The 68,890-nt window shown below is 60.7% G+C and overlaps 1 protein-coding gene across 1 annotated transcript; it reads left to right on the top strand.

The window, feature by feature from the left end:
• Positions 1-40,682: 40,682 nt before the first annotated feature.
• On the top strand, positions 40,683-60,704 carry LOC138837784 (solute carrier organic anion transporter family member 4A1-like). Its single transcript, XM_070036796.1, has 12 exons — positions 40,683-40,714; positions 49,227-50,086; positions 50,506-50,596; positions 52,022-52,143; positions 52,548-52,659; positions 54,531-54,685; positions 55,011-55,206; positions 56,233-56,398; positions 56,490-56,662; positions 56,861-56,925; positions 58,778-58,926; positions 60,115-60,704. The coding sequence occupies exons 2-12, from the start codon at positions 49,291-49,293 to the stop codon at positions 60,259-60,261; spliced, it is 2,172 nt and encodes a 723-aa protein (XP_069892897.1). The 5' UTR covers positions 40,683-40,714; positions 49,227-49,290; the 3' UTR covers positions 60,262-60,704.
• The last annotated feature ends 8,186 nt before the right edge of the window (positions 60,705-68,890 follow it).

Here is a 68,890-nt window from a genome sequence, read left to right as displayed (position 1 = left end):
GGGGGAAACAGGATGCTCAGTGTGCACATGCGCATGGAGAGATGGGAAGGGAGAGACGCGTGCGTTCAGTGTGCGCGTGCGCACCTTGAGATGCACGGGAGGATGTGCCGAGCCTAGTGGAGTTGGAAACCCCGATGACCTATCTGACGTGGGCAATGCTTCGTGCCACCTGCATGCCTTCCAAGGCATACATGGTGCACGTGGGTGTGGGGACCCCTCTGTGATGGGCTTATCCCATGCGAACCAGTGGTTTCACCACTGAACTCGGTGAGCCAACCGTGGGTGTGTGCTCCACCCCAGAGGCTCAGGGAGCCAACCACGGTGTGTGCTCCACCCCCAAGAGAGTGCTCCCCTCAGAGTCTCAGTGCTCCACCTCAGAGTCTCAGGGAGCCAACCACGGTGTGTGCTCACTTCAGAGTCTCTGTGGAAAGCAGTAGCAGATGTGATTCCATGGAAATGATCCTTTCCTGGCAGTCACAAAGCCTTACAAAGCCTTTTCTAGGCTTCCTGCGGCCCTCGGCTTCCTGCTGGAAATAGACTTGGGGTGTGGAGGAGTGCGTCTGGACTTGGGGTATGGAGGCAGGTAGGTCTGGACTTGGGGTGTGGAGGAGGTAGGCTTGGGGTGGGCTTCTGCAGGTGATGTAGTCGTTTTCCGCACCAATGTGGACACAAATTGACAACCCATATCATCTAAACAAGAGGCTGTTATCACTGAGTGCTCTGGCTCTGGAGCCCATAAATCTGCAGATCTCCCCTTTCTCTAAGTGCTCATCACTCTTAGAAGTGTCAGATTATCAAAGCAAGGCATGGCAGTACACACCTGTAACCCCAGCATCAGAAGGCAGGAAATGGCCAGCCTGAGCTATTGGGCTACCTGTCTTAAAAACAAACAAAACAAACAAACAAGCAGAAAACAGTCTCAAACAGATCGCAGGAAAGTTTTGAGCAGCCGTGTGGTGTCTCCGGCCGCTGTCTGCTGTGCACTGGCATTTTCCCCTCTGGATTCCTGCTCTGTGAGTGACCCCATGGCAGAGTGGAGTCTGGGGGTTACTAGCATCAGAACTGCACCAGGAATCCCGGGACTGTGCTAAAGGGAAGGGCGTCCTGTGTCCCCAGTGTGTGGTACACCCCAGCTCAGCAGTGGAGCATGCCAGAACAACACTGTGGTTCTTTGAGCCTTGGAGGCGCCTGGAGGCAGATGCGGGACGCTCCGATTGTGGATGGGAAAAGGTGGCGGCAGTGATGGAGGGAAGCGCAGCGTTGTCTGAAGGCTGTGTGGTCGTGGTTGGGCCGGGAGTCCTCTTAGGGTAGGGCGTGGGCTCTGGCCAGCAAAGGAGCAAGGAGATCCAAGCCCGGACCCTCCTCATAGTCATCATTGGAAAAGCATGCTTCAGGGTGTCAGCAGGGGCTGGCCGGGGCTGGTGGGAGCCAGGAGGTGTCCACCTGCTGTGAAGAACAAGTACCCGGCATGCAGAGCCCCATGCTGCATGGTGGACTGGAGGCCTGGGCTCTGTGTGTCAAGCTGGTGGTCCTGGGGCTCCTGTTGAGTCACTTGTGAGCAGACAACTTCCTGTGCCTGGCTGCCCATGTGCAGTGGCCCCATGCACTGGAACACACACACAGGCTCACACACATACACTGGAGCACACACACAGGCTCACACTCACAAACACGCACTCCACATGCTCACACACGTGCACACACAGAAACACCCTGACCATCTAGAACAACTCAGAGCTGTGCCGCAGACCAGCAGGCTGGAGAGAGCAGGTCTCAGGTGACCAGGGACAATGTGTGCAGGACAGTGGCAAACCCCCGCCCCTAGAGAGTCACTTTAATTCCTGGAACTCAGACAAGGGCGCCGGTGCTCCTGCGTGTGCTTTGTCATATGCCGATGTTGGCATGTGTCCCGTGCTGGGAAGCGCGGTCTCTGTGAGTCTGCCAGGATTGCTCCTGTGGAGGAGGGGCTGCTCCACCGGGGGGAGGGCAGTGGGGTCCTGTCTGGGGAGATGGGAGCCTCAGGGCAGACCGTGGAGCCCCGGGGCTGGGGCCGCTGTGCCCTCTGCAGCTGTGGGCCTGCATAGCCGCCTCCTCCCCGGCCCAAGGCCTCACTCCCAGTACTGCAGCCTTTCCTGTGTGGCCCAGCTTCTGGTGTGGTGTGGCTTCCAGCCAGTCCTGTGCATTACACTGGCAGCATAGTGATACAGTTGACCGCTTCCTTTATTCGTCACCAATACCTCTCGATGGAAAGGCCCTGCCACCCCGGCGTGGGGGGCTCTTGGCCTGGGAAGAGGGGGTAGCCCAGGAAGGCTCTGGGCCTGGAAGGCTGCTGGTATGTTCCAAGCTGGAACTCCAAAGGGGCGCTGAGCGACTCGTTTGCCTTCTGCCCCTGTGGAAGACTGGCCCAGAGGGGCAACGGCATGGTGAGGGCGTGGCGCTGCGTTCCTATGAAGCCGGGCAGTGAAATGCCGCTGCAGCGTGGAAGTTTTCAGAACCCAGCTTGTGGACAGCTCCCAGCACTCACCGCTCACTGCCGCCCGTGGCTGAGCCCAGGGCCGGTGGAGGCAGGACCGAGGGGCTTCGAGGGGCTCGGGGCCACCACCGGGCAGCAGGGGCTGAGCCTTGCTCAGGATCAGCTGCATCTGGTGGTGACGGCACAGAGGTCACCACGCTGGGGACAGCACAGGGGTCACCACACTGAGGTGACACTGGTCATCTGTGGGGCAGCACAGGGAGGAGTTTGCCCCTGTGCAGGGCAGCAGGTGCTGTGAAGGCCAGCCTCCTACCCATGGGAGCTAGCAGGCAAGTGGGGCTCTGGGGGCCCTGAGGCCTGGACAAACACCCTATGGGGCTGCTGCCACCCGTGTGGCCCCCCGGCCTCGGCTGCACGGAGCGGCCCTAGGTGGGGCTCCTTCCCGCAGGGCAGGGCGTGGAGCCCTGAGGGATCTGGTATGGCTGCAGGAAGGCCTCTGCTTCGGCTGCCTGCCCACAGTCACCGCCCGGGGGGCCGCGAGGGAGGCGGGCAGAGGACTCCTTCCAAACCGCAGCTACACTCGACGCCACCTCTGGGCAGGCCCAAGGCCAGAGCAGGGACAGTTGGCTCCACTGGTTTCACATGTCCCCCCAAGTTTGAAGGACATGCCAGATGCCAGGACTGCTCTGATTTAGAAAGTTCAGCAGGGGAGAAGCACGGGCCCCGGGGCTGGGCGCCTGCTCGCCCCAGGCCTCCGGGCGTGCCCGCACCTCTCCGGGCGTGCCCGCACCTCTCCGGGCGTGCCCGCACCTCTCCGGGCGTGCCCGCACCTCTCCGGGCGTGCCCGCACCTCTCCGGGCGTGCCCGCACCTCTCCGGCCGTGCCCGCACCTCTCCGGGCGTGCCCGCACCTCTCCGGGCGTGCCCGCACCTCTCCGGGCGTGCCCGCACCTCTCCGGGCGTGCCCGCACCTCTCCGGGCATGCCCGCACCTCTCCGGGCGTGCCCGCACCTCTCCGGGCGTGCCCGCACCTCTCCGGGCGTGCCCGCACCTCTCCGGGCAGGCAGCGGTCACCCGGTGCTGCAGCCCTCTCTCGGAGATGCTCACCACGGTCCTGGCTCCATTCCCAGGTCCCTGACCCTCAGAGCTGGTTAGACAGGAGCCGAGGGGCCTTCTGAGTCAGCCGTCAGGGTCTGGTGGTGGAGTGTGCATCTGTGCAGTGGGAGTGTGCATCTCTGCGAGGGAGGGCACTGTTTAGGGAAAAGTCATCTGGAGAGAGAGGCCAAGGAGACGAAGGATCTCAGAAGGAGGATTTGGAAGAATGGAGAGGGCATAGGTAGGCAGTCTTCAGTTTCCAGCCCATTCTCATGTGAGGGTAGGGGTGAGGGCACAGGGGTGGGGGGGTAGGGGTGAGGGTGCAGGGGTGGGGGGGTAGGGGTGAGGGCGCAGGGGTGTGGGGGTAGGGGTGAGGGTGCAGGGGTGGGGGGGTAGGGGTGAGGGCGCAGGGGTGTGGGGGTAGGGGTGAGGGTGCAGGGGTGGGGGGGTAGGGGTGAGGGCGCAGGTGTGTGAGGGGGTAGGGGTGAGGGCGCAGGTGTGTGAGGGGGTAGGGGTGAGGGCGCAGGGGTGTGAGGGGGTAGGGGTGAGGGTGCAGGGGTGTGGGGGGTAGGGGTGAGGGCGCAGGGGTGTGAGGGGGTAGGGGTGAGGGCACAGGGGTGGGGGGGTAGGGGTGAGGGTGCAGGGGTGTGTGGGTAGGGGTGAGGGCGCAGGGGTGTGAGGGGGTAGGGGTGAGGGCACAGGGGTGGTGGGTAGGGGTGAGGGCGCAGGGGTGTGGGGGTAGGGGTGAGGGTGCAGGGGTGGGGGGTAGGGGTGAGGGCGCAGGGGTGTGGGGGTAGGGGTGAGGGCACAGGTGTGTGAGGGGGTAGGGGTGAGGGTGCAGGTGTGAACACACCACCAAGCACCAATCAGAAGAGGGACCAGAGCCTCCTAGCCCAAGGGCCTGTGGCCGCTGCTGGAGCTGAATCCCCTTGGAGGTCTGCTGGTGGCGGATGTAGGAGCCACAGAGGTGAGTGGAGGGTTGAGCCCAAGCCCGATCCGAGGCTGGCAGTGTGGCCCAGCCCCACCCGCAGGGCGGGCAGGCGCACGCAGGTGCACGCAGGGCTGGCAGGGCGGGCAGGCGCACGCAGACGCACGCAGCGCGGGCAGGGCGGGCAGGCGCACGCAGGCGCATGCAGCGCGGGCAGGCGCACGCAGGTGCACGCAGGGTGGGCAGGGCGGGCAGGCGCGGGCAGGTGCACGCAGCGCGGGCAGGTGCACGCAGGGCCGGCAGGTGCACGCAGGGCGGGCAGGCGCACGCAGCGCGGGCAGGCGCACGCAGGCGCACAGGCTGCTCCTTCCTGAGGCATCCCACGGTGCAAGGGTGGGCACGGGGTCAGACGCTTGGCTCCTCTTGGAACTGCCTCTCTGGCAATCCTAAAGGCAGAGCAATGACTTTTATTGTTTGCTCTTGTTTCAGCTTCTCTACAGTTATTGTTATCCACCACTGGGAGACAGTGGGGCCTCGCTCCCAGTGTAAGTACAACTCATGTGACAGCACAGCCAGAAGAAGGAGAAGAAGCGAGGCATGGGCTGGCCACAGGGCGTCCATGCATGTGGCCCTTCGCAGCCTCTGTCTGGACCTCAGGGCCCACGACAAAGGGTCCCTCTGGCCCTGCCACACCAGAAGGATGATCCCACCCATCTGTCATCCTGGTGTCCACTCTAAAACCAGCCAGCAGTCCGTGGGCCTTTGGTCACAAAGGTGGCTATTGGCACAGGGCAAGGCCGGACCCAAGCATAAGCTGAGTAGGGTCTCACACTGAGCAAGCGGTGCCGGTACCCACGCCAGAGGGCAACTGTCCATCAGCCGGGGACTGTGCAGGGGCCTGGCCTTTCCTGAGGAGGGAGGCTGACCCGCAGCACCCCAGGCCTCCCATGAGGCCTCAGGGCAAAGCTGGGGGGTAGTTGGGGCTGCAGAGGACCAGCCCAGGGTGCCTGTTCCCTCTCCTGCCCACAGAGGAGACCCGGTGGAGGGTGTGTTTGCAGCCTCCTGAAGACACAGCCGGAGGCCAGCCGCAGACCTCCGGGGTCCTGACAGCCTGCTGGGAGAGCCAGCTCTCCCGTCTGCCTCCATCTGCTGACACGGGGCCCCTCCTGCTGTATGCTGACATCGGATGTGACAGAGGCCATGTTCTGGCAGGAAGCCACAGCCCGGTCCACTCCACCCCGCCTGGGTCCGGCTCTGGGCGTTTCTGCAGCCAGTGTCCTGCAGTGAGGGCCGGACGCCTCCCTGGGAACACCTTCCCGGAAGAGGCCGTGGTGAGCTGGGCAGCGAGCACGCTCATTCTGCCGAAGGGAACTCCGGGGTGACAGGCAGATGTGGCAGGGATGAGGCCCACCTTCCGGAGCAGCCGCAGTCACCCACGTCCAGTATCTCCCGACTTGTGCATGGTGCTCATCGCACATGGACTGTGGCCCCGGATGACCCCAGAGAGCTTTCCCAGCCATGCGGCCCTCTGGCCAGAATGGGAGCAGAGCCACCTTCCCAAGTTGAGGGTCAGAGCCAGGGGCTCCGGAAGCCCAGGAAGGCAAGCGGGATGGGGGCTTGGTGACAGGGGTGTCATCACAGTCCATTTCACAAGTGACAGAGGCAAAGGTGGCTCGTCCAAGATCACCTGGCCAGGCCAGAGGCCACTTGCTCAGCAGGACCAAGGCCCTGCAGGGTCCACCCCCGCGCGTGGGGCGCAATCAGGTCTGCGCACAGAGCAGGAGGAGACCGAGGGCTCTGAGACCGTGACCTCCTTCCTCCAGGCCACTGACAGTTGCTGAGAAATGGGGGTCAGCAGAGGGGGGGGCAGTGCAGGTCAGGGGCTCATGTTCCCGCAGGTCCGCTGAAACAAGTGTCCATGTTTTTGTAAACTAGCTCCAGGAACAGTTCTAGGCATAGTCAGGTCCTTCAGCAGAGAATAACAAGCAGCCATGAAGCATTTCCCAGCGGAGCACACAGCTAAGTGAACCAGACCTGACGTCATGTGGTCTGGAGGAGACTGGTCAGCCCTGGAGGGGCCTGGGCAGTGTGGGAGAGTCCTGGGCAGCCTGGGAGGGGCCTGGGCAGTGTGGGAGGGGCCTGGGCAGTGTGGGAGGGGCCTGGGCAGCCCTGGGGGGACTGGGCAGCCTGGGAGGGGTTATCCCTCAGGGTCAGCAAGACCCCAAAGGTCATTAAAAATACATGGTTACTACAGATCAAATAATTTCAGTCCAGTGATGATTAAGACAGTCCACATTACGAAGTGTAAAGAAAGCAGCACTTAGAATACCTGTTACAGCATCGATTGCTTCAATAGAAAAGATAAAAGATCACAAATTCATATCTAAGCTGCCAATCAGGGAACTCCAGCCTGCGGCTGAACCTGGGCCTTTCTGGGTTTCTCTAGGATCAGTTTCACTGGAAGATGGCCACACTTGCCCATTTAGACCTTTTCTATTGCAGAGCTGAAACCCAGTGGCTCATGGGCCCCAAATCCTCAGTGTGCTGACTGTGACATGGCTCAAGAAACTAGTAAAGCTAAAAGCAAACCCAGCACAGGTAGAAAGTAGAGATAATAAAGATCAGAGTAGAAATCAGATAAGTAGAAAACAGAAAAACAAGAGAAAATCAATGAATGCAAGATCTGGTTCTCTGGCATGATCCATAACCAAAGTCGTGGCCAGATTGGGCAAGAGATGAAGAGAGGAGACGACGGTGGTGACAAAGGCAGACCTCACTCCTGCAGACAACCTCAGGCTAGGGACAAAGAGCTGCCCCCCAGGCAGAGTCAGTAATGAAGGAAGGTACAAATTCCAAAATACAAGGGAGCTGTGGGTATCCTTGGGGTAGAGCCCTGCCAGCCTGGGTGAGGCACCTTCCCCAGCATGAAAAACAAAACAACTTGCATCTGTGAATGCCTCGCTCTTCCTTTTTTGTAGTTCTGGGGCCTTGTGCTTACTAGGCAGATGCTCTACTACTGAGCTACACCCCCAGTCCTGTGTGAGTTTCAAAGGTGAGTATCCATTCTTCACGCAGTGGATCTATACAGTAGAATCAACCTTTGGGGCAAGTCCTCAGACTTCAGGTGAGATCAGGAGACTCCAGCATCAGGCTGGAAGTTCAAGCCCTGCTTGGACTGCAGTTGGCAGGACTCCATATACAAGCAACTAGGACTACTCTTGGCTCCAGAAGTTCCTGGAGACAGGACGCACAGTGCTTTTTCAGTATTTTTTTGGGGGGGTCCGGTCGTGGGGCCTGAACTCTGGGCCTGGGCACTGTCCCTCAGCTCTTCAGCTCAAGGCTAGCGCTCTACCACTTGAGCCACAGAGCCATTTCCAGCTTTTTTCTTTTTGCTTATGTGGTGCTGAAGAATCGAACCCAGGGCCTCAGGCATGCAAGGCAAGCGCTCTACCACTGAGCCACCTTCCCAGCACGCACAGTGCTTTGAGACTCGTCCCATGCTGGGAGTCTATCCACGGTGTCCAGCCAGGATCCACCACCAGTTCGGGCCCAGCACCACCCCTTCACTAGTCCTAAAGTTCCCAGACAGCAAGGTGTGCTCCTACCACCAGCCAGACCAGACGCACTCTCACCCAACCTGCAGGAGACATGGTGTGAACAGCGTGGCAGGGAGCCCAGGGCTGGCTGGCACCACAGAGGAACCATTTTGAAGAACTACAGAGCAGCTTTTTAACTTGCCACATTGCTTTTCAATTAAAAAAAAATACCTGTGTGCCACGCTGACTCCAGTGGAGTCTGCTTAGCATGGGAAACCATCTATCAGACCAAGATAGGGGCTTCAGAGACCTATCTCTGAGTTTTGGGACTTCACCGAAGTCTACCTCAGAGAATGGGGCTTTACAGAAACCTATCTCCAAGTTTTGGGACTTCACCGAAGTCTACCTCGGAGAATAGGGCTTCTAAGAGGCCTACTCCTGGGAAAAGGCTGGAAAAACCCCTGGGAAAAGATGTGTCTCTGCCTTTCTTCACTGTATAAGAGTGCCTATTAATCTTTTACTGCTCCTACTGCTCTTTGTGTACTTGTTCATTGTCAACGTTCCTTTATTCAAAGCTCCTTCTTAAGAATGTTGACGACTCCAATATCTGATGAGTGTCTTAAAAATATGACTAACTCACCAGAGTTAAGTGCTAACCTGAAACCCCTCTTATGGAGGCTAGTAGACAAGGTTATAAGTAAATATAAAAGTATTGGGGGTTTCACAAAGTCACTTCAGCAGAAGGAATTATTTGTAAGGGACTTACAAGAAGCTATAGGCTCAGCTAAAACAGAAAGAATGTATGGCAATTGCTGAGATAATTATTTAGGAGAGAGAATTTCCTGCTATTTACTAAGAGAATTGCTAGGTCTCCTTAAAGTTTACTATTAAAGAAGAGACAGGAAAGATCTTATGGGAAAGTTAAGACCTCTATAAAAATAGGTAATGGTTAATTGGTGACAAACATCGAAACCCAAACCCATTGTATTCCTTAGAGATAAGCCGAAGACAAATGCCTATCAGGTGCCCAGCTGGTGACCACCCAAGAAAGAAGCCATGCAGCAAGATTGTGTAACCTTTTGCCCTTTCTCATGGAGACTTCTGTTATAAAAGTTTGCTATCCTCTGCATTAAATCGCACTCAGCACTCAGCACTCAGCACTCAGCATCCACTCCTAATGTGTGTGAGTTGTCTGTTTGCCATCTCCCCACCTATTCCAGGTTCCTCCCTTAGGTGTCCTCCGTCGTCCCGACAGAACCCGGTCCGCGGCACCTGTGTCTATGGTTTAACACAGAAATGAGAAGGATTATAGTTCCGGAAATATAGGAATAGAAAAGAACATGACCACAGACCAAAGACTCTAAGAGAAAAGCAGGAAATATTGTGTACAATTTTCTTAGAAGACGCGGACAAGCAAGCACCCGGGGCACTGAAACCTTTCCTTCAAAGAGACGTCCCATCACCTCCAGCCCCCATGGCTTCTGTGGGAAATCTGCTGTCACCTGCATCATGGTTTCCTTAAAGGAGACGCGTGTTTTCCCCAGCCGCGTTCAGCTTTCCCTTGATTTGATGACAAGGCTTCAAGGTTATCCTTGGGTTCACTGAGCTTCGTGATGATTAAGTTGACGTCTGAGGAGTCCCCACCATTATTTCCTCAGATAACTGGGGGCTCCTGCCCTGTCCCAGGGGTCTCTGCTCACCTCATCTCTTCTCCAGGCTGGCTTCACATTCACGAATTTCCTCCTCTATCTCCATTCTGCTGCTGAGTCCTTCAGTCAGTCTTCACTGCAGAGAGCCATCCTGGCTTTAGGTCTAATATGGTCATTTATTTCTTCTATTTCCTAGTTCTCTGCTAATTCTTACTCGTTTCCTGTCACACTCAGGTCCTGTGGCTATGTGTGCTTATGTCTGTGCATACATGTGTGTGTGCACACGTATGTCTACGCATGTGTGTGGCATTGCACAAGGCTCAGAAGTCATAGTGCTTCCATGAGCATTTGGGTCACCTTGGGTTGGTCTCTTGTCACTATTTTCTCCCAGGATCTTTATCTGTTGAGGATTTGGTTTTGCACTCAGAACTGGGAAAATCCTGCTGCTCAGACTTGAAAGCCGGTCCTGGCCTCTGAGAAAGCTCATGTCTTTGCAGGTGCTCAAAGTGCCTTTGCTGGCTGGCTGTCCCATGGACCCTGTGTGGACTATACTAGGCCTGCTCTCCCCTCCTGGACCTCACCCTGGCTCGGTAGTGTTCCTTTGCCTGGACAAGAAGATGGGGTTCCTGTGTTACCTGCATTTGCTGCCCTGCCTCCTGACTCGGGCGGCTGGCTGGGCTAATTCCTCAGGAGCCGTCTGCACCTTATCCAGATCCAAGGCTGAGCCAGCAGCTCACGCTGGGGGGCCGGTCACACTCTGTGGATGCAACACCACTTCCCTGGCTCCTGACCACGGTGTGTGACCCTGGCTGGGTCACGCTGGGCAGCTGGCTTGGGGGCTGGTGAGGCTGGCAAGCAGCTGTGGGGGGCACAGCCGGCCCCGGGGCCCCAGCCACAGCAGGTGCACGGGCCAGGAGTCCTCTCCTTTGTTAACATGGTGCGGTCCTCAGCTGCAGCCGAAGGAAGGAGCTGCTCTCCATGGAGTCCTGGGGCCAAGGACAGCACGCGTGGCTCCAAGTGCTTAGGCCACGCTGCCCTCGCACCGTGAGCGGGGCAGGGCCGGAGCCTGCGGTCTTCCGGAGCCAGCTCGGCTCCTCAGGGTGGCGAAGCCCTTGTTAGACCCTAGTCTTGGATGCTTTGTCCCCACAGCGGATGATTGATGACAGAGCCGATGAGCTCAGAGCCGGTGCGGCCGGACGGCGTGACTCAGTGGGGAGGAAGAGACGGGAAGGGGGGCGCCTCACCCACCTGCCATCCGGCAGTGGGAAGGGGCGAGAGGCGCACGCTGTTTAATGGCCTTTGCTCAGCGCGTGCGCAGGAGGGGCGGGACAGCGCTCCAGCGGCAGCCGAGGCCCAGACCCACTGGGGGCGCCTCCCCAGCGCCTCTCCGGCCCTCTTGGCCGTGCTCCACCTGGGCCTCCTGCCTGCTCACCCCTCCAGAACTGCCAGCACGAGCTGGGCGGGGGAGCGGCCGGCCCCCGTAGCACGGCCACTGCGGCCAGCACGGCCTCCCGAGTGCAGGGCCCTCCGCGGGGGCAAAGGCAGAGACTCGCAGGACTTGGCTGCTGGCTGAGGGGCACGGACAAGACTGGCATCGCGGCCTGGGCTCTGCAGGCCACGAGAAAGGGCTGGGCAGGGGAGGCCGGGCAGGGAGACGGGGCCAGCTCAGCACGGTGGCTGCCACCCGGCGCCTCGAGGCTGCGCGGCCGGGCATTCCTGCAGGCACACCTGCCAACTGCACAGACCAGGGGCCGGCCTGTGTGCCCGCGGGCCCCCTGTGTTCCCTGTGCCATGCGGCTGCACACGCAGGCCTGGCAGGAAGAATGTCCCCTGTGGATGGTCACCGAGGTGCAAGTGCTGTCACAGGAGGAGCTGCAGACGGCCCTTTCTTTAGATTCTGATGCTAGGGAAGAAGTTAGCTCCTCAAAATCCCAGTAAGTTAAGGATTTCGGGTCTCAACACAGAGTTAGCAGTTGGTTGATGTACAGTCCAGTAGATGGGTGGTGGGCTGTTTCCTGATCACAGAGACAGTCTGGAATCCCAGCTCCTCTGGGGAGGGGCCTGCAGCCCAGCACCTCAGTCAGCCTTAGATACTAGGGGCCATTCTACACCCCCATACCTTCCCTGGCATAGGCCGGCAGGTGCCAAGGCCCTGTGGCAGAGGAGCAGGCCTCCAGAGCTTGGTAAAAGAGGGGTCACAAGAAGAAGAGCAGAGGTGGTGCCTGAGTGTACACACACACACACACGCGCGCGCGCGCACACACACACACACCACAAATACTCCAGGACCTACTGGAGAGTTGGGTCAGAACTCACACTCATGAATGGAATAGTAGGCCCGTTCTGGTTCGGCCTACGTGATTCTCAGGCTTTGTCCCCACTTGGCCACTGCAGTTTCCTCCCAGTTCAACAGAGAGCCCTGCCCCTGCCCTGCCCTGCCCCTGTCTTGCCCTTGCCCCTGCCCTGCCCTGCCCTGCCCCTGTCCTGCCCCTGCCCCTGCCCCTGCCCTGCCCTGCCCCTGTCCTGCCCCTGCCCCTGCCTCAGCCCTGCCCCTGTTCCGCCCCTGCCCCTGCCTCAGCCCTGCCCCTTGGCAGCCTAGGGTCACAGCAGCCATCCTGGCAAGCTGCCTGCTGGGGGGTGGGGTCCCGCCTCACTCACTCCTCCCTGAGTGTGCACTGCCCTGCAGGGCCGAGCTCTGCCCGGCCTCACTGGGCAGCCTAGCCCTGTGCCTGGAGGTCACCCTGCCCCTGTGCCTGGAGGTCACCCTGCAGTGTCCCCTCTCTGGCTGATGGAGAGTGCCTTTGGCTTTGGATGGCCCCGTGCTGCCGAGCCGGCCCGGGGCTCCTGGCTGAGTGGGACTAGGAAGTGGGTACGTCACAGGGTGGATCCAACAGCTCTGGGGGTTTGTGCGTGGAGGTGGCTGGCTGAGACGCAGGCCCCTCAGGGACCACCTGCTCCACCCCCATTTCCAGAGCCAGGGAGAGGCCTTGCCCAAGGCGACAAAAGGCAGGGAGGCCCCCTGTGCTCCCTGGCCCCCCTCTGGAGGCCTCCTGTCCCCCCTCCTCCCTCCATGCACAGCCTGCGACCCGGTGTCCAAGCGCTTAGTGTCAAGTGCAGACTCTGCAGTCGGGCCTTGCCCACTCAGGAAGGAGTTGGGGGCCCGGGGAGCTGCGCAGGGGCCGCAGGGGGACCATGGGCCCCCCACCTGCAGTATCCGCACTACAGTCATGCTGACCTCCACCGGCGGTGCGGGACCACGTGACCACCGCAACGATCAGTGTCCATCACCTCCCTGCCGCCCGCAGCCTGAACCGCAGGATGGACATCCGAGAGAAACGTAAAGCTTCCTGGACCTTCCGATCGTGGCAAAGAAAGCCTTGCCCCTCACGTCTGCTGGAGCGGCTTCTCAAGACGCAGGCCAGGGCCGGTGCGCCTCTTCCTTCAGCGGAAGGGCACAGCACTCCAGGGTCACCTCTATTTAGATGTGAAGCTCAGGCCATTTGGGTTCAGTGAGAATGGAAGACGTCATCTGAAATTCCAAGGAGAAGACGGTGCTGGATGGGAGGGAGGAAGGGGGAGAAAGACAGAGAGAGAGAGGAAGACAGACAGAGAGAGAGGAGGGGGAACAGAGACACAAAGCGGGAGATACAGGGAAAGACAAGAGTCATAGAGACCCTGGGAGAGGCAGACGCGCAGAGGGGAGGGGCTGGCCGCGGCGGGCCCGGCCGCCCAGACCCTGCTGGAAGGGACTGGGCCAGGGCCAGGGAAGCACTCTGCCCCGGTGGGGCCCATTTGTAAACTGGTGTGATTTCATTAGCAGCTTTACTCAGCCGCTGGCAACGCCCCAACTCAGCTGCCATCCGGGCTACAGGGGGGGCTGTCTCCTTCACAAGCAGATCCAGAGGTACGCCACTACCCTGGAGGGTGCGCGGGGGGCCTCGCGCCCCAGAGCAGCCCACCTCCAGGGCTCTGCCCAGCCTCACAGATGCCAGGCCTGGACCTCTTCCAACAGGCAGGGTGGGGGGAGCGTTCAGGCGTCAGGGACCCTGGACACGAGAGGCTGACCTCCGCACATCCCTGGCACCGCGGCCTCTGCCCGGGGAAAGGCCACCGCCTGGAAGCCTGTTTTCCATCTGGGGCAGTTCCCCGGGTGGCCAGCCAGGGCCCCTCCCTGCAAGCTGGGGACCCCGGGCCCGCCACCCCCCACCCCCGTCCTTGCTCATTTTAGGAGACTGGCTCTCCTATAAGCCGTTACCCCCCCCCCCCCACCACTGATGGGTCAGACGGGCCTCACGGCCAGCTCACACAGCGCCTTCCGTGTCGCACACGAAATCTAATGTACTCCCCACCGCCCGGCCCGCACAGCAGGTGTCTGTGCACTGCGAGACTCTGTCCACCATGTAAAACCCACTGGTCTTCACGTTTCCTGGGAAATCATCGTAGGGATCTAATACCGTGCCTCCTGCACGCAACTATCAGCCTGGGCTCAGAGAAAGGCTCAGAAACTTCCAGAAGATGCTTCAGTGGTATCTCATGGCGACGTTCTGGACCCCAGGGCCAGCAGGGAGATGGTGTCTGTTATTTGAGAGAGTTGCTGGTCCTGGTTTTATCTGGGACCCACCTTTCTTCTTCCTTTCCTCCCTTCCTCCCTCCCTCCCTCCCTCCCTCCCTCCTTCCCTCCCTCCTTCCCACTCTTTCTTCCCTCCCTCCCTCCAGCCCTCCTCTCTGACACTGTGGTGGGACCCAGGGCTGTGCACTGGTTAATTAAGTGCCCTACTGCTTACAGCGCAGCCCCAGCCCTGGGCTGGGTTTTCTGTCCTGTGTTCCTGAGTTCCCCAGGCAGGCGTGCTGGGAGCATGGAGCTTCCCGGGGCTCACACCATGTGCCTGTCTCCTTGTGAGGACCCTCAGACACAGGAGCAGCCTGCAAGCAGCTGGCCATGCCTGCAAACCTGCCACTGCCACAGAAAACCAGGGGAGCCCAAGGAGACAGGACATTTTGCGGGCTCCGGGGACAGGAGAGCGCCTGGGGGGGCTGTGAGCAGCTCCCACCCGGCCCAGCCCAGCAGGGTGCAGGCAGGAGCCAGCCTTCACCACGGGGGAGGGGCTGTGGATCTGAGGACCCTCACTGCTGGGGGGGAGGGGTTGTGGATCTGGGGACTCTCACTGCTGGGGGGGAGGGGAGGGGCTGTGGATCTGGGGACTCTCACTGCTGGGGGGGAGGGGAGGGGCTATGGATCTGGGGACTCTCACTGCTGGGGGGGAGGGGTTGTGGATCTGGGGACTCTCACTGCTGGTGGCTAGAACAATTCTGAAGTTAAAAGTGTATGTAAGAGGGACTGAGAAGGTGGCTCAGTGGTAGAGTGCTTGCCTCGCATGCATGAGGCCCTGGGTTCGATTCCTCAGCACCACATAAGCAGAAAAAAGCCAGAAGTGGTGCTGTGGCTCAAGTGGTAGAATGCTAGCCTTAAGCTGAAGAGCTGAGGGACAGCGCCCAGACCCAGAGTTCAGCTCCCACAAGTGACCCCCTCCCCCCAGAAAAGTATATGTAAAGGGTCAGGCACCTGTGGCTCACACCTGTAATCCCAGCTACTCAGGAGGCTGAAATGTGATCACAGTTCAAAGTCAGCCCAGGTAGCAAAGTCCATGAGACTCTTGCTTCCAATTAACCACCAGAAAGTTGGAAGAGCAGCTGTGGCTCACATGGAAGAGTCTAGCACAGGGACATTGCCCAGTCCCTGAGTTCAGCCCTCCCTCCCCCTTCCCCTAGCACAGGGCACACATGTGTGCACACCTCCCCCCTCCCCCCGCCAGAGTATGTAAGGGAGGAAACCAGAACAACCTTGGACATTCACTGAGGGAGACAATGCTGTCAGTGAGCAGAAAGCCTTCAGTGCACTTTGCCTTTACCCCAGAGCTGGAACTCCTGAGAGAAAGCCCTAGGTCTGGGTGGCTCTTTGCCCCACGCCGTCAGGCCTGAGCTAGTTGTGCCCAAAGCCGTGGCCAGCAGCATCACCACCCAAGAGAAGATGCCCAGCCCTCCGCGGTGCCGCAGGGGCTGGCCTGGGTGCGGGCAGTGTGCCCCAGAGCACAGGCGCGGGCCCCTTGGCCAGGTCAAGCCCTCTCGCTGCCGGCCTGGAGGAGGGGATCTCCACGGAGTGTCCTGCCTAAGCCAGGCCCTGCTGGCGTGGGACACTGTGTCAAACAGGGACCTCCTGGGTGCTTCCTGCAGGATTACCATCCAGCACCCAGTCCCTTCTCCCAGGGCCCTGTCCCGTGCTCCATCCCGGTGCCCCATCAGCTGGCACTGTGCTCAGTGTCCCTCAGGCAATGTGGCTCGGGGGCTAGGCTGCTGCTGGCTCAGGCCATGGCAGGGCTTGGCACTGGTTTCCAGGGCTCCTGAGAGCTGGACATGCAGAACCAGGCCTTGGCAGACAATCCTCCACAGGCTGCAGAGAGCACAGGGGTCAGAAGGCTTGAGGGGCAGAGGGCACGGGGGCAGAGGGCGTAGGGGCAGAGGGAGTGAGGGGCAGAGGGCACGGGGGTAGAGGGCATGGGGGCAGAGAGCATGGGGGCAGAGGGAGTGAGGGGCAGAGAGCATGGGGGCAGAGGGCGTAGGGGGCAGAGGGAGTGAGGGGCAGAGGGCATGGGGGTAGAGGGCGTAGGGGGCAGAGGGAGTGAGGGGCAGAGGGCACGGGGGTAGAGGGCATGGGGGCAGAGGGAGTGAGGGGCAGAGGGCACGGGGGTAGAGGGCGTAGGGGGCAGAGAGCATGGGGGCAGAGGGAGTGAGGAGCAGAGGGCATGGGGGCAGAGGGAGTGAGGGGCAGAGGGTGTGAGGGGCAGAGGGCACGGGGGCAGAGGGCGTAGGGGGCAGAGGGTGTGAGGGGCAGAGAGCGTGGGGGCAGAGGGTATGAGGGGCAGACGGCGTAGGGGGCAGAGGGTGTGAGGGGCAGAGGGCATGGGGGCAGAGGGCATGGGGCAGAGGGCACAGGGGGCAGAGAGCATGGGGGGCAGAGGGCATGAGGGTAGAGAGCACAGGGGCAGAAGGTAGGGGGCAGAGGGAATGGGGGGCAGAGGGTGTGGATGGCTGAGGGTGCAGGGGTGGGGGGAGGGGGCAAAGGGTGTGGATGGCTGAGGGTGCAGGGGTGGGGGGAGGGGGCAAAGGGTGTGGATGGCTGAGGGTACAGGGGTGGGGGAGGGGGCAGAGGGTGTGGGCAGCTGTGGGTGCAGGGGTGAGGGGGTTAGGGTGCAAGGGTGGGGGGGAGGGCAGAGGGTGTGGATGGCTGAGGGTGCAGGGGTGGGGGGAGGGGGCAGAGGGTGTGGATGGCTGAGGGTGCAGGGGTGGGGGGAGGGGGCAGAGGGTGTGGATGGCTGAGGGTGCAGGGGTGGGGGGGAGGGGGCAGAGGGTGTGGGCAGCTGTGGGTGCAGGGGTGAGGGGGTTAGGGTGCAAGGGTGGGGGGGAGGGCAGAGGGTGTGGATGGCTGAGGGTGCAGGGGTGGGGGGGAGGGCAGAGGGTGTGGATGGCTGAGGGTGTAGGGGTGGGGGGCTAAGGTGCAGGGGGAGGGGGGCAGAGGGTGTGGATGGCTGAGGGTGCAGGGGTGGGGGGGCAGAGGATGTGTATGGCTGAGGGTGTAGGGGTGGGGGGCTAAGGTGCGGGGGGAGGGGGGCAGAGGGTGTGGATGGCTGAGGGTGCAGGGGTGGGGGAGGGGGCAGAGGGTGTGGGCAGCTGTGGGTGCAGGGGTGAGGTGGTTGGGGTGCAAGGGTGGGGGGGAGGGCAGAGGGTGTGGATGGCTGAGGGGGCAGGGGTGGGGGGGGCAGAGGGTGTGTATGGCTGAGGGTGTAGGGGTGGGGGGCTAAGGTGCAGGGGGAGGGGGGCAGAGGGTGTGGATGGCCGAGGGGGCAGCGGCACCGGCGCAGCCCTCCCCCAGCTGGTCCCCTCAGCCTCCTTACAGTAACTGGCTGCCATCCTGCTGAACATAAGAGGATTGCTTCCCGGAAAACTGCTGACGCGGGTCTGGGGAAGAGGGGCCTGCGGGAGAGGATGCTGAGGGCTCAGACCTCAATCAATCTCCAGCGCTCAGAGCTAAAATAGCTGTGATTTATGAAATCCCACACACCGACCTGTGCAGCGAAGAGGAGCGGGGCCCCCACGTCCCTCCTGGCTGGTACGAAGTGACACAAGCAAAGGCCCCAGCCCTGTCCCTGCGGCCCTGTCCCCCACGGGACCCGCCACACCACGCCCCTGCCTCCAGAGGCACTGCCTGCACCTCTCGGTACGTCCATCTTCAACAGGGTGGACCTGGAAGGGGCCCAGGGTCAGGGACTTGAGGTGAAGGAAGCTGCCCGGCCGCTTGGCCTGGGGTGTTCGGAGGAAATCTGCGGGGAGCAGCAGTTTCTCTCTATGAATTTCATCTACGTTTACAGCACTGGGGATTTAACTCATGGTCCCCTCAAACCAGGTGTGGGGAGGCATGGGGCACAGGTGGCCCAGGCCCCAGCATTTCTGGTGCTCAGTGTCCCGTAGACGGGACAGACGCAAGCCCAGCCTCGGATCCTCTGGCTTCCCAATCTCAGCTTCCCCATGGCTAGAATGAGGGGTGTGCACCCCCACACCCAGCTGTCTGCAGACAGTTCTGCCTGCGCTGGCCCTGAACCACAGTCCTCCGATCTCAGCCTCCCAGGTACTCAGGACCATGCTAGCGATAGGACACTGATGCCCAGCCGAGAATCACATTCTTGGGTTTGCAAGAGTGAAGCACACAGAGTGAAGCGCTCCGTGGTAGGGCGCTTACCCTGCATGCATGAAGCCCTGTGTTCGATTCCTCAGTATCACAGAAACAGAAAAAGCCAGAAGTGGTGCTGTGGCTCACATGGTAGAGTGCTAGCCTTGAGCAAAAGAAGCTCAGGGACAGTGACTATGTCCTGAGTTCAAGCCCCAGGACTGGCAAAAAAAAAAAAAATAGTGGAGCACATGACTCAGTTCTTTGTTGAAACTTCAGTTCACAGATGCAGAACCAAAGCCAACGTCTACCTGCTGCTACTCAGACAGGGCCACGGAGCCCCGAGTCCCTCCTGCATGCTTAGTTCGGACAGGGCTGCTGTGGGCCAGGCACTGAACTCAGCACTTAGAAGGCATTGTCTGATCTTTGACCTTCACTGCCAGCGTGGACAGACGGACAAGGGTCTGGAAGCTGAGAAATTTGGCCTACCACCTGCAGCTAATACCAGGAGATCTGGGCTTTGAACCAGCCCTTCTGGGGCTTGAGCTCAGGCCTGGGCACTGTCCCTTAGCTTTTTCACTCAAGGCTAGCACTCTGCCACTTGAGCCATAGCTTCTTTTCCAGTTTTTTGGTGCTTAGTTGGAGATGAGAGTCTTAGGGACTTTGCTGCCTGGGTCAAACTGCAGTCCTCAGATCTCAGCCTCCTAAATAGCTAGAATTACAGGTATGAGCCACTGGTGCCCAGAGCTCTTCATAAATAAATACACAAATAATATATACTATAAATTATATATATGTATACACACACATTTTGTCATTCCTGGGGCTTGAACTCAGGTCCTGGTTTTCTAGTGGCAAATTGGAGATAAGAGTCTCAGAGACTTTTTCTGCCTGGACTGGCTTTGAACTGTGATTCTCAGATCTCAGCTTCCTGAGTATAGCTGGGATTACAGGCGTGACCCACCAGCACCCAGAACTTCTGGCTTTTTCTGAGTAGTTTATTAGAGATCATAGCCTCACAGACTTTCCTGCCCAGGTTGGCTTTGAACTGCAATCCTTAGATCTCAGGCCTCCTCAGTAGCTAGGATTATAGCAGTGAGCCACCTGTGCTGGCTCTTAATATATTTTTATTATGGTAAGACATGCATAAAAAATTTTCCTCTGGAAGCTGGGATAAAAAAAAATTCTGCTGGGGGGGGTGGGGGGAGGTTGGGAAGGGATGTGAAGGGTAAACAGAGGAGGAGGCTGCAATGCTTGATAAGAAATGTACTCATTATCTTGCCCATGTAAATGTAACCCCTCTGTACAGTATGTTCACAATAAAAAAAATTAAAAGCAAAAAAAAAATTCTGCTGGAAGTGGTAATGTGGCTCAAGTGGTAGAACGCCAGCCTTTAGCACAGAGAGGCTCTGGGGCAGTACCCAGGCCCCGAGTTCAAGCCCCAGGACCAGAAAAAAATTGTTTTCTTTCAGTCGTTTTAAGGATACACTTCAGTGATGTCAGGTGCATTTACATCGGTATAAAACCATCACCACCATCCACCTCTTCATCTACCCGACTGAGACCCAGTCCCCACAGAACACTAATTCTCCCTTCCCCAGCCACTGACGCTGCCCTTCTAGGAGTCCTACAGCCCTGGTGACCGCGAGTCCATGGATTTACTCGTGTAGCTGGCTTGTGTCCCGTCGGTATCGCATCTTCAGGGCCTACCCCAGCATAGCAGGTGAAGGCCCTTCCTTTGAGAGCTGAGTAATATTCCATTGCACGGATGGGCTGCATGCTGCTGCCCTCTCATCCGCCAGTGCTGCGCCTGCCCTTTGGCCATCATGAACAAAGTGGTGATGGACACAGGTGAGCAGATCTCTATACAGCAGGGCTTGGTGGGAGCTTCGATTTAACTTTGAGGGAGCTGCATGCTCCCCGGCTTTGATTTGCTGTGCACAGGCCAGCAGGCAGACTCCACACTTTCCCCGCATGCAGGGGTAAGCTCAGAGCAGAAAGGGAAGCCGCATGCTGGTGATCGCAGAGCGTGTCCTCTACTCCCGTCCGCCCCTAGGACGCCCCATCCTGCTTCTTGTCTGGAGAGGGGGCAGGGGCGCAGCACTCGAGCGCCGCTCCGTGCTTACGTGTCACCTTTTGAAAAAGTCTGTCTTGATGAGAAGCAACCTGCCTCAGCTGAGGTGCTGCATGCCTGGGCCTGCTGCAGGGACCCCTGCCTGCCCCTCCCCAGGACGCTCCCTGAGGTGCTGCTGGGCCCCTGCCTGCCCCTCCCCAGGACGCTCCCTGAGGTGCTGCTGGGCCCCCGCCTGCCCCTCCCCAGGACGCTCCCTGAGGTGCTGCTGCTGGGCCCCCGCCTGCCCCTCCCCAGGACGCTCCCTGAGGTGCTGCTGGGCCCCTGCCTGCCCCTCCCCAGGACGTTCCCTGAGGTGCTGCTGCAGGGCCCCTGCCTGCCCCTCCCCAGGACGCTCCCTGAGGTGCTGCTGCGGGGACCCCTGCCTGCCCCTCCCCAGGACGCTCCCTGGGGTGCTGCTGGGCCCCCGCCTGCCCCTCCCCAGGACGCTCCCTGAGGTGCTGCTGCGGGGACCCCCGCCTGCCCCTCCCCAGGACGCTCCCTGAGGTGCTGCTGCAGGGACCCCTGCCTGCCCCTCCCCAGCACGCCCCCTCCCCCCTGCTCTCTCACTGTGTCGCTCTTTGCTCTGTGACCCAACAGTACTTGGTTGAAGATGATTGGCTAGACGCGGGAGCATGGAAGTAGTATGCTGGCAAAGGGACCGCTGGCCGGCCAGTCCCTTCCGCTGCAGTGCGCACATTCTGCTGGCGTCCGGAATGATCCATTTGGTTAATTGTCCACCGCTGTCCTACAAAAGGGCATGCATGTGACGTTCAAGATACTGTTCCACGTCAGTGACATTTTCAGTATGCCTTCTTGCTGCCATTTATTTAACATGTAGACGGTTCCCGGCTGCACACATTGTATACGATGACTAGTTTTAGCTCTTCCTGCAAATCCCAGCACGGTTCCTTCCTCCAGAACCAAGGGAACACACTTTGATTGGTTCAACCATGCTGAATAGGAAGACTTATCTCCTTGGGAAAGATGTCTTTGATTTGGCCTGGCTTGCGGTGTCCAAGTACTGCGCACCCAGCGGCTCTTCACCACTGTCCTCAGCACTGGCTGGAATCCGCTTTCACAACCGAAAGCAGTGTTTGCCAGTGGGACAGAAGATGAGGTGGAGCTGTCCTTGTTCAAGTGCCCAGCCGTGGCAGACACAGCTAATCTGAGCCCTTGGGCCTCCCCTGAGAGGGGCTGGCTGGGGGTGGGGAGCGGGGAGGCTCTGCCAGGCCCTCAGGGTGGCCACTGCGTCCATGGGCTCCACGGCACACGCCTCAGGGCGTGGAGTAACCAAGCAGGGCTCTGTCGCCCTCTCCTGGCCTCAGCAGCGCTGCAGGAAAGCAGAGAACATGCCCAGAGGGTCCGCAGAGCTTCAGGACCTCACTGGGTCCCCAGGGCCGAGGATGCTTGGGACACCAGTGAGGAGGGGCTGGGGTGGGGGGTCCCAGCATCAACAGGGAGGGGAGGATTGCCAGGCCAGGACCAGGCCCGGGCCAGGTCGGTGGGCTCTCCATCGTCCAGAACACACAGAAGGAGACTTTAGCATGAATAGATGCGACCTCAGGGTCCGGCACTGTGATTCCCCAGTTGGGGAAGCAGGCTTCGAGGGCAGGGAGCCTCTCAGGCCTGGCTCGGGGCGGGGCGCTGGTGCTGGGACAGGCTGGGAAGTGGGTCCTTGATTGTGGTTGATTGTCCTGCACACGGAAGCACCTGACAGGAGATGTGGGCTGTGTTGCTTGGTCTGGGCCCCTGGCACCGGTGCATCCACAGACCCAGCCCCCTCCCCCAGAGGGTGTGGGGTGCTGGATCAGAGTCCTCACTACACCCGAAGCCTCCGGGTCCCTGTGGACCCTGAGGCCCACCCCTTGGTGCCCACCCCACGCTAGGCAAAGCCCTTATCCTGGGCTGGAGCAAGGGTGCAGCCCCTCCACGTCTCCCAGTACCGTGCCAAATCGAGAGGCACGTCATGGCACGTCGTGGATGGATTCCGCTGGAGGCTCGCGGCCTCCCCCGCTGCAGCCAGGCCCGGTTTTACCCCAGGCGTCCCTGGGCTGTGGCTCTGCAGGCAGCCGTGGCTGACCGTGGCAGCCAGCAGGGCGCAGCAGCACAGGCTCCACAGACAGACATGGCGTGAGTGCTCCCCCGTCGGCGTGCTCCCAGACGGAGGCCGAGCCCTGGCCTCCGGGGAAGACAAGTCCATCAGAAGCACACTTGGGTGCCACGCCGACCCCAGTAGAGTCTGCTTAGCATGGGAAACCATCTATCAGACCATGATAGGGGCCTCGAGACCTATCTCTGAGTTTTGGGACTTCACCGAAGTCTACCTCAGAGAATGGGGCTTTACAGAAACCTATCTCCAAGTTTTGGGACTTCACCGAAGTCTACCTCGGAGAATAGGGCTTTTAAGAGGCCTACTCCTGGGAAAAGGCTGGAAAAACCCCTGGAAAAGATGTGTTTCTGCCTATCTTTTCCTCATAAGAGTGCCTATTAATCTTTTACTGTTTCTGCTGTTCATTGTACTTACTCATTGTCAACGTTCCCTTATTCAAAGCTCTTTCTTAAGAGTGTTGACGACTCCAATATCTGATGAGTGTCTTAAAAATATGACTAACTCACCAGAGTTAAGTGCTACCCTGAAACCCCTCTTATGGAGGCTAGTAGACAAATATAAGTAAATATAAAAGTATTGGAGGTTTCACAAAGTCACTCCAGCAGAAGGAATTGTAAGAAATTTACAAGAAGCTGTAGGCGCGGCTAGAACAGAAGGAATGTATGGCAGTTGCTGAGATAACTACTTAGGAGAAAGAACTTCCTGGTACTCTCATTTACTAAGAGACTTGCTAGATCTAGGCCTCCATAACCTTATAATTAAGGCCTCTATAGAAATAAGGTAATGGTGAGATGGTGACAAACGTCGAAACCCATTATATTTCTTAGAGATAAGCCGGAAACAAGTGCCTTTCAGGCGACCAGCTGGTGACCACTAAGAATGAAGCCCTGCAGCAAGATTGTGTAACCTTTTCCCCTTTTTCTTATGAAGACTTCTGTTATAAAAGTTTGCTATCCTCTGCATTAAATCGCACTCAGCATCCACTCCTCTTGTGTGTGAGTTGTCTGTCTGCCATCTCCCCGTCCTATTCCAGGTTCCTCCCTAGGTGTCCTCTGTCGTCCCGACAGAACCCGGTCCGCGGCACTTGGGCACACAGGATTTCACACAACTCTGGACCTAACGGTGCAGCGGATGCCCCTGAGACCAGTTTGGGGGAGGCAGGGGCACGCTTGGACTCCCCAGCACAGAGCCTGTTACAGCCCGGAGACCCCTTCTGAAGCGCCTCGTGCAGGCTGAGCCCGTGCTCCCAGACACATCCTGACCTCGAAGGTTTTTAAAACAGGCCCCAAACCCTCCGTTTCTGCCGCTTCCCTGGGGTGGTAGAGTGACCCCGTTCCCCAGAACGAAGAGGAAACGGCTGGGAAGCGACATCCAGTTTCAATGGTCCTAAGGGGTCCCAGTTACTGAGACCCCAGCCCGGGCGGGGCATGGGGGCGGAGGCCCCCACTCCCACATGGCCACGGAGAGGGTGGCCTGCCGTGGGTCCCACATACACCCCAGCCGCCAGCCATCGGCAGTTGTCTCCTGGCCTCCTGGGGCAGGCACCCTCAGGCGACATTCTTGCTTTTCCTGGTCTTGCCACCCTGGTCAACAGGAACATGAGCCATGAGAACTCAGCGGGCCGGACAACGCCGTGGGCTGTTTACAGATGGTTATGAAAGAGCCGGCCTGGAACCAGGGCCAGGCCGGCTCAGCGCATTTCCTTTCATCCTTTCCTACACTGGCAGATACGATCTGTGTGCGTGCAGAGTGTTTGTGGCCACGCAGAAGTTACGATGGGATAAACCTGCGTGGAGGCGCCAGGACGGGGGGCGGGGGGGGGGAAGGCCCCAGGCTGGCGGGTCTGGTGGAGGTGGAAGAGCCCGAAGCATCCGGGGCACCAGCGTCTGGCTGGGCAGCCACACATGGCCAGGCCAGGAGGAGAACGCAGGAGCCCTGGGTCTGAGCCAAGGAGGAAGGCTTGTCGGAGGAGCTTTGAGGAGGGTGACGTGTTCAATGTCATCCCAAAATGCCAGGAGCTAACTCGTGGGTCCTCTCTGAAGCAAGCAAGAGGCAAGGACAGGCGGCTGCTGGCTGTGCCCAACCCCAGCCTCGGTGGGCGCCTGTGGGCATGCAGACTCCATTTCCTCAACCAAAAACAGTACACACGGAAAAGAAACAGCCAGCCATGCTTTACGGCGCACGGGCCATGCGCATGGGCTTGCGGATCCCCCGACCCGCCGTCCTCAGTGTGGGCTGGGGGCGGAATTGTGCTGTTTAAAGCTTGTGGAAAGCAATGCAGCACGGAAGTAGAGTGGGTGATCATTAGACCCTGGGATCCGATTAGAAAGCATCCGGGCAGGCTGGGGGGGGGTGGGGGGGGCGCCGGCATCAGCCCGGGGTGCCGTCCTCTGCCGTCCTTGCTGGCCTCAGAAGAGCGGGCTGGAGGAGGAGATGCTGAGCGCGGCGGTCTTGGGTGGCCGGCGGCCGCAGGCTGGCCCGTGGCACTGGCCTGGCCCTGGGGTTTGCAGAGCCATGCCCCTGTCCTCAGGCGCATCGCCGCCGCCTCTCCCCGGGGCGCGCCCTCCGGTCTCAGCTGCGGCCTCCTCCTGGGGTCCCCTGGCAAGTGAACTTGGGGAGAAGCAGGAGGGCTGAGGGTAGGCTCGGCAGGAGGGAATGCTGAGCCACCCGGTCCTCGGAAGTTCAGGCCTGGAATTTTCCACCAGCCAGCCTGCTTCTGCCATGACTCAGGAGCAGGCTCTGGCGCCCACTGTGGGGGCAGAAGGAAGGGCGGCTCCCTGCCTTATCATCGCCTAAACTTTTCCACTGTGGTCCAGGGGCCCCCACGACGCACTTCCTGTGAGAGCCCCGCGGCCCAGCTGGGGCAGACGACGGCGCTGAGCAGCGACCGCAGGCCCCGAGGGGGGCGGCTGGTGGGGCCATCTGTGCACCCACCCCACAGCCCAGGAAGTGGGGGGCTGGGGCCCGTCACCTGGACACAAAGCTGAGACCCTGGTCCACAGCCAGAGGCCACAGCTCACCCGGCTGCAGGGGCCCAGCTCCAAACCTACAGCCGAGCAAGCTGCCCGTGGCAAAGGCGGGAGGAAAGAGTTATGGCTTTTCAAATACTTCCACGGTGGCTCACATGGCAGGTCGTGGTGACCCTGCTGACCTGCCATTTCCTGAGCTCAGAGGTGGGGCTCTGTAAGACTCCTTACTGCCCCGAGACAAAGCCTTTGACGGGGCAGGCCAGGCCAGAGAAGCCCGAACAGCATGGCCAAGCAGGCAGGCCCGGGTGGTGGCCTTCCTCACAAGGCCACTGGGGGCCCCTCGCCCAGCCTTGAGGAGCACTCTGCAAGCTGACCCCTGTGTCCACTCCCTCTGACCCCAGCGACCCTACATCCTCACCTCGGGGACCCCCAGGCCCTGACCCCAGGGGACCCACCCCCCAAAAACTCCAGCCAATGGTGGAGCTTGAGAATGACCCAGGGAGACCAATGAGGGGCCCCCATTTCCACGTGAGGCCCGCCTCTCCCCACCACTGGCAGAGGGGCAGAGGTCTACTCCCTCCTTCAACACGTTTGTCTGAGCCTCGCTCCCAGGTGAGAGGAGAGGTCCCACTGCTGCCGGGAACCCGTTACTCCAGCGTCCCTCGGGCAGACCGGGGACCTCATGGCTCTGTGGCCAGCACCCTGCACCCATCACCCCAGATTCATGGCACCCACCGAGCAGACAAGCCCACACCCTTCCTCTGCAGGCCCGCTCGCCATGCTCAGCTGCTGTGTGGTCATGGGCTGCACCACCTGCTACATTTCCCATAGGCAGGACCTCAGCCCTGCAGGGGGCCCAGGGTGACGCTAGTGAGTGTAAGGAACTATGCCTGTGACTGTCATGTTCTGTCAGCCACAGTTAAAACAACAGAAAGAAAGACAAAACCCAGGTGGCTGCCATCACGCTGGTAACCTTACCTACTCAGATCTGAAGATCATGCTTCAAAGCCAGCCCAGGCAGGAAAAGTCTGTGAGACTCTTATCTCCAGTGAAGCACCAAAAAGCCAGAAGTGGAGCTATGGCTCAAAAAAGCTAAGGGACAGCACCCAGGTGTGAGTTTAAGCCCCAGTAAACACACACACACACACACACACACACACACACACACACACACACACACACACACACACACAGGGTGTAGCCAACCTGTGTGTTGCACCCAGGGGACAGCGCTGGAAGCAGAGAGCTGAAGGTCAGTCCAGTCTCTGCTCCAGTCAGAAAGGGGGAGCAGGGGGCCAGGGCTTAGAGCAATGAGGGTTACAGGCAAGAATGCATCACCACAGGCCACAGGGCGCAGGGGTGGTTGGGCAGGTGGGACATGGGGCTCTGGACCCGCCCTTCCCAGAATCCCAAACCTGCTGGGGCAGGTGGGCCCTTTGTGTTCTCAGCTTTAATGGTTTACCTGGAAGTGCCCCTCCTCCTGTGTTTGCGTGTTTTGGAAGGGGTTTACCTCAGGTGGATTGGGGAGGGGGTGGGCTGTGGCCCTGAGCCGGGCTGGGTCTCTGAGGAGCAGGACAGCCGCGTGTAGGGCTTTGCTAGCTGCCCACGGCTGGGCAGCAGTTTCTAAAGAGGTCAGGGAGCATGCGGTTCTCTTAGCAGGCCCAGACCAATCCCGGAAACTGATCTTAAACCTCTCTGGGGCAGAAACTTCCTTTGCTTACTGGACCAGTAATTTTCCAGAGCTGAAACTTTCAAGGGGGCAGGAAGCCCATTCAGCTATAGAAAGTACAACGAGAAACATTTCTGACTAATCAAACGCCACCGACCCTGGGGCCAGAGTGGGCAGCTGGGCCGCTGCAGGCCTAGCTCTGGGAGCCAGGGAGGGCGGGAGAGGCCGGGAGGCTGGGTGTCCGGCCCGACCCCCTTTCCTATCAGGTGCCCTTCTGGCCACGCTTAAGCAGAGTCCACAGGCAGGGAGCTCCCAGGGGCAGAGACTCAAGAGCCCGGGCCCCAAGAAGAGAGGGGGCCTCACTCTGAGCGATCAGCCAAGGGGAGAAGACACGGCGTGGGAGCGGCCGTGTCTGATGGCGCAGATTCCAGATGCTGGGGAGCAAACTGTGCTCGTGGTTTGAAGCCTGAAGTGAAGCATGCGGGAATCCAAAGCCAACAAGAAGCGGAATCTTACACCACACTTGTGTCTCTTCTCCTTGGGGCACAGGTGGCACTCTGCCCCTGCCCCAGGATGCAGGAGGTCCGTGTGGCTGCCCAGCCAATGTGCAAGTGGCAGGAACGCCAGGTCTGGGGTCTGGCAGGACCCTGGGGACCAGCATGCACTCGCTTGGCCCTGGGTGGGCCCTGGTTCTCACACAGCGCCATGTGTGGCTCTGACCACACACCAAGCCAGGATGAGCCTGGAAGCACCTCCCATCAGTCCCCATTCTAAGCAGCTTCCAGGAAATTCTGCATTGGAATATTTTCAAGGAAAGCTCTTTATTACTATTCAAATCCATCAACTCTCATAAAAGGGAAATGACCCTGCCGTCACAGCCCCGCCAGTCTTACAAAACTGGTGCATCAAGGGCAGAGTATGTCCTCTAATCTGGACCGGCAAGAAGAGCCGTCTGCCAGCTTGCCCAGATGCTGGGGCCTCAGTGATGTGAGCGCTGATATGGGGTAAAGGGGCACACAAAGGTCAGCAGGCCGGCCGGCGTGCCCTGGGGCTGGACTTCTGACCAGAGTGTGCAACACAGGAATGCCTTTGCCACCTCAGAAATGAGAGGAGAGTCGGGGGCTGGTGGCTCACACATGGAATTTTAGCTACTCAGGAGGCTGAGATCTGAAGATCACGATTCAAAGCCAACCTGGGCAGGAAAGTCCATGAGACTCTGATCTCCAATAAGCCACCAGAAAACCGGCAGTGATGCTGTGGCTCAAGTGATAGAGCACTCGCCTTGAGTACAAAAGCTCAGGGACAGCACCCAGGCCCTCAGTTCAAGCCCCAGGACCGACAAAAAAAAGAGAGAATGCAATGCAATTCCTCACCTGGCCAGCCCGCTCTCAGGGAGCCACCCAGGACGCTAAGGAGTGAAGAAGGAACCTTCTCAAGCAACTCCGACTCAGCCAGTGAGCTGGGGGAATTTGTCACCCGGAGGCTGAGGGCCAGGCGGTCATGTCACTGTCCTGGGCCACTCTGCTCTCCTGCATGGCTGGGGAGAGGAGGGGGAGGGGGAGGGGGATGCCACATCATCAGGCAGGACAAAGTTCCAAATACTTTCCATTCTTTATTTATAAGCTCATGTTGCTTCACATTGCACCCAAACAACACCTGACAAGGAAAAGCATGCAGGGCTGGCCACTTTCTGTGGGGCAGTGGCAAGCCCGGACAGCCGCCCTGGACGGGGCTCTGCGAAGGCTCAGCCTGAGGAGACCGTTCCAGGGTGGCATGGTTGGTGCTCATGCCTGGCGCAAAGGTGCAAACGCACACACACACACTGCTGGGTGTCTAATCTGGAGACACAGGGCTGTGAAGCAAGAGTCAAGAAAGGTCTTTGTGGCATGAGTACAGCGACAAGATCTAAACGCAACGCTCCTGCACACTCAGCGGCACCACGCACGGCTCCTCCAGCTGGATGGGGCTGGGGGCCGTGGAGCAGCGGGGGTGTGTGCACCACGCGAGCCACTCGGTTCTGGGGGAAGCTGGGGTGGGCAGGTATGAGGGGTCCCGTGGACAGGACAGCCCTCCCTAGCGCCCCCTCCTTCCCTTGGGGGCCTCAGGGCCCACGGGAACCCCGGATGGGGGGTGGCAGTTTTAGAGATGAGCGGCCTGGGCGAGCCTGTGAGCGCGGCCCCTGGCGCCTCCCCATCTGTCTTCAGTGACAGCTCTGGGTCCCTTTTACCCTTCAGGAGAGCCAAAGCGAGCTTTGAGGAGGCTGCGACCCGCTGGGGCCTCTTGGGACCTTGGAGGTCAAACAGGGACTGAGGCGGAGCTCCCAGTCAGCCCCGCCCCCGCAGGCCGCCCTCCCCCCTGCCCCTCCTGAGGACCTGGATCCCGAGGCCCTAGATGGCTCTACCCAGGCAGCCTCGAGGCTGGCAGGATCCAGGTGCTTCCTGTTGGTACAGAGTCCTGTCGGCCTCCGCTCTGTTGGCCCAGGCAAAAGCACCCGGCAGGCCAGTGCCACCCGGGGGTTCCCAGGCACTGCCTCGAGGGAGTCCAGGACCTGAGCTCCAACACCTCCAGAGCCTGCTGCCCCCTGCCCCCTACCCCCATCACCCTCGCTGGCCTGCCTTGCAGCCATCCTGGTCTCCGGCCCAACCAGGGCGGCAGGCAGCAAGGTCTCCTGGGATGATGGCAGGCCAAAGCAGGGCACACGTGGCTCCTGTTACTCTCTGATGACATCAAACTCTGCTACACGCTAGGAAGAGGAGCAGCGCCGTCAGGACCACGTCCCGTGGCCAAGCCCTTGATGTGGTCAGCACTGCGCCGTGATGTCGTGGTGACGTCACCAGCACCCGCGCCGTGACGTCATGATGATGTCACCAGGACTCTCACCACATCATCTCGTCATCGCTGCCACCAGCATCCACACTTGCTTACAGAGCAAGAGAGGGGCTCAGCTCAGGTAAACCTCCGGGAAGCGGCTGGCAGCAGCACAGGACGCAGAACAGCCCTGGCCTCTGCTTTCATCACCAGAAACGTGTTTGGGGCATTCAGGGGCAGCGTTAATGAGGGCTCAGAATACTCCCGGGTTTTTCCATTTCCCTGATGGATGAAACCAGCTGTGAGGCACCGGTCAGCAGGCTCTGGCTGCACAGGCCTGGGCCCCGGGCCCCGGCGGCTCAGCCAGGCATGAAACCTGCGGTCAGGAGCCCCACTGGGCACAGCTGTCTGGTGGCGGCTTTTCAGCCAGCCAGGGCCAAGCACAGGTGCCCACTCTGCAGAAGATGGGAGAGCCAGAGCCCCAGGCCCGCCTGGCTGTGTGTGCCGCGTGCGTCCACTTTCCCGTGGGACCCAAGTTCTGTGGGAAAGCCACGTCCCAGGGCCTCGGCCTTGGTGTGCAGCCAGACGCCCCTCAGAGTGGGTGACCACTACAGGAGGCCACCGTCCTTCCGTGGCTGTGGCAAAGCCCTTTCCATGTAGAGTCTCATTTGGTTGTGTTCTTACTTCCTTAACTTTATGATGAAAAGCTTGAGACTCAGGGAAGTCCAGAAGTTAGTCCAAGGTCACACAGCAGGCCTCCATCTCCCCAAACCAATGATCTGGCCCAGGTCTGCTCACCCACAGTGCTCCTGCCCCTCTCCCTACAACAGACACAGAACAAGGGCCTACCATCCTAGGCAGTTGTTCAAAATCCTTTGAACAATAAGGTGTATACCTAGGGTTTTCCTAGGAACAGAACTGTCCAGTACTTGTTCCTGTGAGTGGCTTATTTCCCTTAGGGTAGTTGGTGGGATGCAAATCAATACCGTCATTATGCAAATCACAGTGGAGGTGCCAGAAGAGGTAAGCAAGGGACAGCTGGCCTCTGTGCGGCCCTGCGGCCAGGTCTGGGGAGTCTGCTCAGGAAGCAGAGGCTGCGTGTGGGGGAGAACTCGCGCACCCACACTCTCCGCAGTCGCTAAGAAATGGAAGTTTCTAGGTGTCCGCCAACAATTGAGTGGATAAAGAAAAGCAGTGGAATAGTATTCAGCCTCACAAAGGAAATCCTGTCCTTTTAGTGACATCAGGCAGCCTGGAGGGCGGGAGGCTGAGGGAGAGGCAGGTGCAGGGAGATGAAAACTATGGGAATTATTTCACTCACCTGAGAAATCTGAAGAGCCAAGTTCCCAAAAACAGTCTTGTTGTCGTTTCCACAGAGAGAAGGGGGGGAGGGAGAACATGGGTCAAAGGATACAAAATTTCAGTTATAAGATGGGAACACGTGCCTGTCAAGCTCGAAGCCCTGAGTCCAAACCCCTGGTGTGGAAGCTCTTACACAGATCTGTCAACATCTTAGAAACCTAGACGTTAGCCCACTCACCCGGCACAGAGACCATGAGCTCACAGACACATAAACTGTCTTGTTTTAATCACTTTACAATGTGTACCTAGAGACATAAACCAAAATATCATATTAAACAACGTCCGTCTCTGCAGTTGATTTTTAGATTTAAGGAAGTGGGCAAGGGCTGGGGGGAGGTATACTCTCCCAGACGTGGGCTGGGGAGACCTCGTGCCAGCGCGGAACACGAGGTAGGCCCGGCTGAGCCCCAGGTTCACCACCCACAGGGAGCCACGCAGGCGAGAATGCCCCGGAAGTGCACAGCAAGGAATAAACAGGAAGGGCCACGGGTCACTTCAAGATTCCCGGGATCCTCACAGGGAAGAGGGTCTGGGCCTGGGTCAGGGAGGAAGGTGCTGTGGGCCCAGCTCCTCGTGGGGGGAAGTGGGGAGCCGCTGTGAGCCAAGTGCCTGGCCTGGCACAAGGATTTGCTGTGCACGCCCAGGCCCAGCCTGGCCCTGGAGCTTCACCCTGTCTCTGCGCTCTTGGGCGGCCCCTCCCCTGGGAAGGGACCCCTCCCCTGGGTGATGCACCCCTGTTTGGAAGTTGCCTGGTGGCCTTGCTCCCCAATTTCAAGGAGGACAGGGCTTCCAGACCTGGAGCTCGGGGAGAGGAGGCAGTGGCTGGACAGGTCTAGGGGGAGGGAGTGAACTGGAGCTTGAGGGGCTGAGGCCAGGTGAGGGAGGGAGCTAGGTCACAACTGGGAGGGAGGGACAGACGGGACAGAGCAACGGGACAGGGACAGAAGGCGCAAGCGAGCTGGAGCCTCCTCCCAGGACGTGCTCACGGAGGACCACAGGAGGTTCCCACCATGGCTGGGGTCTGACCCCACGGTTGGCCTGGGAGGTGTCTGTGGTAACAACAGCGCCTCTACCTTGGGAGGGCATCCTAGAAAATGTGTGTGTGTGTGTGTGTGTGTGTGTGTGTGTGTGTGTGCGCGCGCGCACACACACACACACACACATGCTGGTCCTGGGGCTTGACCTTGGGCCCCGTCTTAACTTTTTCATTGAAGGCTGGTGCTCTACCACTTGAGCTACAGCTCTATTTCTGCCTTTTTGGTAGTCAATTGGAGATAAGAGTCTCATGGACTTTCCTGCCTAGGCCAGCTTTAAATTGTGATCCTCAGACCCCGGCCTCCCGAGTAGCTAGGATGACAGCTTTAAATTGTGATCCTCAGACCCCGGCCTCCCGAGTAGCTAGGATGACAGGCGTGAGTGGAGCGCCCTTTGCAAAGTGGCCCGTATGATGAGCCACCGCAGCGCGCTCAGCGCTCCTAGCACGCGCCTTCCTGGGGGGCCCCCTGCCCTTCTTCTTTTTTTGGGGGGGGGCTCAAACTTAGGGCCTGGGCACTGTCCATGAGCTTCTTTTGCTCAAGGCTAGCACTCTACCACTGGAGCCACAGTGCCACTTCCAGCTTTTTCTGTGTATGTGGTGCTGAGGAATCGAACCCCAGGCCTCATGCTTGCTAGGTGAGCGCTCTACTGCTGAGCCACACTCTCAGCCCCCTCCCACTTGCCCTTCTTAAAACAGGCACAGGGGTGCTGGGCTGCCACAGGTTCTTTGGGTGGCTGTGTATTCCTCCTTCAATAACAACCTCTCTGGTCTGTGAATTATTCAGCTGCTCCCCACTCCAACCCCCATATCTCCCCAGTGGGGGGAGTGCGGTGAGGCCAGGTATCCGCTCTGGGGGTGACCCCCGCCCATCTTTTGCTGATATCACCTCTGCTGGCTCCTTCCTGGGCCTCCTGGACATTTCTTAAGATTAGGACAAAATGCAGGAGCAGGTACATTCTGCACTGACCAAACGGACCACATAGAAACAGCTGCAGAGCGTGTATGCACGCAGGAGCGCGGAGTCACCGTTGTGAGTGAGAGGACCGTGAAGAGGACACAGCCGTGAGGAGAACGCAGACGAGTCTGCAGCGGGAGCCCCCTTCTCCCTAAGACCCCGTGTTCATGTTGCTGGAAGCAAAGATCCTTCCTCTAAAAATTTCCTGTAATATTGCACTACACAAATGTCTGGCACAGAGTAGGAAAAAGAGAGAGAAATGAGACAGTCAGGGACAGAAATAGACAGCGGTGAGCAGGTAGGTGCTGGCCTCAAAGGTCGAGGCAAAGCTGCTAGAGAGAAGCAGGAAGCTGAGGGAGGGGGTCAGGAAGCGAGGTAGGCCCGAGGAGGGGCCTGGGATGTCTCAGAACATCTGGGTCTTCCAAGAGCCCTGGCTAAGACACTGGGGAAGTAGAGACACAGCCGGGCCCGGCTGCACAGACGGGACAGCCCTGTGGGAAGTTGTGCTCAGGCCTGGAGGGAATCAAGGGGGGCTGATGGCAGGGGCGGCCTGTGTGACCCTCAGAGACAATGAAGGACAGCCACAGCCTCCAGAGAGCAACTTGGCTCTGCGGCTGCGTGGAGAATGGGCTTCCGGCTGGGGCCAGGGCCAGGGGACCAGCGGGGATGGGAGGCAGATGCTACACGGGGGGCTGTAGCATGCAGGGGGAGAGCAGGACGGGCAGAGAGGGCAGACCACTGGGCAGGGGCTGGAGACGAGGCTCTGCAGGTAGAGTACCAGGCCCTGAGTTCAAACCTGGCACTACTAAGAAAAAATGTGGCATTTGGAAGCAAAAGCACTGCAGGTTCCCAGAGACTGGGAGTGAGCAGCAGGGATGCATCATGCTCAGGTCTTGTGCTTGAGCTTGGGAGAGAGCCAGTGGGACTGAGAAAGAAGCCCTGGGCCACAAGGCTCCTGGGGCAGATTCGAGACCCATGACGCTCGCAGGGGCCCTCTGGAGCAGGCCCCCAAGGTCTGGCTGTGGAGAAGCTGGGCTTTGGGTATGGCTAGAGCTGGCCAGGACACAGAAGGCAATGGAGGCTAGGGAGTGGGAGCCTCTGATTGGGAGCACAGACAGAGAGGCCAGCCCTGCGCCCGCCCCGGCAGTGCCTCCCGGCGGGAGGCCCCAGCAAGAGCAAGGCCTGGAGGACAGAGACATCAGAAATGGCTCCAGAAGCCGTTCTGCTCAGACCTGGCCAGTGGGGATAGAGGACGGTTCTCTGGGGCAGAAGAAACCAAGCTAATGGCATGTACAGGACGGGAGCCTGGACGAGGCTGGGCACGCGTGATCTGGAGGGGCAGGGTGGTAGGGAGTTGCGCAGAGGGAAGGAGGTGCCTGTTGGGAGGCCACCCTGGATGCTGGCGCCTAGGCAGAGGAGGAAGAGTCTGGGAGATGAGAAAGAGGCTGGTCGTGGTCATGCTGAGTTCCCAATGGAAGCCCAGCCTTCATACCTGCACCCCCAGGCCCAGGCAAAGCCCTGAGCCGCTGGGCCTCCTGGGGACAGAACAGACCCTCAGAACCGGAAGCTGAGCCTCCCAATCCCTTCCAAATCTCAAGATCCCCCGCCGGAACACCCTGGCCTCTGGGTGAGCTAGAAAATCACATTTCTACCCCGGGGCAGGAAACTTTTCCTGGTTCTGCAGCTAACCGGAGTTCTAGCAATTTCCCTTTCATCCTTTGTTTTGGACAATATGCCTGAGCTCCTCTGGTCCCCTGGGTTTGAGCTTCTAGCACAGATTCAGTGGGTCCGTCCTCACGCCTTCGGGAACGCACGCTTGTCAGAAAGGAATCTCACAGGAACAGTGGGTTCGTTCGTGTGTGAATGCCCCCGAGTTTTCCCAGAGACCCCCCCAGCCCCCCAGCCAACCAGCTCTGCACACAGCAGGGAGCTCCCAACAGGCAGAGCCGGTGGTCCCCCCCCCATGCCAGGGAGGACAAGGGGCTGGGGCAGAAGGCCAAGTCCAAACCTCTTGCATCCCTAGTCTTCTCTGGCAGGCAGCGGCGTGGTGGAGGGGCTGCCGCAGGCCTCCCAGCCAGCGGGAGCTTCCTGCAGAAGTGTGAAGAAATGTCCAAACAGCCTATAAATAGTTGGCGGTAATCTGGAGTGCTTGCAGCTAATTTTTTTTTTTTAACATAAAAGCATCCTGGATGTAACACATCCTTGCCAGGTGCCGGGCAGCTACAGGTAGGTAGGCCAGGCCTGACCGGGCCTGTCAGCCTCAGGGTGCGGGCTGCATGCTTCCCTAACGCCTAACGCGGAGGCCTTCCTGCCACACGACCCCACCCCGCCCATCTCCATCCTCCTGGCTGTCGAGGCTGGGCAGGCCTGCGCAGTTCCCCATAACCTCTAGCTGGCAAGGACAGCTGCCTCTGTCAAAGCAAGCGAAGACCACACAAGTGGGTCAGGAATGAAACTCGAATGAGTCTGGGGAGAAGAGCCAAGGGCCTGAGGAGGGGCAGGGCTGGCACTCTGTAGGCACGGCTAGGAGCAGGAGCCGTGGTAGGGAGCTCTGCAGGGCCAGGGGCCTTTGTGACGCACGGAGGTACGCTAAGCCACAGCCACAGACCCGTTAGCCTGACACCAGGATGAACGGCCTCTGCAGCCTTGCCCTCTGGGAGCTTCAGGCTCCCCACCCGGCCCAGAGCCCTGTGTTGGAGCTGCTGAACCAGCTCGGGGAGCTCAGGTCCTAACCGTCTTCCCCGAGCCTGCCTAATCTTCAGCATCAGACCCCCAGGGCCCCGGCAGAGCCGCAATCATGACAGTGCACGGGCTAGCTGTGTGTTCTGCAGAGAACACACACTGCATGTAGCCACCTGCCCACTGCTAAAGCCCCAGCTACGCGGAGGGCAGAAGCTGGACTCTGTTCTTCCAGGCACGAGTGCTCATCACCCACCCAGGGCAGCCTGGGTGGCATGTTCAATTCAGCTGTTTACTGGAGCAAGTCCCTGCCCATGCTGCTGTGTGGGGCAGCGGAGTCTCCGCTGGAGCTGGCACTGAGAGTGTCACAGCGGAGTGAGGAGAGCTGTTCCTGGGAGTGGGCTGCTCAGGCCGGTCAGGGCCGAGGTCACAGGACCCGACGGCATTACACAGAACAGCTCAGGGCCAGTCTCGGTTCACATCCATGGCAGGTTCCGCAGAGATGTCAGCAGAAACGAGGAGGGAGACAAGGACATGGAGAGGGCTTGCTGTGTGCGCAGGGCCACACAGGCCTGTGGGAGGGCAGGCACCCGAGGCCTCGGGAAGCTGCGGGGTGCGAGCGGAGTCCCCAGGACGCCCCCACTTCAAAGGCGTGTAGGATGGAATTCGGATTTTGAGGAGTCAAAATGGAATCAAAGATGCTCACAGTCACCTATGGCATATCTCTACTCAACAGTCTTAATCCCTGAGGAAGTAGGACCCTCTCATAAGGGTGGCGGGCACTGGTGGCTCACACCTAGAATCCCAGCTATCTGGAGGCTGCAGTTCAATGCCAGTCCACGCAGACAAACCCAAACCCAGATAAACCCAAACCCAAGAGACTCTTATCTCCAGCTAACCAGCAAAAAGCCAGACACAGAGGTGTGGCTCAAGTGATAAAGTGTCTGACAACGACCAAGAAAGCAGAGAGCAGATTACTCTGACCTAGCAGGCCTAACAAATCAAAAGTGCCCGCTCTGACCTTGGACCCAATCCCACGACCTTCTTTCTTGCATGCAAAACAATGACATCCTAATTTTAGGCTCTTTAAAATAACTTTCTCTGGCACCTGCAGGTTCTGGTTGAGCCTAGGACTCTGCCACCAGCCTATTTTCAAAATTTTGCAGACCAATTGCTTTAGGACCACATGGCCTTTTTTCCAAGCCAGCAAAGGAACAACAGGGCAGTCTTCAACAACTGGAGTCCAAGCATTCTCCAAAAATAAACATTGACAGCAGAGCCTGCGTGGGGTTCTGCAGGCGAGGCCGGCCGAGGCGTGGTGAGGGCCCTGGGCAGCGGCACTGTCCTACAGCAGCGAAGTCTGTAGGGAGAGGGGACCTGCAACCACAAAGTGACCACCTTTTATTCTTTTGGGGATGTCTGTGAACCCAAGGTCAGGGCAGTAACTGGCCATCAGGCCATCAAGCACTGCTCAGTCTCCCTAAGGCCCCACTTTCCAAACATCCCCCGAAGCCCACAGGAGCGCCGGTGACTTGGGCTAGTTTTCCTTTAATTATTTTCTCTTTAAGAACTTCTGTTGCCGCCGCCCCTGGCGGCGGGGATAAAACTTACTAGTTCAGAATGTTCTAGGCACACAATCCAATTTGCCTGCCTTGTTCCAAGTCACCACGGTGCCCTGTGGCTGACCTTTAGTGAGCCTCTTCCTTCTTCCCTGGCAGGACAGGGTAGAGCGGCCTCTTCAAGCAGGCCACCACGGGTCCTTGCTCTGCCAGATCTGTCTGTCCCCCCCAGCTCCCTCAGGCGAAGTCCTGTGGGCAGCTTGCCCAGGTTATGGCCCGTGTCTAGGTCTCTGCACACACAGGTGCCCTGGGGGCCCTTGAGGGCAGGACAGAGTCTGTGCTTTGTCCAATGTGTGTGTGTGTGTGTGCGCGCGCGCGCGCACGCGCGCATGCATGCGCACTCGCTTATGGTGGTAGTACTGATGAGAACATTAAGAGTCTGAGCCCAGTCCCTTAGCTGTTTTTGCTCAAGGATGGTGGTCTACCATTTGAGCCATACCTCCAATTTTGGCTTTTTGGTGGTTAACTCGAGATAAGTCTCTTGAACTTTCCTACCCAGCCTGGCTTTGAACTTGGATCCTCAGGTCTCAGCTTCTTGAGTAGTTAGAATGACAGGTGTGAGCCACCGGCACCAGGCCTATGCTCTGTCTTCACAGCCCTGAATGTTTGCCCTGACTTACCTTTAGACTCTGTGGAGTTACTGGTGGGGTCCAAGGAAGACTGAAGTTTGGAGTCCCCAAAGGTGGGCAATTTGGCTAGAATTGATACCACTTCATTTTGTCTATTTATGACTTCTCTGTGATAACTGACCCAGATTATCTTCTTTAAAATAAACTAATTCTTTCTGTAAATACGTAAGTTGCCTAAAGGAAAACTATCGTGCCAGTAGCCATTTCAGGGGATACATTTTGGGAGCCGAAGTCCCGCCCTGTGTCTGACCGTGGAAGGTTTTCACACACAGCTGCTGTGTTCGCAGCAGTGCCAGGCTGACTGCCTCCTTCCATCTGCTTCTACACCGGAGCCAGAGCTGCACGGAGCTAGCTTCCTTACCCTCAGGGAAGGGTTTGCAGACTGCTCCAGCCTGCTTCCAGCAGCCCCTCCTCCTCTTGCAGGTGGAGAAGCCTGGTTTCCTTGCAATTTCCGCACCTTTCTCTTAAGTGCAGTGTCAGGAATGGAGGCCTACAGAGGCAGCCCAACTTCCACTAGCTTTGAGGCGTGGAGTAGTAGACAGCAGGAGGACCTGGGGCCTGAGAGCATCACTAGGATGATCAGTGGCACAACCACACGGGCTCTGGGGAGGAAGCACTTGCACAAACAATGGGACCTGGTATATACATCTCCCCATCAGCTGGCACCCCCTTCTCTTCTCTGCTATGAGCCTGCACGGGCCTGCCTGCACACACTGGGAAAGGGAGGGGACAGCTGGGGCTTCTGGGCCCTCCCTCAGGCCTCCCTTCCCCTCACCCAGGGCGTCTCCCTCTCACACTGGGTTGGCTTTTGTAAGCTTTGTTTTTGTCAGTTGTGGGTCTTGAACTCTGGGCCTGGGTGCTTAACGCCAGCGCTCTACCACTTGAGCCACAGTGCCACTTCCTCAGCTTATGTTTTATTTGTTTTTTTTTTTTTTTTTTTGGTCCAGTCGTGGGGCCTGAACTCTGGGCTTGGGCGCTGTCCCTCAGCTCTTCAGCTCAAGGCTAGCGCTCTACCACTTGAGCCACAGCGCCACTTCTGGCTTTTTTTTCTTTTTGCTTATGTGGTGCTGAGGAATCGAACCCAGGGCCTCATGCATGCAAGGCAAGCGCTCTACCACTGAGCCACCTTCCCAGCCCCAAGCTTATGTTGTATTTAACAATTTTTTATTGTTACCATAAAGGTGATGTACAGAGGGTTAATTTTTTTTTTTTTTTGAGTCCGGTCATGGGGCCTGAACTCTGGGCCTGGGCACTGTCCCTCAGCTCTTGAGCTCAAGGCTAGCGTTCTACCACTTGAGTCACAGCGCCACTTCTGGCTTTTTCTTTTTGCTTATGTGGTGCTGAGGAATCAAACCCAGGGCCTCAGGCATGCAAGGCAAGCGCTCTACCACGGAGCCACCTTCCCAGCCCCTAGAGGGTTAATTTTTTTTAATTACCTTTTTCTTTCTTTCTTTTTTTGTCAGGGCCTGAACTCTGGGCCTGGGCGCTGTCCCTCAGCTCTTCAGCTCAAGGCTAGCGCTCTACCACCTGAGCACAGCGCCTCCCGGCCTTTTCTGCTTATGTGGTGCTGAGGAATCGAACCCAGGACCTCAGGCATGCGAGGCAGGCGCTCTTCCACTGCGCTGCCATCCCAGCCCCGGAAAGCTTCGTTTTTCAGAAAGGAATCCCCCCCCCCTCCCCAGAAGCTTCTGGAGCCGCTGTTGTCAGCGGCGGCGCCGGCGTGGCCGCTCCCATCGCCCCACTTTGAGGGCGCCGAGGCCCGGGGTCGCCACGGCGCTCAGGGCCACGGGAGCGGGCCTGGCACGGCGGGGCGCGGCGGCCTCCCCGCGCCGGGCGGCCGGGCCCCGCTCCCGGGCGCGCCCCGCCCCGGCTCCGGCGCACGCGGCGGCCTGGGGCCGCGGCCGCACCCCGGCGTGGGAGCCGCTACTTTCTCCCGCTCCCCTCCACCGCCCCGTCCCCCCGCACCGGCGCAAGTTCGACGCTGAGGCCGGCCCAGGCCCCCGCCGCCCGGCGGTCTCCGGGTGCCCCCGGCGCAGAGCGGTCCTCACGCGCGGCCGGCAGCGCGGGCCCCGGAGGGACGAGGTTCCGGCCCCGGCCCCGCCCCGCCCTCGTCACCTGGACCGCGCTGCCATTGGTCCCCTGCGGAGGGTAGGCCCCGCCCCGCCCCAGGCCCCGCCCCGCGTACTCCCACCGCTGTCAGCCTCGGGCCCGGCCCCGCCCGGACCGCGCTGCCATTGGCCGCCGGGCAGGGGCGCGGCCTCGGCGGCGGGGGCGGGGCCCGGCGATGAATGAAGCGGGCGTGGGCCGCGCGCGGGGCTTAGAGTGCAGCGCGCCGAGCGCAGTGCGGCGGCCGGGGCCTTGGGAAGGTGAGTGCGCGCGGTGAGCGGCGCGGAGCGGGGGCGCGGGGCCGCCCGACCGCGGAGCTCGGGCCGTCTGACGTCAGGAGCCGGCAGGTGTCTGCGGGAGCCGGCGGCGCGGGGCGGGCGGGGCGTGCGGCCGGCCCGGGAGCTCGGAGCGCGCGTCCGGGGCGGTGGTGGCGCGGGGCCGGGGAGCGGGGCCGGGGCGGCGGGCGCTGAGTTGGCGCCTGCTCGCTGCCAGCGCCGGGCTGCAGCCCCGCGTCTCGGCCGGGCCGGGGACACCGCTCCGGCGGCGTGGAGGGCAAGGTGGGAGTGGGTCGGGGCTCGGACGGACGGACGCGCGGACGGGGTGGCGCAGGCGGGTGGCCGGGCCGAGGCCTCCCAGCCCGGGCTCGGGGGCGGCGGCGGCGGCGGCTGAGCCAGCGAGGAAATCGCCGGGCACCGGAGTTTCTCGGCCCGGAGGTGCCGGGGCCCCGGCGCGGGGTCTGAGGTCCGCGGCGCCGTCTCCGGGCCTGGCTTCGCGCCGCCACGCGTGGGTAGCACCGGTCCGGCCGCGCGCCGGGGTCACTGGGCCCTGCCTGCCCGCCGCCCTCCTCCTCTTCCTCGCTCGTTCTTTCTTCCGTCTTTATTTCTTCCTCCGGCCAACCCCCTCGTGCCTGCCGCCTTTCTTCCCTTCCTTTCCTTCCCCGTTGTCCTCCTCCTTCCTCTCCTTCCATTCTTACCTTTCTTCCTCCCCCCTCCTCCTCCTCCTCTTCTTCCTCCTCCTCCCCCTCCTCATCCCCCCTCCCTCCTCATCCCCCCTCCTCTTCTTCCTCCCCCCCTCTCCTTCCTTACTTGTGTCCCCCCCATGGAGGTTGGAACTCTAGACAAGCACTCTCCCATTAGAGCTGCCCTACCCTGCCCCTCCCAGCCCTTTTAGCTTTCCTTATTTTTCAGTGAGACTCCGTAGTGTTGTTGTTGTTTTAACCTGGGGCCAGCTAGTGAAGCAGGCCTCCTTGGGATTTCCTGTGGGAGCCACCACATCAGACTCCCGTGTGAGTCTTGACAGTCGTGATAACAAGGACAGCGGGAGAGATTTGCTGGCCCTGTGCCCGTGGCTTCACCACGTTCTCACCAACGCACAGAGGAGAAGGCCAGGGCACCGGAACATTTGTGCCTTGCCCAGGATGGCAGAGCTGGAAGTGAGGGCCAGGTTTACCTGGACCCACTTTTAGGCATTTAAGCTGTGTTACTCTTCCCAAGGAGGAGAACCAGGGCCTAAGACATGGGAATTCAAGGAACACGGCCTTTGGCTGGGAGGGGCAGGGACAGCAGGACAGGAGGAAGGCTGCCTCTGGATGTTCTCAGATTCGGTGGCTCATCAGAGCAGGTCTCTGGAGCTAGCTGGTCCTGAATACCTTGGAGTGGGACCTCTTGCTTTCCCACCAGGCCAGGCTAGCAGGTAGGGCCTGGAAAATTCCTTCCAGCTACTTCCTTCCTTTCAGGTGGATCACTGGGTGTGGTCCCTGAGGCTGGTGCTGAGTTAGTCCCAACCCAGCCCCTCGTACCACCCGAGGGGCTGGACCATCCTTGATCTAGGTAACCCTGGCTCTGCGAGCACATCTACTAACCACAAAGTCAGCTTCTGACCTCAGAGGGGAGAGAGAAGGGCTCCAGCCCCAGGACCGCAGGGTGGGGAGCCTCGCCCTTATGCCTCCAGCTTCCTCCAGACTATATCTAATGGGGTGTGGGCCAGGCTATAAAAACATTCCTCAGCCGAGCTTGGTGGCCTGGCTCAGGAAAGTGATTAGGACAATCTCAGATTCAAAGCCAGGCTAGATATTAGTAAGATAGCCCGCGCACCAGTGGTTCAGGCCTGTAATCCTAGATACTCAGGAGGTTGAGATCTGAGGATCATGATTCAAAACCTGCCTGGTCAGGAAAGTCCATGAGACTCTAATCTCCAATTAACCACCAGAAAACCGTTAGTGGTGCTGTGGCTCCAGGAATAGAGCGCTAACCTTGAGCTGAAGAACTGAGGAACAGCACCCAGGCCCAGAGTTCAAGTCCCACGACTGACCAAAACAATAACAACAACAAATTAGTAAGATACCCCATCTTAATAGGACAAGTGTGGTGCTGTGTCCCCTAATCCAAGTGGCAAGGGAGGCCTAGTTAGGAGATTGGTACTCTAAGACCTTACCTGGAAACTAAGTAAGATAAAGTACCAACGATGCGGCCCAAGTGGTAGAGCACCTGCCTGATAAGAGCAAGACCCTGAATGTAGACCCCAGTACCACCGAAAAGAAAAGTATCTTCAGTTCCTGAGTCACACGGCCTCCGCCCTCCAGAGTGCCCAGGCCGTTGCCTTCTGGAAGGGGATTTTTCTCAGGACCTTGTCACCTGCTTTGTCCTGACACCTTTGCCTCTGCTGTTGGGAAGGGGGTCTGAGGCTTGCTGCCTGTAGGGTGGGCCTGGTCATGCCTCGTGTGGGCCCCTGCAGAGGTAGATCAGGGCCGGGGCAGGGCAGCCTGGCTGGGGACGTGCCCCCCTCTGCTCTCCCTGCTGTGTTACAGACTGCTGATCTCATCTATTGAGGGGTCCGACTTCCCTCACACCCTTCATCTCCCCTGGCGGCCACGGCATGGCCTCCTTCCCACCAGGATTTCATCAGATTTGAATCTTCGACCACATTTCTGGGGGAGGTTGGATGCCTTTTCAAACCACTTGCCTTTTGTAAAAGCCACTCACGCCAGAAACCAGGGAGGCAGTGCTGGGTGAGGCCTCCAAGGCTGGCAGCACGCTGCTTTTCCACACCAGATCCCTGAATGAAGAACTGCATCTTCCTTCCCCACCCTTCCAGCGAGTCTCCATCTGCATCCTCCACCCAGGCTTCACCTTGTCTGAGTGAGGTTTTAATCCGGCAAGTTTGGTTTGTGGGGGGGGGTACCCAGATCACCCCTGTGATCCAAGCCACAGACTCGTGTTGGGATCAGCTCCACTCCTTACCCCTGCATGCTTGGGGCCTCTGCAGTTAGTTCTTGGGGTCTCCCCTCCCCCAGACTCTGGAGGCGGTGGGCCAGCCATGCCAGTTGGGTTTCCTCATCTGGGCTGAGCCAGGTAAAGTCCATGGTGTTGTAACAGGGCCACGTCCTGCAGGTGACAAACAGGGTCATAAACACGACTTCCACGTTTACTCACAGGAGCCAGTGGAGCAGCTGGAGCCAGGTGTGAGGGCAAAGTAAGCCGCTTTGCTCCGGCTGCCACACGACCTGGGAGCCGGCACCGAGACCTGCCGGAAGACCCGGTAATCTTCTGTGCATCCAGCCCAGCAGCGCCAGGGCCCATCTGTGCAGAGAGAGGTGCATGACACCATAGTATATGTGGGGGGAGTGAGGCCTAGAGAGACCCAGGACCTTCCAGCGTTTGAGCACCTGACTGGCCGAGAGGCAGTCCCTGCCTCCCTCTGCTTCACCAATCTGCCTGAAAGGGCAAAGGAGGAAGAGAAAGAAATGTGCATGCCTCCCTCTCCCCCAGGCTCCTAGATGGGAGCAGGGGAGAGGAGGGAGGAGGAGGGGGAACAGGTGGGAGGAGAGGAGAGGAGGTAGGAGCAGATGGAGGAGGGGGGGGAGGGAGGAGAAAGGGGGAGGAGAGGAGAGGAGGTAGGAGCAGATGGATAATGGGGGGGAGAAAGGGGGAGGGGGTGGGAGGAGATGAGAGGAGGTAGGAGCAGATGGAGGAGGGGGGAGAAAGGGGGAGGAGGTGGGAGCAGGGGAGAGGGGGTGGGAGCAGGGGAGAGGAGGGGGAACAGGTGGGAGGAGGTGGGAGCAGGTGAGGCAGGCAGGAGGAAGTGGGAGCAGGGGAGAGGAGGGGAGAGGAGGTGGGAGCAGGGGAAGGAGGGGGGACAGGTGGGAGGAGATGAGAGGAGGTAGGAGTAGATGGAGGAGGTGGGAGCAGGGGAGAGGAGGGGGAACAGGTGGGAGGAGGTAGGAGCAGATGGAGGAGGGGGGAGAAAGGGAGAGGAGGTGGGAGCAGGGGAGAGGGGGTGGGAGCAGGGGACAGGAGGTGGGAGCAGGGGAGAGGGTGGGAACAGGTGGGAGGGGGTGGGAGCAGGGAAGCGGAGGGGGGAGGAGGGGGAACAGGTGGGAGGAGATGAGAGGAGGTAGGAGCAGATGGAGGAGGGGGGAGGAAGGGGGAGGCAGGTGGGGGACTGAGCTAGCGGACAGGTCTTTGGTGCCCCACACCCAGGCTCCGCATCCGCCAGCCTCCATGCAAGGCAGCTGGCTTTCTGCACCTCATCCCGCGTGGTCAGCACAGTGCCTGCTGGGCCGTGTGAGCTGCCCTGGCATCACACAGGAGTGCAAGTGTCCTAGTCCGGAGCCGGAGGAGATGCTGGTGTGAGGACAGAGAGGGGGCGGGCACTGGGGCTGAAGGGGGGGGGATGCTGGGGCGCAGGCTGCAGCTCTCCTGGTTGTGGCTGCTGCCCCAGGACACCTGTGTGCCGCGGGACAGAACGTGGCTTTACTTCCTCAGTCTTGGCTGGAGCCTGGGTGTGGGGGAAATGAAACCCATGCCCCCGGCAGTGGGCCACTGAGTGGACCCAGGAACCCCGCTCGCGGGGATCCAACAGAAGTGACACGGAGAGCTCCAGGCCTCCACGAGGGTCCCGGGTGTCCTGCAGGGACTTTGGCCATCTGGGGAAGAGGGACACACAGGAGGGTTAAGTATTCCAGAAACTTCCTATGCTCTGCACCTGCTGGGGCCAGCCCAGGTAGGGACTGAGGAAACAGATGACTGTCTGGAGGAAATAGGTTGGCGAGAGGAATATGCAAACACATAAACCAAGGCCTCACCCTCTAAGGACTAAGTGGTGGGTGGCCCATCCGAAGGCCACTGACCTTAGGGCTCCTATAACGAGGTGGGCGTGGGCTGGGGAATTCCACCCCAAAACACGCTGGCAGATGGTCTGGGGCACGGATGGAAAAATCAATGCCTGCCATTTTCAAGACAAAATGTGTAGGACCTGATGGAAAGTGTGGTCCCAGAAACTTCCTTCCCCCAAACAAAGGACACAGGTAGAATGTGTGTGCATGTGCGCGCGTGCGCGCGCACACACACACACACACAAACCCTCCACAGGGTATACGTCCTTAGCTCATCCCAGCTCTAATCAGCTAGGCCTAATCCCTGTGGCCTCTTCCACCCTGCTGGGCCGTCTGGTGGAGCCGGCAGAGAGGCTGGGGAGTCTCCACTCTCAGGTAGAGGGTGCCAGTGTCTTCTCGGGGTAAGCATGCCTCCTGGGCCCCCCCAGGCGGCTCTCCTGGTCTCAGAGGTGCTCTCTGGGTAAAGGCTGTGATGCCACGGATAACAAAGGGCTCAGGCCTGTGCTCAGGGGGTTGCGCAGGCCCGGCACCTGGATGCCTCCACCCTGGGGGTCATGTGGCTAGATGAGGTTCCTCATCTCCAGGCTGTGGGAGCCCAGCTTTGGAGGAAGCACACAATGGTCCCACCTTTTGAAATGGCCTGTCCTCATCAGGACTGCTGGCGAGGGGGCTGGTGACAGGCAGGGAGCAGGCTGGCAGAGTGTCTGTCCGTCTGCGTCACGCACATGTCTACTGAACTCAGAGCCCAACTTTTTTGCTCAAGGCTGGAACTCTACCACTTGAACTCTACCATGGCTCCAGTTCCAGCTCTTTGGTGGTTATTGGAAATAAGATTCTCATGGAAGCAGGGCACCAGTGGCTTATGCTATAATCCTAGCTACTCAAAAGGCTGAGATCTGTGGATCACAGTTCAAAGCCAGCCCCCACCAGAAAACCGGAAATGGCGCTGTGGCTCAAGTGGTAGAGTGCTAGCCTTGAACTGAAGAGCTGAGGGACAGTGCCCAGGCCCAGAGTTCAAACCCCATGACCAGACTGACAAAAAAAAAAAAACAACATGGATTTTCCTTCTAGAACTGACTTTAAGCTATGATCCCTAAATCTAAGCCTCACAAGTAGCTAGGATTACAGGCGTGAGCCACCAGCCCCCACTTTGTTTGTCGTTGGAGACAGGGCCTTGTCATTGTAGTCCAGTTTGGCCTCCAATTTGCAATCCTCCTGCCTCAGCTTCCAGGGGAAGGACAGCAGGCAGGGCCACCCTGCCCGGCTGGCCTGGCTGCTGGAGCGTGTCCCCGGCTGGCCTGCATGGCCTGGTGGACATCTGGAAAATAGCCTGCTTCCTATTTAAAATAGGATTTTAAATTGCTGACTTAAATGTAAGTGATAAGTCTAATTTTAGCTTGTGCTTCATATACTTGGGTCAGAGCTTTGGGTTCGGGTGAAAGAGCTGTGAACTAGGAGCCAAGAGACGCCAGGATTCTTTGTGAGTTTTCAAGCAGGAAGTCTTTCTGTTGTCTTGTTGCCTCCAGGGGGTGGTCCTGGGGCCAGGCCGCAGGGGCCCATGAGCGCCTGGGTCAGAGCTTCTGGTTGATGGCGACATGGCAGACTGCTCTTCTGGTCTCTTGTTGCCTTGAGTCTTCTCCATGCTCCCAGCTCTTTGAGGCTGTTCTTCATGTCAGAACCTGAGTTTTGAGGCCACAATGTGTCATGGCTTTGCTGCATCTGCCCTGACCTGTCTGGGTCCTGTGTTTCCCACTTTGGCTTGTCCGGCTGTGGATCAAGCAGGTGTGTTGTGTGTGTGTTCACAGGCTCACTGCTGGCCTGCTCTGTGCCTGTGGAGCCTGGCCCTTGGGTTTCTCTGGGAACTTTGAGGTTATTTCCATACTCTACACGGCGTCCCTCTTGTGTGCTCTCTGATGCCACACTGCTCAGATCGGCCAGGGGTCACCAGCTGGCAGAGTGGAGTTGGTGCTGTGAATGAAACCCGGACAGGGTCATGGGCCGGAGTATGACTGATGGGACCTCTGCGGTTCACAGGTGCCTGTGCTGAGCCCTGCCTCTTCCAGGGCGACACGGGGCCTTGTGTGTTAGGCTCCAGTCCAGTTCTTTCGATCCATATCTGTCACACACAGGACTGGAGAGCCGCTCAGAATGAGTCGGTCCTAACTGCCGCTGGCTGTGGTGTGGGCCCCTTCCTGACCTGTATCACCCTAGAGCGGCACCTGGCATCAGGTGGCATTCGATGTGCTGTGGCTGTTAGGACCACATCACCCTCCATCCACTGCCCCCGCCCCATCCGGGACACCCCACCTGAGGAAGCCGAGAGCTGACTGGCCTTCCAGTGAAGTTGTGCTTGTACAAATAAGTCAGCAGTTTGCTGTTACCTAGTGTTGCGATGATCCGCAAAGGGCCATCGTGGTGCTGGGCCCGCAGCCCCACCCATGGCCACCCCCAGCCTGGCCTGTAGCCTGTTGGCCCTGTCTGGGCCTCCCCAGGGAGGTGGGGGGGTACAGACCCCAAAGGGCTAGTTGGCAGACGCGTGTGGCCTCCTGGTGCTGGAGCCTGGAGGCCTAGGACCAAGGTGTCCCCGGGGCGGCCCCCCTGCTTCTCCTCTCAGCCTGGGGACACCTGTCCTGTCCCCAGTGCATCTGAGCCCACATTTCACTGCGAGTCAGATGGGACCAGGGCCCTCTGATAGCCTCTTCTCATCCTGTGAATGTCTGAGGTGGGCTCGGCCTAGGGAACCCGTGCCAGGACCCCCCCTGAGCACACTGAGGCAGTGTGTGTGTTGGGATGGGTTTGCTTCGTCCCCCTGGGAAGCTAGTTGTCTCACAGGTTCCTAGGAGGCCTTGGGGCCTGGACGGCTCTGGTCCTGGCTGCAGCCCCTCTAAAAAGAGTGTGGGGCAGTACTGGAGGAGAGCGCCCAGCCCGGGGTGCACTGGTCACTCACCCAGCCTGGCTCTGGGGTGCACTGGTCACTCACCCAGCCTGGCTCTGGGGTGCACTGGTCACTCACCCAGCCTGGCTCTGGGGAATGGGCCCCGGGAGGCTGAGCCAGGCCCCAGGGCTGGGCCCACCTCCAGCCCAGTGGGACCAGTTTGGTTCTTGGAGCTGAGGGAGAATTGTGAAGTGTTCTGGTGCAGAGTCAGGGAGACCTGGGCCAGGGGCCGGGCTCTGTCCCGGCGTGGATGGCTCTTGAGAGTTCTGGGAGACTCTTTTCCCCTTCCTCATTTTCCTATGGGGTAGGAGGCACTGGATGGCTGGTTGATCCTCAGGGAAGATCCAGGCTGGGTTGAGGGTCACCTCCCGAGGGGACTGTTGGGGTGTTTGCCCCATACATACAAAGCAAAGCCATGGGGGACAGTGTGGGTCACGGTGATAGGGGGTCTGGGGCCCAGCTCAGTCCTGTGGTGTCTAACTCCACCATGCATGGTGGCCGTCCACCCAATGGCTCTCTCCTTGCCGGGGCCCTGCCCCATGTCTTGGTAACAAGCTCTTCTTCCCACAGTCCTAACAACCACCAGAGTGGAGCCCCTTCTCAGGCCGGGCGATGGGCTGTGTCAGAAGGCCCGGGCCAGGCCTTGGTGGGCTTGGGTGGGCTTGGGGATAGGTGCAGGGACAGGGACAGGCTGAGGGTCGCTAACCGGACGTTCTTCTCACAGAGTGGGCTCTCCTGCTGCGTCTCCCTCCCTGCCGAGCCGTGACGCCCTCCCCACCGTCCCGGAGATGCCCCAGCACATGACGGGTGACCAGCGCCTCCTCGCGGTGCCGCGGCTCCTCTTCACGGAGCCCTTGGCCACCGAGAACGGCTGCAGCCGCAGCCCGCCCCACAGCAGGGGATCGCCGGCCTCCCTGCGCTCCGCCGACCTCAGTCCCCTGGACTCCTGCAGCCAGCCCCTGTGCCAGCCCCCGGCGGAGAAGCCCGGCAGCCAGGGGGCCGGGGACATGCGGTACGCGTCCTCGGGGACGCAGGGCCTGCTGTGTGGCTGGCGGACCTTCACGCCTCGCTGCCTGCAGGCCTTCAACACGCCCAAGGGCTTCCTGTTCTTCCTGTGCGCCGCCTCCTTCCTGCAAGGGATGACGGTGAACGGCTTCATCAACACGGTGGTCACCTCCATCGAGCGCCGCTTCGACCTGCACAGCTACGAGAGCGGGCTGATCGCCAGCTCCTACGACATCGCCGCCTGCCTCTGTCTCACGTTTGTCAGCTACTTTGGGGGCAACGGTCACAAGCCGCGCTGGCTGGGCTGGGGCGTGCTGATCCTGGGTGCCGGCTCGCTGGTGTTCACGCTGCCCCACTTCATGGCCGGCCGCTACGAGGTGACGGTGGATGAGGGCGTGGGGACATGCCAGGCCAACCAGAGCGTGGCGTGCTCCGACCGCACCTCGGGCCTCTCCAGCTACCGGCTGGTCTTCATGCTGGGCCAGTTCCTGCACGGCGTGGGTGCCACGCCCCTCTACACGCTGGGCGTCACCTACCTGGACGAGAACGTCAAGTCCAGCTACTCGCCCATCTATATCGGTGAGTGGGGCTGGCGGGGCTGGGGCCAGCACGGGTTCAGCATGGCGGCTGGCACTGAGCCTGTGCCTGCGGGCATCTGGCGGGGCTCTGCTCTTTGTGCGTTTCTTATTCACGGCCTCACCGGCTGCTCCCTGAGGGGCAGGCCAGCCGTGGTTTCATCTGAGCACCAAAGGACGCCTTTGGTGACACCGTGTCCTCGGTGAAGCCCCACAGGGCCCCACAGTGTGTGGGGGTGTAGGGGGAGGGGGATTGAAACCGGACCCAACGAGCCCTGCCCCCGACAAGCCCCGTGTGAGTGGATACAACTAGATGTCAGACCCAGCACAGCTGCGTGCGGTGGACCAGACCTGGAGGGACACCGTGGCTCTCTCGGGAGGGCTCGGGATGCGACTGACCGCCATGTTCTGCTTGCCTTCCAGCTATCTTCTACACAGCCGCCATTCTCGGCCCTGCAGCCGGCTACCTGATAGGAGGCGCCATGCTGAACATTTACACAGATATGGGCCCACGGTGAGTGACCTGGCCTGTCCACCTGTCCATGTTGGTGCCTGGGCCCTGCAGTCCCGAGAGGTGGTTTTGCCCGGTGGTGTCCACGGCATGCGGCGCTGCTGGCTGGAGCAGGAGGAATCAGGGCTGGCTGTGGGATGGGCCCCTCAGGTCGGTGGGTGGGAGGCCTTAGGAGCCCAGCTGGGGGGGGGGAGGGTGGAAAGGGGGAGGGCCAAGGGCTGTCAGGCACAGCCCAGTGCTCTCCAGCCCTGGCTGCGGGCTTCTGCACGCCGCACCTGAGCTGACAGCCCCTTTCCTGCCGCCATGTGGAAATTCTTACCTTTCACTTCCCTGTCTTCTGTTTGTGATGCTCGTTTGGGTAATGCAAGCAGGAGAGTGAGGACGCAAGCCAGAGAGGGAGGGCCAGAGACAGACGGTGAGGGTGAGAGGAAGAGGGAGAGGCAGAGAGCACGGGAGGGGCCGGCGGGGAGGGAAGGAGAGGTGGCCCTTGCTGACCGCAGACTGCAGGCCGTGCGGGCGGCTGCAGCCCTTGCCCTGCATGAGGAGGGTCAGCTCCTGTGAACGTTTTCCTGATGGTCATTCTGTGTCTTGGGCACCGCTACACCTTGAGACTCTCTCTGCAGATGGCGCCCCCGTCTCTGCCCTCTCACAAAAGCCACCTCTGGCCCTGGGTTGAGAATGTGGGGTCGAGTGTGCGCATTCTGTGCAGAGCCTGGAGGTAGGTTGGGGCTCGTGTCCCGGGCTGGACGCTTCGCTCGCTCTGCCCTCTGGGGCTCTGGGGCTCTACCCACGTTCCTCATGGGTTGGGGGGAGGCAGAGCGCATTCCTGGCCCTGAGGGGCGGCTGCAGCTGTTCCCTGCGAGCACAGAGCAGGACCTCGTGCTGCTGCCTGGCTGGGCGTCCCTTTCTGTTCTGTCTCCTTCCTGCCTGCCAGCATTGGCCCTGTCCTCCTCCTCTTCCTCTCTTCCTCTCCTTGATGACCACCCGGAAGTCACAGCCTGGACGGCCTCTGCCTTCCTGGTGGTTTTTCCCTTCTTCTCTTTCCACTTGGGAGCTCACCCATGTGCAGATGGCAGTCACAAGCCTAATGGTCCCTCTGCGGGGCTCTCAGCCAGAGCCGGCTGAACACTCTGTCCCTGAGCTCCATCGCCCTGGGGACACCGCCTGTCCCCCGGCACTGGTGGGTAGAGGAGCCCCTGCTGCTGCTCCTCGGAGGGCCTCCCCTCCCAGGCCCCGCCCACCGTAGTCTCCAGCCTGCAGGGAGGTGTGGGCAGGCGGCCACAGGGCCAGAGGCCTCTGCGGACCCTGTGCAGAGGGACCTCGAGGTCTGCGCAGAGGAGGAGCAGCTTGGACGCCCCACTTGTATGTGTACTGAAAAGGACCCTGGTGGGCCAAGAAATGACCTCAGGCCGCTGCCTTTCCCAACAGGAAGGAGCTGACCACAGAAAGCCCACTGTGGGTCGGTGCCTGGTGGGTTGGCTTCCTTGGTGCTGGGACGGTGGCTTTCCTCATTGCCATCCCGATCCTTGGCTACCCTCGGCAGCTGCCAGGTAGGCCCCTGCTCCAGCCCGGACGTACCCTCTAGGACACAGGACATGCCCTTTGCCCTGCCCCCTTCCTTCTGGCCACTCCCACCAGTGAGGTGGGGGACAGTCTTTGCCGCTGGGAGGAAAGACTCCGGAATGGACGGGGCAGAGGTGACCGTCCCCGGGCCGCTGTCCTCACCCCATGGAGCCTGCTGCCCCCTCCCCAGGCAGCCCTCCCCCCTCCCGAGGGTCCTGTGTGGGCCTCCCCCTCACTGCAGCCGTCCCCCGTGTCCCTCCATCTCGGGCCACAGACCCTGTGTGGATCAGATGCGATATCCAGCCCTGCTGGGAGAGCAGAGGGGCAGGGCTCGTGGGAGGCCGGCCTCACAGGGCCTTGGCCTTCTGGGAACCTGCCCCTTCTCTCCTAGGCTCCCAGCGCTACCTGGTGGTGAAAGCGGCCGAGACGCACCGGCTGAAAGACAACGGCCACAAGTCGGCCAGCAACCCCGCCTTCGGGAAGACTGCCAGAGACCTGCCCCTGTAAGGACACACTGGGCGTGGGGCACCGGCCCACCACGGCCTCGTAGACCACAGCCCGGGGACCTCTTCCCTGACCGCTGACCCCTAAACGTGGGGAGCAGCAGCAGAGTCCCTCCCCAAGGCTGCAGCCATTGCGGGTTGTTGGCGGGTCTCAGCCGTCCCCTGAGGCTCCTGAACCTCAAATGAAACTTCCCACCAGCAGCAGCGCCTCCCCTCCCCCCCCCTCGCTCAGGCCAAGGGTGCAGACCCTCCCCAGGGAAGCTGTGGGCTTTGGCAGTCGGCGCCCTGGGTTCCGGGACCCTTTGCAGGCCCTCCTCATGCCGCCATTTGGAGGGCTGTCGTGATGGGTGCCCATCCCTCCTGGGTGCAGGGAGAGGAGCGACCGAGAGCCGCCGCTGGCCGCCACCGCGTCCCTCCTCTGTGGGGCAGAGTCGCCGTGCTGAGGGCTTTGCCCTTCCCCTCCCCCAGGGGAGTCAGCCATGCTGGCCCGGACTCCTGTCTGCCAGGCTGGCTGGCCTGGACCCAGAGCTCAGCGTGGCCTAGTGCAGCCCAGTGCAGCCTGGTGCAGGGGAGAGCCCAGGCACCCTTGGCTCGCGTGCACTGAGCACAGTGGATCTCCTAAACTGGCTACTGCTTAGCAAATTCTGGGCCCCGTTTCCGCACCCATGCCCATTAAAGCCCCAGACAAGTGGTCTGCAGCTCAGGCGGGAGAGCAGGGCTGTGCAGCCAGGCAGCACAAGCTAAGCAGGTCTGGGCACCAGGGTGGGCACCACTTGGGGAAGGACCCACCCCGTGCCAGCACCTGCTCATGGTTTCCTCTTCGTTCTCTTCTTTGTCGGGGAGGGAGGGTGACTCAAGTGGTAGAAAGGCTAGCTTGCCAGGATCAGCCCTGAGTTCAAATCCCAGGAGAATAGAAGAAAAAAAAAAGCACTGCAACCCAAAGTTAGAGTCTGGCCAGGATCCGCTGGAGCTCTATGAGCACTGTTGGCCTGGTTGGACCGCCCATGACCTCGCCAGGTGTGAAGGTCAGGCCGCTGGTAGCCATCCTTCCACATAAGCATGGCCCATGCCTGCTGGCTGTGCCCGCGGGCCGGGACCACTCCAGAGCTCCTCGCGCCGCGCCGCACGCGCCTCCTTCCTCATGGGCCTCAGTTTTGTCCTTTGTTCTCAAGATGTAGAGCGTGCCAGTGAGTACCTTGAAAGGCACGCAGCTTTCTGCCTGCCGAGGTGATGGGGAGGGGGGAGAGGCCGCTGTCCACCGCCGAGAGGAGGAGTGCAGGTTTGGCAGAACCAGGGCCGGGGCTTGGAAAGCAGAAATGCACACCAGCACCCCTGCCTCTGCTTCCAAGACCTGCCCGCCAGCACCCCTGCCTCTGGACGCACAGAAGAGCCACCTGGTACCGCGCCAGGCTTGGGAGAAGCCGCTTCAGCTCTCCTGGATTAGATTTACGACTTGGGGCTTAATCTCCAGGCCAGGGCCCTGTCCCTGAGCTCTTTTGCTCAAGGAGAGCACTCTACCACTTTGAGCCACAGCGCCACTTCCAGTTTTCTGATGGATCATTGGAGATAAAGGTCTCACAGACTTTTCCTGCCTGGGCTGGCTTTGAACCACAATCCTCCGATCTCAGACTCCTGAGTAGCTAGGGTGACAGGCCTGAGCCACCAGTGCCTAGCTTGTGAACCACCAGAAAACCAGAAGCGGCACTGTGCTCAAAGTGTAGAGCGCTTGCCTTGCACAGAAAAGCTCAAGGAGGCCAGGCCCTGGTTCAAGCCCCAGGATTCAAAAGGAGAGGCAGTAGCCTTGTGAGGTTTGTTGGGTTTTTTCCACACTGAGGACCTGCCCACTCTTTCCACTCTCTGTTCCCCCTTAGCTCCATCTGGCTCCTCCTGAGGAACCCCACGTTCGTCCTGCTCTGCCTGGCTGGCGCCACCGAGGCCACGCTCATTGCCGGCATGTCCACGTTCGGCCCCAAGTTCCTGGAGGCCCAGTTCAGCCTGAGCGCCTCCCAGGCCGCCACCTTGTTCGGTGAGAAGACTTGAGTCTTGGGGGGCACTGCAGGGAGGCCCGCAGCTGACCAATTCGTCCAGGCTCCCACCTTTCCCACTGTGTTATAGAAGGGTTTTGGGGTCTGGCTGTCCCCAGGCGCTGGGCAGAGAGGCTTCCCCAGTGCCCCTCAGGGTTGGCCCCTCCAGCGGTGCCCGCGTGCCTGCTGTCCTTGATCTCTGGGCCTCCTCCCCCTGGGCCTTGGGCGGAGGCCCTTGCAGGGCTGTGCTGAGTGCTCAGGGCTGCCCGCTGCCCGTGGAGGCCACGGGCCTCAGTGACCCCGACACTGACAGCCCTCCCTCCCCAGGGTACCTGGTGGTTCCGGCCGGAGGCGGCGGCACGCTCCTGGGCGGCTTCCTGGTGAACAGGCTCAAGCTCCGTGGGCCCGGGATCATTCGCTTCTGCCTGCTCTGCACCCTGACCAGCCTGCTTGCCTTCTTCATCTTCCTCACGCACTGCGAGAGCGTGCCTATGGCCGGCGTGACGGCCGGCTACAGTGGCAGGTGAGCGCGGCAGGCCCTGCGGGAGGGGCCCGGCGCCCCTGTCCTGTTCTGGTCGCAGTGGCTGCGCACGGGCAGGGAAGACCCCGAGGGGATCTGCGCACCGCTGACTCCAAGCCCTTCCGAAGCTCCCTGTCCGACCTGCTCTGCCACAGGAGCCACAGCCCTGCCTGGTCTGTCTTCTCTATGAGAGGGAGGCAGAGCCCCAGCACATAGGGTCCTAGGCTGAGGTGGACATGACAAGGCGCTTGTGTGTGTGTGCGCGCGTGCGTGTGTGCGTGCGTGCGTGTGTGCGTGCATGTGTGTGCATGTGTGTGTATGCGTGTGTGCGTGCATGTGTGTGCATGTGTGTGCATGTGTGTGCAGTGGGATATGCAAGCACCCATGGGGAAGGTCAGATGTGTGCCTGGCCTGGCCCTGGGGACACCTGTGCCCACACTGTCAGCCTGGCTAGCACGGAGCTGCCTGGAAGCCTTGACTGTGGCAGCAGGGAGGGCAGAGAGTGGCCTGGGTGTTCTGGTGCCGCTGTGGGTGAAGCTGGTCCACGCTGGGTGGGTGCAGAGGGCAGAGTCGGGTGGTAGATGGGATGGTGGGTGTGATGGCAGCACAGCATGCTCTGCTTGGAGGAAGGAGGTGTGATGGCTGGTGGCTGCTGGCACACACACACACACACACACACACACACGCACGCATGCATGCAGGCTGTGGCTGCAGCACACAGGCTGGCCCGTGCTGGGAACGGGGCCGGATTGCAGGTGACTGCAGGTGACGGAAGCTGGCACTCCTGACGCTGCCTTCAGGCAATGCACATGGGTTTCCACGGACCCGAAACAGAAACAAACCAAGGGAGATGGTGGGCACGCCAGCCGCCCTGGCTGCCCTCAGAAGTAGAACACTGGTGGGCCTCTCGAGTTGTGGGCACAGGCTTGGCGCATCTGCAGACCCCAAACGTCGCTGGGTGGGGATGAGGCCCGGGCCGCCCTGGGGCCCTGGCGCTGGCCTCACGTCCGGCCTCCCGTCCCCCTGCAGCCTGTGGCGGGAGGGCCACCTGAACCTGACGGCCAGATGCAACGTGGCCTGTGGCTGCCAGCCGGAGCACTACGCCCCCGTGTGTGGCTCGGATGGCCTCACCTACTACTCCCCCTGTCACGCGGGCTGCGCCAGGGCCCACAGCACTGGCCCGGGAGGCCTGAAGGTGAGTGTGGCCCCTGCCCCGGCCCCTGCCCAGCTGGGACCGGGAAGCCGGGCCTTCTGTGTGTGATCAGCGCTGTTGTTGGGCTCCCCAGGTGTACCGAGACTGTAGCTGTGTCCCTTCGAATGTTTCCTCTGGCTTTGGCCATGCCACCACAGGGAAATGCACCTCAGCCTGTCAGAGGAAGCCCCTCTTCCTGGTTCTGGTGTTCGTTGTAATTATCTTTACATTCCTCAGCAGCATTCCTGCGCTGACTGCCACGCTACGGTAAGCACTCTCCCGCAGCACCGGCAGGTGGCGCTCTGCAGGCCCCGGCGTGTGGGGCTCCCCGGGCAGCAAAGAACTGACTGGCGTCTGGTGGGGTGCTGGCCACCTGGGGAGGAGGCTTGGCCAAGACGCCTGCCGGCCGCGGGTGCTGGGTGGCTTGGCCCTCCGGTGCCCATGTTGCTGTGTGTTTCCTTGCAGGTGTGTCTGTGATCGGCAGCGGTCCTTCGCCCTGGGGATCCAGTGGGTCGTAGTGAGGACGCTAGGTACTGTGCCGTGGGAGGGAGCGTGTGCACGCCTGTGGGTGTGCCGTGGGAGGGAGCGTGTGCACGCCTGTGGCTGTGTGGTGGGAGCGTGTGCACCCCTGTGGGTGTGTGGTGGGAGGGAGCGTGTGCACGCCTGTGGCTGTGTGGTGGGAGGGAGCGTGTGCACGCCTGTGGCTGTGGGGTGGGAGGGAGCGTGTGCACGCCTGTGGCTGTGGGAGGGAGCGTGTGCACGCCTGTGGCTGTGTGGTGGGAGGGAGCGTGTGCACGCCTGTGGGTGTGTGGTGGGAGGGAGCGTGTGCACACCTGTGGCTGTGTGGTGGGAGGGAGCGTGTGCACGCCTGTGGCTGTGGGGTGGGAGCGTGTACACGCCTGTGGCTGTGTGGTGGGAGCGTGTGCACACCTGTGGCTGTGGGGTGGGAGGGAGCGTGTGCACGCCTGTGGCTGTGGGGTGGGAGGGAGCGTGTGCACGCCTGTGGCTGTGGGGTGGGAGCGTGTGCATGCCTGTGGCTGTGGGGTGGGAGCGTGTACACGCCTGTGGCTGTGGGGTGGGAGGGAGCGTGTACACGCCTGTGGCTGTGTGGTGGGAGCGTGTGCACGCCTGTGGCTGTGTGGTGGGAGGGAGCGTGTGCACGCCTGTGGCTGTGTGGTGGGAGGGAGCGTGTGCACGCCTGTGGCTGTGGGGTGGGAGCGTGTACACGCCTGTGGCTGTGGGGTGGGAGGGAGCGTGTGCACGCCTGTGGCTGTGTGGTGGGAGGGAGCGTGTGCACACCTGTGGCTGTGGGGTGGGAGGGAGCGTGTGCACGCCTGTGGCTGTGTGGTGGGAGGGAGCGTGTGCACGCCTGTGGCTGTGTGGTGGGAGCGTGTGCATGCCTGTGGCTGTGGGGTGGGAGGGAGCGTGTGCACGCCTGTGGCTGTGGGGTGGGAGGGAGCGTGTGCACGCCTGTGGCTGTGGCTGTGGGAGGGAGCGTGTGCACGCCTGTGGCTGTGGGAGGGAGCGTGTGCACGCCTGTGGCTGTGGCTGTGGGAGGGAGCGTGTGCACGCCTGTGGCTGTGGCTGTGGGAGGGAGCGTGTGCACGCCTGTGGCTGTGGGAGGGAGCGTGTGCACGCCTGTGGCTGTGGGAGGGAGCGTGTGCACGCCTGTGGCTGTGGGAGGGAGCGTGTGCACGCCTGTGGCTGTGGGAGGGAGCGTGTGCACCCCTGTGGGTGTGTGGTGGGAGGGAGCGTGTGCACGCCTGTGGCTGTGGGAGGGAGCGTGTGCACGCCTGTGGCTGTGGGAGGGAGCGTGTGCACGCCTGTGGCTGTGGGAGGGAGCGTGTGCACCCCTGTGGGTGTGTGGTGGGAGGGAGCGTGTGCACGCCTGTGGCTGTGTGGTGGGAGCGTGTGCACGCCTGTGGCTGTGGGAGGGAGCGTGTGCACGCCTGTGGCTGTGGGGTGGGAGGGAGCGTGTGCACGCCTGTGGCTGTGGGGTGGGAGGGAGCGTGTGCACGCCTGTGGGTGTGTGGTGGGAGGGAGCGTGTGCACGCCTGTGGCTGTGGGAGGGAGCGTGTGCACGCCTGTGGCTCCTTCTCTGCTCCAGGAGCCTGAGCCCCCTCCCAGCGGGCCGTGCGCATGCCAGCCTGAGCCCCCTCCCAGCGGGCCGTGCGCATGCCAGCCTGAGCCTGTGCCCACGGAGGAGCCCGCCTCCTCGCTGCGCGCTGCCAGGGCTCACTGCTCGCTCTTTGCCCGGTGCTTGTCTTCCTGGCCCCAGGCAGTGGCCAGGCCACCTTGCTCAGAGCCCACATGCCCGGGTGCCTCCCGCTGCCAGCCCTGCCTGGCATCTCCTCCCGTCGCTGAGCCAGCCTCTCTCCACAGGCAGCATCCCCGGGCCCATCGCCTTCGGCTGGGTGATTGACAAGGCCTGTCTGCTGTGGCAGGACCAGTGTGGCCACCAGGGCTCCTGTTTTGTGTACCAGAACGCAGCCATGAGCCGGTACATGCTCACCGCAGGGCTCTCCTACAAGGTGAGGCACGGCAAGGCCCCCTCCGGCTCCCAGGGCTCCAGGTGCTCTGGGCCCAACCCCAGCGCACGAAGGCCTCTTGGCCTGGTCTGCAAAGGGTCATTCTCCCTATCCTTGTCCGCATGTGACCCAGCCCAAGGAAGCCAAGGGACAACTGGGCCTCAGAAGGATGGTGGCTGGGCATTGGGAGCAGCTCTCTCCCTCCCCGCCCTCCCCCGCCCCCCCGCTGCGCTGTCCACCCCTGCGTGACTGCTGGCCCTGGCTGGAAAGCCCTGGAGAGGTCCAGAATGGCTCCAGTGGGGAACAGCCGCCCCCAGCTGGGCTCCTGAGAATGGCACCGTCCTGCTGGGCTCTGAGAATGGCACCGTCCTGCTGGGCTCTGAGAATGGCACCGTCCTGCGGGGTCCTGAGAATGGCACCGTCCTGCTGGGCTCCTGAGAATGGCACCGTCCTGCGGGGCCCGTGGGGGGGGCATGGCGCCAAGGGAGTGTGCTTGGGTGATCATTTTAGAAGCAGGTGCACATGGGCTCCCCCTCGATCCCTCAGCCTTGGATCCCTGCACAGCCTGTAGAAATAGCCCTGTGTGCAGCCTCCACCCATAAGCAGAGGTACCCCAGAAAACACCAGGGCAGACACGGAGGCCACGGATGGCCGCTGGCACCGAGAGGGGCGGTGTGGCCCCGGCTGCAGACACGGAGGCTCAAGCAAGGGAGCAGTCTGATGCCCAGGCTGAGTCCGTGGGCAGCGGGCAGCACACAGTCCCTTGTCGTGTCAGGACGGCAGGTTTAGGGCCACCTTCCGTCCAGGGGGACCTTGTCTTCCATGTGGACTTCTATACCAGCTGTTTCCCTTCCCAGGTGCCCAGGGCTGGGGCTGGCACCTGGGCTTTCTGCCACCTTGCCGTCTGCCTGTGTTTAGACCTGGCACGGGGTGTGCAGGCTGCAGGCTGCAGCTCATTCGGTACCTGACGGGGCAGACCGCGTGCCTCTCAGCCTGTGCTGACGACTTGACATGGTGGCCTCCCCCTGGCCCCATCCCCACCCCCTGTCGTTCAGACAAGGGTGGCTCTCATTTCCCCTTAAAGCACCATGGGTGCCGTAAGCCCAGCCCTGTGGGGAGCCCGTGTCTTCACACCTGCGTGGGTCTGATTCCGAGTGTGGGATGAGGCCTAGCAGCCTTCTGTCTCCCCAGGTGCTCGGCTTCCTCTTCTTCACCACTGCCTGTTTCTTGTACAAGTCGCCGTCGGGTTCCCCAGAGGGCCTGGACAGCACCTCCCTGCCCAGCCAGTCCTCTGCCTCCGATGGCCCCGCAGACCTGCAGCTGCAGAGCCGCGTCTGACTCGGGACACAGCCGCCCTCTGCCTCTCCCAAGAACAGCCCCGCCCCACCGTCCTGCCCAGCCCTTCTCGGGAGAGCTGAAGACCCGGGGACAAGCTCATCTTGGATTCTGGGGGCCAGGAGAAGGGATATGGGACACACCAAACACAGCCCCTCCTGGCCCAGGGCTGGCCCCGGGGTGGCCGGATCTGGGCAGCCCACTTGATGTGTTCAGACTTGCCACCTGTCCTCAGCGGGGCTGCGAGAGCAGCTGTAAATAGATGTCTGTGGACCCACATTTCACATCTCTGTGCTTGTGGGGTTTGTCTCTACCTGGTCACCTGGTGTTGGTCAGGGAAACTCCAGCCAGGGCCGAGTCCTGCACCAAGCAATGAGTGGCCAGCGTGTTTCTATGTGTCTTCCGTTAAAACCACGTATGTAATATATTTTAATATTTAAAGTACACATCCTGTGCAGTGTGTGTGTTTCCCTCGGTTGAATTTGCGATTCCCATGGTTTCCATGGCATTGGGAGTCCCTGGCACTGCCTCCCAGCGCCTCCGCTCCTCCCGAGGCCACAGCAGCGGTGGACCCGACGGGCTCTGCTCCCGGCCGTGGGGACGGGCCTGCATGGCCTGGCTCTGACCCACGTCGGGCACGACCTGGAGGGCTGGACGGTGGACTGCCATCTGCAGATGAGGCTGTGCACACGTGAGCGTGTACATCTGTGTGCGCACATCTCTGTGTGCCCAGCAGGGTGGAGGGGTGGTATGGCATGAGTCCCGTGCTCTGACCCATGGGCGTGTGAGTTCCCAACAGCAGTGTGTCCCAAAGAGATGCAGCCGGTGAACCCATCAGTGAAGGAGAGGGAGAGGCGGGAGCGGGAGGGGGAAGCTGCCAGGGAAAGGAGCATCTGAGCAGACGCCTGAGGAAGGGATGAACGTTTCCAGTAAAAGACCGCCTAGTACAGGGGTCCTGGGTGGGAACCACAACAGACACTGTCTGTCCTTCACCAAGCGTGCTGCCTCTCAGGTCCTACAGGGGCCTGCTGTGGCTCTCATCACCTCCCTCTTCCCCTCAGATGCCTTCCCTGTGCTGGTAACAGGCAGAGAACCGACACTCCCTAACTTCGACACTCCCTAAGAGGCAGAGAACCGAGGACACTCCCTAACTTCCACACTCCCTCACAGGCAGAGAACCGACACTCCCTAACTTCAGCACACTGGGAGAAACCAGCCCACCCAGCCAGAGCCACTGCCTCAGGCCAGAAGTTAGAGAGCTGGGATCCGAGGATCTGGGACGTGTGTCTGGGCCGCAAGCAGGAAGGCTTGCAGCCAACACCAAGGGCCAGGCCGGCTTCCCTGGGCTCATCGTGTGACCAAGGCTGCAGTATAAAAGATACAAACGTACACATGCAAGTTCACACGAAATACAGATAGTAAAGACAGGTGACTGCTATCCGACTCACACTCTCCCAGCAGCAGGGGGGCCCCAGATCCGCCTGGTGTGCCTAGTGCCGGGCCTCCCGGCGGTGGCAGGTCCGCCTGTGTGTGCCTAGTGCCGGGCCTCCCGGCGGTGGCAGGTCCGCCTGTGTGTGCCTAGTGCCGGGCCTCCCCGGCGGCAGATGCCCTGTGCTCCAGCACAGCCACCACCTCTCCTCCCTCGGCTCTGCTGGGTAGAGTGGGGGTCCCCCACAGGACACCCCCGCTCAGCCACTGCCCCCTCCCCTGGCGTGATGGTCCTGTGGTGTGTGCCACATTCCAGGGCAAGAGGAAAAGCCCTAGACCCCTGGCCACCTCCCGGCGGGGCCTCACACTCCACCAACACCACTCACACTCACACCTCACACTCACACTCCACCAACGGCAGCCGTGTTGCCACAGCCCCTGGTCACCTGGTCACCCAGGCGCTTCCTCACCTCATCCCACTCAGCCCAGCCGGGCCTCGCTGCCCCCACCGACTTCTCTTTACAGCCCTGAGCCTGCCTCCAGCCCAGTGAGGCCCTCCAGCCCAGGTTAGATCCTCCAGCCCAGGTTAGACCCTCCAGCCCAGGTTAGACCCTCTAGCCACAGGACTCAGACTGCCTCTGAGGCTCTGTCAGGGAAAATGATGGATCTCCAAGGAGGTCATGAGGCTCTGCGCGAGCGCGCACACACACACACACACACACACACACTCACACACACACACACACACAGAGTTCCGCAGACACACAGATACCCAGACAGACACAAATAGACACACAGAGAAAGACAGACACGCACACACAAATGCACACAGATGGGGGCTGGGAAGGTGGCTCAGTGGTAGAGCGCTTGCCTTGAATGCATGAGGCCCTGGGTTCAATTCCTTAGCACCACATAAGCAAAAAGAAAAAATCCAGAAGTGGCGCTGTGGCTCAAGTGGTAGAGCACTAGCTTTGAGCTGAAGAGCTGAGGGACAGCGCCCAGGCCCAGAGTTCAGGCCCATGACCAGACCCCCCAAAAAAACCCCAAACAAATACACACAGATACTCGGACACACAAACAGCACAGCACAGAGAGATATGCGCCACACAGAAAACACAGAGCCTCCCTCCTCCCTCCGAGGGCCAAGGCCAGCTGTGCACCCCACCCCAGCCCATGACACCTGTTGCCAGCAACCCACAGCCAGTGGAGGACCAGACCCGCGAGATGAGGAGTGGAGCGTCTGCCTTGCCACGTGGCCATGCCCCACTGCTTGCTAGAAAACACCAGCGCGCTGCGCTCTGGGGCTTATTTCTAGGCAGCAGTCATGGTTTTGAAGGGCCAGCAGCCCACCATGCCGGCACACTCTGCCCTCTCCTGCCTCCTGGTTTCTAAGTCCACAGCTGCTCAGCTGGGGAGCCCTGGCGGCCTCCAGGGCCCAAGCTCTGGCAGGAGGCGGTAACATGGGGGGCGGGGGGTGCACACAGGGGCGGCACCCTCGGCCTCGCCCACATCTCCTTGTCAGTCCCTTGCCCCCCACCAGGGCCCCAGGGCCCCTTCTCTGCCCAGCTTGCTGGGCTCCTCGAGGTCCACCGCCACTTGTTATGTCTGCACCCCAACTGCCAGGCATGTACTTCCCAGGGTCCCAGTCCTTTCTGTGTGTTTAGTTGAAAGGCTGAGGTCCACACGTCCCCTGGGGAGGAGCCAGCCCACCAGCGCCCGCGCTGTGCTGTCATCCCTCGGCTGCAGGGCGCGGCAGACCCTGAGGCTCCCACTGGAAGCCTCATTGTTTATGTGAAATTCAAATTTAACTGGATGACCTGTCACTCCAGCTGCCGCCCTGCGGGAGAGGAGGCTTCTCCTGGGACAACTTTCCCCTGAGGCCACCAGGGGGCAGGGAAGTCCACCCTAAAGCCAGACCTGGTGACCGACCGGGATGTATGTGCAGGCACTCCGTGGGTGGAGCCGGGAGTCCAGGCCTCCTTGTCACTGCTCTGGGTTCTGGCTTGCTGGAGGGGCGGGCTTCCGGGATGTCCACATTCCACACACAGACCTCGAGGGTCTTGTCCACGGACGGTCACCGTGGGCCATGCCAGTTACAACCATCAGGACAGTCAGACCCCCTCCTCCCCTGCAGGAAAGGCTGCTGCCTGCATGATTGGTCTCCTAGCCTAAAAAACAGGCTGGGAAAATGTTACTAGACGTGAAAATACCACCACATCACTGGGAGCAAAACGAAACATGAAGTGGGGAGGGAGGGCAGGTGCGGCTGGCGTCCAGTCATCTGCCAGGCGGCATTTGGAAGGCACCTGTGTCCAGCTAGCCAGCAAGTGTGGGGAGGGGAGGGGCAGCTGGGGGGGGGCAGGAGCCAGGAGGGAAGGCCCTGGAGGGTTGGGGGGAGGGGAACGGACTTCATGCGTGTGGCGTGACTAGATGAGCAATTCTGAGGACAGACACGGGGTTGGAGAGGAGCCAGCAGCTGCACCCCACGCTGGGGGCCAGAGAAGAGCCTGGCCTCTCAGCGTCAGAAGGCTGAGCAGCGGGGCAGTGGCCGAGGCCAGGCCGTCACAGCACATAGTGCTCGCCACCAGCAATCAAGCTGCAAGCCACTTGCCTCAGGGATGGGCAGCTGCAAGCCGACTGGTCCTGGGTCCCTCCTCCTGGCCTGCTGGGGACCGCCCGGCTCTAATGCAGACTTGAAGGGACAGGAGCAGAGCAGGTGGCTTCCGGGGCCAAGCCGAGCGTGCGACAGCAGGTCCAGCTGGCTCAGGGTCCTTGGGACAGCCGAGCACGACTCACAGCTCAGGGGACACCGGTCTCCGCTTTGCCTCAGCCCACCCTGCACAGGACACAATGATCACCCTGGCCACACTCTGAGCCCCAGGGCACCCTGCCCAGCAGATGCCCACATGCCCACCACTGCCAGGGTCTCCTCAGCCACAGTCCAAAGCCTGCCCTCGAGGGCTCCAGATGGGCCTCTGGACCAGGAAGCAGGGATTCCGCCAGGCTACCCCTGGGAGGGGAAAGGCTGCATCCCCGGAGAGGAAGGGTAGATGGGAGCCTCTGGGCTTTCTGTGGGGAGGAGGGGGGAAGGGGGTCTCAAGCCTAGAAGTGTGGCTCCGAGGTAGAGCATCTACCTGCCCAGCCTGGGCAGGGCCTTCAGATTCCATCCCCAGCTCTGCAGGGAAACAGGGGGGACCCCAGGCTGATGTGGTGGCTCAGGCCCACCGTCCTAGCCCTGGGGGCTGAGGCAGGAAGATCACATGGCCAAGGACAGCCTGGACTACACGGTGGGACTATGGCAAAACACAGAAACAAGCCAGGAGCCAGTGGCTGGTGCCTGTAATCCTACCCTGAAACCCATAGCTAGAGAGGTCCTGAAAAGCGGCCAGCCCACCCTTGTCTATTTGCTGAAGTGACCATCTGTCCCCTGGTCCTTCCAGAAACACTCGGTCTCCTAGTCACAGTGCTACACACACACATACACACACCACACACACACCCCTCCCTGCCCCAGGACCTTTGCAGACCTTTGCAGTTTCTGCTTTCCAGGAGTTCTGAGCTGTAATTTGGGCAGGATTGCAGCTCACAGCTCACCTCCAGTGTAGGAACTCCCTGGCTGTGTTCTAGCTCTTGAACTTCGCCCACGTGTTCACCACCTCCTGACAATGTGAGGAACACTGAGTCTGCCGGGGCTGAGTGTGTCGGCCCAAATCTTTGCTTGGTGCACCTCATGGGTGCCCGGCATCCTGTTGGTGCGCACTGCACTGTGTTCACTGGATGATGAGGGAGCTCAGGACACAGCTGCTCTGAGGACCCAGCCACCCAGGGCCTCGTACGTCATCCTGCTGTCCGGTTACTGCCACGGGGTCCCTTCTGGTTGATGGTGGAGCCTGACGGTCCTGAAATGGCACCGGCGGTGCAGGCGGGTGAGGCTTCGCGTGCCAGGGTCGCCCGTGGCGGCCCCGCGGGGGAAGAGGGACTGGAGCACCCGTAAATGATAGTTTGCATGCAGATGGATTTTAATCAGCAGCACATTAGATGGGTACATGTGAAAACAACTTAATGGCTGTTTTATGGATAATCCATTTTATTCTCAGCTGGCTCCCACGGTAATTACATTTTGTTGTGTTTAATTTATAATTTTATCATTTATTCCAAGTTGTGTTGGGCTCAGACCACAAGTTCTCAGAACTTCTCTGGGGCAGCTGCCTCTGCTCCACCTGTCGCCGGAGGGGAAGGAGCCACAGGCCTCTCGGTTGCCCCGGGGGGGGGGGGCCTGCGGCCGTGGGGGGACGCCGTGGTTCTGTGACGGGTGAGGGTGGCAGGGCCGCGGAGGTCACAGGGAATCCATCACACCACGCGCGGCCATGCGTGTGCTGTGGTCACGCTCTTCCTCAAGAGCACAGTGGGGCTGCCCGGGCGCCAGGCAGATCCCAGGGGTCCTGGCAGCTTCCCCCTGCCTCAGTCTCCCCACTTCCCAAATGGGATGATACCACAGTGTTTGGCTCTGCTGAGGTTGAACACCAAGGGCCTGGTTTGCAGCATGTGCAGCGTGTCTCTGAGATGACCAGTCTCTGCCGTTCTTGTGTGGTGAAGGAGGAATGGAGCCCGGTGGAGCGGCCTGTGGGGCCACACCCCCTCCAGGCCTGCGGGACACTCAGACTTTCTCAGAGCCTGGGTGCCCACAGGCCACGCCCCACCCCCAGGCCGGCATCTACAGGCGGTAGGGTGGCCAGCCTCCCCTCCCACAGCTGGCGTCTCCTGCCCCAGTTAGATGGGGAGGTGGGTGGACCCCGGAGGGCTCTGACACGCTGGGCAGCCGGGTGACCGGCTCGCGTGGTGCACGCCCCACCACGCAGTCCTCAGACGGAGCCACTGGCTCCCCTCCCCAGTCATTTATTTCCAGGAGAGCAGTTGAGGAGCCGCTGATGAACTCAGCAGCCGGCCACAGGGCAATTACCGCACCTGGAGGGCGTTAATTAGGAGCCTAATTAGCCCCAGGGCCTCTAGTTCAGCCCCTGCCCTGTCTAGGAAGCACAGACCAGGAATGGGCAGGGGGGGGGGGGGGTGCCCAGAAGGGAGAGGGGAGGAAGAGGAGGAGGGAGAGGGTGGAAGGGAGGGGGAGAGGAAGGAGAGCTGGGAGGGCCAGGATGCCCATCCAGGGGCCCTCTGGGGCAGCTGGGTCAAGCTCCCTGTAACTGGGGGGGGGGGAGGGGAAGAGCTGCGGATCCCCACCTGATGGACCCAGCAGGCTGCTGGCTCACAACGTGAGCTGCATGGAGGCCCTGAGTGGTCAGCACGGTCAGCACGGTGGGCAGGGCATCCAGGGGCTGCCCCAGACCCCTCCAGGAGCCAAAGCACCCTTCTCCCCTTCTTCCTCCCCTCTGTCCTCTCTTCCCTTCCCCTCCTCCTTCCTCCTTCCTGCTCCTCCTCCCTCCCCTCCCCTTCTCTCCCCTCCCCTCCCCTTCTCTCCCCTTCTGGGTGCAGCTCTGGGGCCCATCAGCGAATGTTCCCTCCCCCGCCATCCGTGCCCCCCTCCTCGCCCCCCCTCCTCTTGTCCCCCTCGGTCTCCTGGCTCCCAGGCTGCTGGGAGGGGCGGAGCTTTGGGGGAGGGCCCCCTGGTGGAGGTTTTCTGGGATTTGGGCCTGAAAGGTGCGAGTTGGCTGGGTGAACTTGGCCACACACTTCAGGGCAGAGCCCTCGCTAAGCCCCCAGACTTTCTGGGGGAGATGCGCTGTGAGTCTCAGTGGGAAGCCCACCCACCCACACACAGGATGACAGGCGACGTCTAAACAGCCATCTGCGCAGATGCTCCGGAGCCGGCGTTCAGCCCCACTAATGACACGGTGTGACTCAACGTCATGTTCCAAAGCTTCCAGTGACGGAAATGCAGCTCCTTGTGGTGGCAGTGGGAGGCGCAGACGCCCTCCCCCCTTCCCTGCAGGGGCCCCCTCCCCCAGGCCCCTTCCCTCCAGCCCCCCCAGCCCTCCCCAGGCCCCTTTGCTCCCCACACTACTGAGCACTGGGATTCACCAGGGCCTACCTGACCCCTGACCCTTGTCCACCATGCCTCCGTGGTGCGCCCCTGCACTCACTCAGCCCTACCCCCACTCACCCCTCCTCCCTTCTCCCCTGGACACGCACCCTGCCTGACCTTGTCACTTTGGTGGCTGGAGGGGCTCAGGGGATCCCTCCGTGCTTGGTGCTTCACAGCGGCAGGAGATGCTGGAGAATTCCACCAGAAAGGAAGGGAGGGCCGCGGCCTCCCGACCCCCTTCCGCACTGCACATCTGGTGGCGCCCGGTATCGGGTCAGATTTGCCATTTGTCTCCCCGCAGCGGAGCGGCGTTGCTGCATTGCTGCACCCGAGCCAGGGCTCCCCTCCTGTGGGGAGCAGGCAGCGCCCCACTGGCTCCCAGGCCCACACTCGCCAGCCAGAGGAGCCCATGCAGGGCATCCCCAGGATGCGCGTGACCCCGCAGCCTGGCCAGCGCCAGCCTCTGCCTCCACCGCCAACAGCATGTCCTTCCCACATCGTGGCCGGCTGGTTTGTGCTAATGCAGGGCTTGAACTCAGGCCTCACAATGTCCTTCCTTCCTTCCTTCCTTCCTTCCTTCCTTCCTTCCTTCCTTCCTTCCTTCCTCCCTCTCTCTCTCTCTCTCTCTTTGTCAGTCGTGGAGCCTGAACTCTGGGCCTGGGTGCTGTCCCTCAGCTCTTCAGCTCAAGGCTAGTGCTCTACCCCTTGAGCCACAGCTTTCTCTGTTTATGTGGTGCTGAGGAATCGAACCCAGGGCCTCAGAGGCATGCAAGGCAAGTGCTCTACCACTGAGCCATCTTTCCAGCCCCCCAGACCCTTGTTTCTTTTTTGTTTTGTTTTTTAATGCCAGTACTGGGGCTTGAACTCAGGGCCTGGGCTTCGTCCCTTAGAAGTTTTTTTGTTTGTTTTGCTCAAGGCTGGTGCTGAGGGCTGGAGCCACACCCCCACTTCCCATGTTTTGGTGGTTAATTGAAAATAGGAATCTCAAGGATTTTCCTGCCCAGGCTGGCTTCAAATTATGATCCTACAAGTACAAACTATGCCCTAGCCCCGCCCCCTAGCCCCCAGCAAGCACAGGGGGACACTGTTCCCATGGTGGGCGAGGGGAAGGCCGGGCAACCCAGGCCTTGCAGGCTTTGCTCTCAGAACAGGAAACCTCAGACCCCA

This window comes from Dipodomys merriami, unplaced genomic scaffold, assembly GCF_024711535.1.
Source record: "Dipodomys merriami isolate MVZ:Mamm:240054 unplaced genomic scaffold, mDipMer1.0.p SCAF_275, whole genome shotgun sequence".
NCBI lineage: Eukaryota > Metazoa > Chordata > Mammalia > Rodentia > Heteromyidae > Dipodomys > Dipodomys merriami.
The sequence above is the reverse complement of the archived record's forward strand: the minus strand, read 5'-3'. Positions and strand labels throughout refer to the sequence as shown.

Bases quoted from the DNA above. Each gene is read 5' to 3' on its own strand.
- LOC138837784 (XM_070036796.1), top strand. From the start codon at position 49,291: ATGCCCCAGCACATGACGGGTGACCAGCGCCTCCTCGCGGTGCCGCGG. The intron at 52,144-52,547 runs GTAGGCCCCTGC...CTTCTCTCCTAG, and splicing joins CTACCCTCGGCAGCTGCCAG to GCTCCCAGCGCTACCTGGTG. The intron at 54,686-55,010 runs GTGAGAAGACTT...CTCCCTCCCCAG, and splicing joins CCAGGCCGCCACCTTGTTCG to GGTACCTGGTGGTTCCGGCC.